The sequence below is a fragment of the Podarcis cretensis genome, assembly GCF_951804945.1.
Source record: "Podarcis cretensis genome assembly, chromosome: 1".
In the NCBI taxonomy this organism is placed as follows: Eukaryota; Metazoa; Chordata; class Lepidosauria; order Squamata; family Lacertidae; genus Podarcis; species Podarcis cretensis.
In genome coordinates this window covers 85669748-85732022 of record NC_137170.1, presented here as the reverse complement: position 1 = coordinate 85732022, position 62275 = coordinate 85669748, and the positions used below count along the sequence as shown (strand labels likewise).

The 62275-nt window shown below is 42.6% G+C and overlaps 2 protein-coding genes and 1 long non-coding RNA gene across 5 annotated transcripts; 2 read left to right on the top strand and 1 right to left on the bottom strand.

The window, feature by feature from the left end:
- Positions 1–1874: 1874 nt before the first annotated feature.
- Positions 1875–60296, bottom strand: KDM2A (lysine demethylase 2A). 3 transcript variants are annotated; one of them, XM_079973252.1, is made up of 22 exons: positions 60195–60296; positions 59353–59380; positions 57491–57595; positions 37015–37153; positions 35131–35209; positions 32961–33007; positions 32469–32647; positions 29065–29171; positions 28445–28538; positions 25346–25499; positions 24755–24870; positions 22846–22972; positions 21948–22345; positions 16654–16737; positions 15893–16159; positions 15479–15610; positions 15298–15387; positions 10205–10917; positions 7720–7883; positions 6368–6526; positions 5958–6173; positions 1875–4774 (listed from the first exon to the last, which is right to left on the bottom strand). In XM_079973252.1, exons 1-22 carry the CDS (start codon positions 60212–60214, stop codon positions 4593–4595), a joined length of 3600 nt encoding a protein of 1199 aa, XP_079829378.1. In that variant the 5' UTR covers positions 60215–60296; the 3' UTR covers positions 1875–4592. The 3 variants fall into 3 exon arrangements, with proteins under 3 accessions (XP_079829378.1, XP_079829376.1, XP_079829377.1); XM_079973250.1 differs by having other exon boundaries at positions 60241–60285; XM_079973251.1 differs by having other exon boundaries at positions 60249–60272.
- Positions 18792–21250, top strand: LOC307215130. Its single transcript, XR_013838297.1, has 2 exons — positions 18792–19759; positions 21057–21250. It is a non-coding gene; the product is annotated as an uncharacterized lncRNA (long non-coding RNA).
- On the top strand, positions 37669–40361 carry LOC307223535 (tyrosine--tRNA ligase, mitochondrial-like; the record flags this gene model as incomplete). The annotated part of the gene is given in 3 exon segments (XM_079989559.1): positions 37669–37684; positions 39468–39545; positions 39548–40361. Coding segments are annotated over 3 exon segments (630 nt in total). The 3' UTR covers positions 40084–40361.
- Positions 60297–62275: the final 1979 nt, after the last annotated feature.

The following is a 62275-nucleotide window of genomic DNA, read 5'->3' as shown; positions in this document are numbered from 1 at the left end:
CTCACATGATCTTTGCTTTCCTTATAGGCCAGCATATTTCATGCTGCATTTCCTGCATTCTCTCAGTCACTTGTTAGACTGTCAGGGCATCTTCAACAAGTGCCCCAAACGCTATTCAGTAAAGGGATCCAACGAGTTGGCCTTGCTATTATGAACTTTTTGTCTTCATGAACTAGATTTACCCGATTTGTTTTCAGCTAGCAGCTGTCATATACGTCTGCTAGATTAGCACTTGCTCCTATCAGAAGCCAATACGTAGAATGAAAACTTCTGTTTTTATTTGACACCTTTATCCTATATCCTCAACACTACAGTGTTCCCAGGGCAGCTTATAATTAGAGATCTTTCCCCCATCCCCCAGGTATCTACAGTACTCATTTTCCCGAGCCTTTTCCGATTTTTCCAATGTGTTTTGAAAATTGAGTCCAGCAATTTTGGCCACAGTGCCCTGAAGTTACATTTATACCAACAGGTGAGCCAGAGGGGACTGGATAAATAGTTCAGATATCATAGAATCGTGGAGTTGGAAGGGATCCAAGGGTCATCTAGTCTAACCCCCTGCAATGCAGGGATCTCAGCTAAAGCATCCATGACAGATGGCCATCCAACCTGTTTAAAAACCTCCAAGGAAGGAGAGTCCACCACCTCTCATTGTTGATATTCATATAGTTTGAGGAGTACCAATATATTTAGTAATATTAAGAAAGTATAAGGCGAGATATAGATGCTATAGCCTGTTAAAAATAAATGTCTGATTTTTTTTTTTAAAAAAATTGGATAGCCCCTCACAACAGCCCTGAGATCTACAGATACAGGGTGGTCTACAAATAGAATTAACAAGAACAGCCAACTTAAATGACCTTGATACACCTGTACCTTGCATACAAAACAGATAAGAACTTTATGTGTTACCTTTACATTAAATTATGATAAAAACATACTCTCGTTTAGGAAAGGATTACGTTGTATCTCAGGTAGGAGCAATGCAAGAAGCCAGTAAAATTAAAAAGCTGACAGGGAGAGAGATTGGAGAAAATAAAGCACTAATTGGGCATGAGAGGAAAATGTAACAAATTGTGAATGCAAAAGAATGCCAGAAGATTGGGATGAATATCAGTATTTGGGAGGTGGCTGTGCCTTACAAATTTGCTTAGCCAGATGTACCCAATGTGCTAGGTAAGAGTGCAAAACTAATAGCAAAACACATGATTCCTGGAAGATGGCGTTGGGAGTTTGAATCACGCGGCTATTGCAATGGAATTCTATCTCAATGTTATTTTGCTCAGTTTTTGTTATTCTGCTCTACAAGGAAATAGTTCCACGCCTTAGTTATCTCATAAATTTATCTTGAAACTCAATTACCATCTTGAAGTGCAACAATATCACTATCTTTTACAAATTACCAATGAGCTTACAGCCCAAAATGTCATTACAATGTTCCATCTAAGACCAAACAAGCTTAAGGGCTTCAACTATAGTAATGGGTCCTTTGACCTAGAATTGTGTGGTGGTCCTGGAAACACTCCTCTATTTGATATAAGCAGGGCTATTTATATGCTGCAATACTCTTGGCATGCAGAAAATGGTAGACAATGCAGAATTTAGCATAATTTTTAAAGAAAACTTCCTAGTCCTCGTGACTTTTAAGGTATGCTTGAAAATGTAGGGGTAATGCTTGCCAAAGTCTTAAAGCAGTATTTCCAAGGGATGAGAATAGGGCTTCAAGTACCCAGTTTAGTTCAATGTCTATCTCCCATGTCTACCTAAGTTGGCATAATTATATCTTTTTTTTTAAAACCTACAAAGCTATGCAAAATGAACAAGGTTGTGTAACTGATGCAAGTTAAGAGAATTCAGTTTTTCTGGACACAGAATTTGGATTGCCTGAGTACAAAATTTTAATAGCATGGGATACACAAGTCCCTATATATAGGGAGGATAAATTACCCACTGGGTTCTCTCATTCAGACTGTAGTTGCCCTTGGATTTGAGCTCACATTGCAATCAATATGCAGACCCGCATGTTTTTTCTTGAAATTTTTATTCCAAAATCCACCCCATGAAACAAGGTCTCCCTTCAGAGGCTGGTATCTTCTCTTCCCCCTTTCACTTGTCTCTCATTCCTGTGGTAATATGTTTGAGGAAAGATTCTCTAAAACCATTATTGGCAAATGATTAGAAAATGAAAAAATCCCAACTAGCTCCCCTCCCTTTAGCCCCAAATATCCCCCAACCCTAAACATGTCAACCGAGAGAGCGCAAGACTTGGTTTCTTTTACCCTTAATGTTTACATTTAATTTTAAAGCACAACATTGGAGATTGACTCTAAGTTAGCAACAAAAAATATATATTTACAATTTCTTCAAAAAAACAAAAGAACACAAAAGAACAACCAAACCCTTTTAGACAATAGTGACTTTCTTTAGGGAGATTTATTTAGGGAGCATGTTTTTGTTTTAAATCACTAAGTGATTTCATATATAATTTCTCTTTCCTTTATGTCATCACTTCCCCTCTGAGGTGGGGGCCAGTTTAGGCATTGAAGTATTACAATTTGCTTTGAAGTTTAAGCCACAGTCATTTGAGGGCCACATTTGAGAAGGCTGTAGGACAGCGAAGCCAATACCCCACCCGATCAGTCTGCTACTTGTTTTATCCCTCTTGCCGCAGGACGAGATTCTTCCCAGACTAATGCTCCTGACATGCCAACTTGCTGCATTTCAGCACTTCTCCGGCTGACCAATGCATATGGAGAGTTGTGAAGGTGCTCCCACTTTGGAAAAACAAAACAAAACACAAAATATCCAGAGCCTAGAGATCTCCGTGGGAGTTATCTGGGCTGATGCACTTGAACCTCCTATTTATGGCTATTCTCACCTTCCTCTTTTGAAAGAAAACAAAAGCAAGAGATTGATTCTACAATATTTTTTTTTCCACAGGAGCCAACACAACAAGGCAGAAGGTTTCCACTTCTAGAAGAAGATCAGTGGGCGTTTTCTGTAGAAAAATTCAATTTGCAGCAAAGCTCCTGTGTACTGAGGCACTCTGGAACTCATCACACTAGCATTGTCCTCTCGGCAAAGAAGCCTGCTCCTCATGTGGAAGTGAGGGGGAACCTCTGGGATTCAGTAGATCTAGATATTTATCCCCCACCCCCATCAGTGCAGGGGAAGCTGCTCTTCCCTGAGGCTCAGGTGCCGCAGCATTCAATGCAATTGGGCTGGGCAATTGAGAGAGCTATGGGGTGGATTCCTCCCCCTCCCTTATTGCTTCAGAAGCAGCGAGGGTGGATTGGGCTTTCCTCCAGATTCCTCCTTTCCCTTGCTGCGCAGACACTGGAGAGCTCTTTTTTGCCATGCGAGGCTCAGAGGGGGAGGCGGGGTGAAGGGCAGTCTAATTTGTGCTATCGCTATGGGGAAGAGAGCAGAGTGCAAAGTGTGCATTCAAACCCTGACAAGCTCAGACAGCTGGAAGGAGTGTCCAGTCACTCGGGCAGGGGGAAATAAAATAGGGTTCCAAAATATTACCTTTCTTTCTAAAGTGCAAAAAGCTCTCTGCTGCCCAAGAGAGAAGTTCTTTGGACCGGCCATTCATTGCAAAGAAAGAGAGGCAGCTAATGGGGCATTGACCCGTCTCCCAGCTCAAGAGCCAACAGCTATGCACCTCAAGATGGAGGCATTTCTTCGTCGGCCAGCATCTCCCAAGAACGCTCCTTTCCACAGACTATGGGACAGAGACCACTTCCGCTGGTGTAAGAAATCCCACTAGGTGCCTCCCAAGCCTCCAAGCTCTGTTGCAGCTTTCCCTCTACAAACGCCGCCATCTTTTCAGAGGATGAGCATGCTCGCTTAACTCCCCTTCTTGGGAAAGTTGACGGCAAGAACATGGTTCCCTCCGTATGAACACTTAGCCACCCCCGCTCTAGTCTCATGTTGGAAGGTGCCTGCAGGCTGACCTGGGGGCACATGGAGAGTCCCTTACCAGACAAGAGGCACTGCTGCTGTAGACATTACACTACTGCTCTGCGTAATCAGCCCAGAGCAGTTGCTGCCTGTTCAGCTGCTGAAGGGCAAGGAAAGAAAGCTTAGCAGAGTGTGGAAGGGCAGGAGAAGTGACTCCCAAGCCCAATGACATATTAAGAAATTGCATACCAAGACAGCAGGGAAACAGGGTGCAAAAGTGCACCTGTTCTACACCATCCAGGTCTGATCCTCCCCCCACAATCTGATGGGTAAGTATAGTTGTTTCTTGTGGGATATAATGGTAGAGGGGGAAGGGTTGAGAAGAAAGGAAAGGGGCACGTCCCCCTTGAAAATGCTGCTACAAAACATCAAGTTAGAGCATGTAGCTGATGAGCAAGCACCCCACAAGAGCACCCGTCCAGCAATCTCGCCACTTCCTCAAATGCCTGGTGAGATTTTCTGGTCTGCAGAAGTCCCAAGGAGAGGAGGGACATTACAGTCACAGTCAAGACAGGCATCTTCCCTGCCTGTGGATGTGGGGGAAATGGGGGAGGGGAGGAAAGGGTCTGCTCTCCAAGAGGGGTTTGTCTGGGATCTTTCCTTCTCTTCAGTCTGTGTGTGGCAAATCTCTAGCTGATTTTCTGGATCAGCTTTTCATCAGACAGGCAATAGAGGCTGTTGATTGACAGGTCTGAGATGAAGTGCTCACAGGCCTTGCGGGTGATCTGCTTGCAACCACGCAGGTCTATCAGGGTGACGTTAGAGATGCGCCGCAGGTACAGCAGGGACTGGTCTGTGAGCTTATTGCAGCCTGTGGAGAAGATGACAAGTGCCATTATTTGCATAATGCCTAGTGCCACAAAGGTGTTCAGAGAACAAATGCACTGGTATAAACACTCAGAAAATACAAAGTGTCCAGACTCTTACATTACATAAATGATTCTTCTGGTTTGCAAGTGTGATTCTTCTATTCAAACTCTGACTTAAGAGCACTTGCTTGTTTGAATACCAACACACCTCAACCTGATAAGCCTCGCAACTTTTGACAGCTTAATATGAACAAGTCTGACTTTTGTATTGACAAGATGCACATAGGCAGCCACTCTTTGTGAATCAGGCAACAATGAACCATTAGACCCTTAGTAGCAGTTTCTTATGCTAGAGGGAGACAGAAAAGCTGGAACATGATTATTTCCCTTAAGGCTCATTTTCCATCTGGCATGATCTGTCAGCCTGTATTGCATATTGAGGTGGTATGTGTTTCTACACAGGGATACTAGCTTCAAATATGTCACTACAAATACTTTTAAAGAAGACAGTATTGTAGTATATCCAGATCTGAATACTTGAAGATTAAGTGCAGCCTCAGATTACTATTTTGTTAACCCCACAAACAATGAGGGCTGCGGGGCGGGGAAGGCCTGTAAAAAAAGGGAAATAACACCTGCCTCGTTATGAGGCTCCTGGGACTAAATCCTTCATTTATCCCTCTGGTCTGGAGCAAAAACTTCTTGGATAAATTTAGATGTATTTTCTCTTTCTTCCAGCAAAAGAGAAACCTTGGTGAGGCAAGAGGGAATACAGCCTTTACATTAGGGGTAAACTTGTAAGGTGGGCGGAATTGCCCACCTGTCAAAATTCCTTGTGCAGCTGTGCCCAATAGCCAGCTGGCTGTTGGGTGGGGTGGTGGGGTGAGGACCTCTGCACCAAGAGCTTTGCAAGCCCCTCACAGTGATGGAACAGACAGGCAGACAGCTGCCTGCTGGATCACTGCACAGGGCTTCCAAAGCTCCAGTTGAGGGGTGGTCGAGTCAAAGCCCACTTTCCCTTGCAAATGCACAATTGGGAGCACACCCTGGCAGCCACATCTTTACCTGCTTCACAGCTGAACCGCTGGTGGATCAAATGCGGCCAACAGATCAGAGGTTCCCCACCCATATTACATGGTCCACAGCCCTTAGCATGTCGGGGGAAACGATCAAAGATGCACAAACCTGCCATGTTGATTTCAGTGAGCGAGTTTCGCGTGGAAGACCCCACAGCTGTTAATAGGTTGGTTGACTGGTCCGTAAGGTGATTGCAGTGACTAAGATCAAGTCGTGAGAGCAGAGGCATGTGGCGAATGATGAGCCGGAGTGTGGCATCAGTTATGTCCAGCCCAGCCAACCGGAAGTCTATCATGTTACGGAGTTTGCTGCGATTGTCTTGGCCTGTAGGAAGATATGCAAGTAAGTTGGAAGGCACAGTCTCTTGTTTCTCTAGAGCATGCAAGTAGAAATTACACCCTCTGGTCTGAATTTTTCCCTTTTAAGACCTGCATTGCATCCAACTCTTGTCAGCTTTCTCCCTTTCCCACCTGACTAGCAAGCACAACGTACTGGTATATCCAGAAGGCAAAACATACTGGGTTTATCTGATGGAGGTGTGAGCAAGTCCCGAATCTGAGGGTCCTTGATTCCTACTGCCCACCGAAGATCAAGTGTCCTGAGAAGGGGGCAGGTGGAGGTACTGAGAGCAGACACTGCTGACCAGGAGCAGCCTGCCAAGATGAGGTCTTTGAGGCCTGTAGCACAGCAAAAGATGGAAAATATTAGTGCCTTCTACTTCAGAACAGTTATGTTTCATGCAGTTAACAGCATGGAACTACCCCCAATCCATCAGAGAGTAAAACAAAACCAATGATCTATTTTGAGCCCTCATTTCAGGTTAAGTAGGAGTGACTTCTCCACCCTAAGTTTAAGAGATGTATTTGGCCCCCAAGCCAATTTTTGAGGCTCGTCAAGACTCCACTGCAGAGCTTTCCAAACTTTTCATGTTCGTGACAAACTTTTTAGACATGCATCATTTTGTGACACAGTAATTCAGTTTTACTAGCAAACCTGAGGTTAAACTAACCCCTTTCCTTCCCTGGGAGAAGCGCAGGGAGCGTTCGCACGACACACAGACACACTAACGTGTTGCAACACAGTTTGGAAAGCTCTGTTTTACTGATTCTGCTGGCAGCGGGGAAAATAAATTTAAAGAGTAGACACAGCACTGGGGGGTGGGGGTGGTGTCCATTGCTATTACAAGGATGCAAGTTGTTCCCACCTCAGTCATCATATCAATCAACTGATGAACTGGGAGGAGTGATAACCCCCTTCCTCAGCTGACCTGCACAGGTTAGCTGAGAGGGCACTGTGGTTTCTCCTGTGTGTGGCAAGTATGTGGGTAACTATACCCACTGCTGGCAAGTGGACCCAGGAGAGTATAAGCATGTACTATTTGCTTTTCCAGGGAACCTGCATAAAAGTCTGTTTCGATAGAACACGGATGTCCAACCAGTAGATCGTGATCTACCGGTAGATCCCCGGCTGATCCTGGTAGATCGCGGGATCCTTATCCCTCCAATGACAATGGGTAGATCACTGCCAGTTTTTTTATACTGGGAGTAGATCACAGTTTCTTGGGAGTTGGATATGCCTGCAATAGAACTAATCTGTGCAGTGAAAAGCACACAGAGCTGGAAGTTGAAGTGGGAGTCACTCTGCCTTCTTCTGTCTTTATGCACTTTTCGGGGGGGGGGGTATAACCACTTTCACTACCAGTAAGCTGGGGTTCAGGTAGTGGGTGCCAGGGGGAAACTTCAAGGGTTACCACTGCACTCACAGGCACCACAAAGTTGACCTGTATAGTGGAATGTTCAGTTTAACTCAATAATGTTGAAACTAAAGCAAATAGTGAAGATGTACCCACCCAGCTGCCTAAAACACAAACCTGGTAGTCTGTTGATGAGCCAGGTGAGCTGTTTTCTGGAAATATTGGTCCAGCTGAGGTCAAGGCTGACTGGCTGCCTCCTGATTATGCCACCCAGTGCCAGAGGTGTGATGGACTTGTACCTGCTTAAGTCAATCTTCGTCCACAATCTCCTGTCACCACACCTAATTGAAACACACTGTATTAGACTAGAAATACACCTTTCCACAAACTCTTTATACTTATTGGTTTTTGACCAATTATTTGTGACAGAATCTTTTACTGAGCAGTAGTACTTATGTCTTTTGAAACCAAAGAGAACAGAAAAGCCCCCCCCCCAGTCTGTGATGGGTAGGTAACCCCAATTCTTTTCTCTTGGACTTAGTCAACTCCCCTCAGCCCTTCAACAGGTGTATCTGGTACAATATTGTGTTTCCTTTGAGACACTTAAATTTATTCTTTCCACAGGGATAATAGAAATACAGTTCTTTTCCATCTATGAAGCTTTATAGAACCAAAGAACACTTTAACTGCTAGAAAACTACACATTATATATCTAACAAAGAAAATCGGAATTAAGGTAGTAGGATGGATATCTGTTCACCTTCCTAACATCATCATCATCCTAGATATTCTCTGTGTAAACATATTCAAGGCAGAATCTTATTTGGGAAATGAAAAAACTTGTAAGACACTTTAAAGCTATTTCATTATTCGCAGTCGTAAATGAAAATCGGGTGGAAAAGAAAACTTTTGTTGATAATAAAAAAACTTACAATATTTTCTAATTGATCCAAGACAAAAATTATTGCATTCCTTTGTGACCGAGAATTTATATTAAGGGATTCTACATCATCACCTTTTAAAAAATGTGTGCTTTTGAGAAGTTGTTGATGAATGAATAAAGTAATGTTTTTCTGATATGTATGTTTCTCTGACTCTCACACTGCTGGTCGGAAAACACATGGGGTAAGACTGTCTTGCTGTAGGGGTGAGCAATGCCCAATGTCCTTGGAGTCCCAAGCTTCTAATTTTGAAACACCTGAGATGCTATCCTATTTATTACATTTATACCTCACCCTTCCTCCCATACGATCCCAGGGTAGCAACATTATTTCATACCTTGAAATCTGAGGGGCTCAACTACTGATTTAAATATCTACTCCTCATAGTAGTAGGGCTCTTGCTTACCCTTGAGGGCTGGAATACTCCTTCTATGTTAAGTTATATCCAGGTATGACATTTGCATATTAATATTGGGGAAAAAATTATAATCTGGCTCGTAAAAGGCTTCCTGAATTATGAGGTTGCCATCTAAGTTTTTCTGTATCAGATTTAGGATGCCTCTGGTCTATCAGCAGAATATCCTTGAAGTTTTCAGCTTTGATTCTGTGTTCATTGCAGGTAACATGTCTTTTCTAATACAATTGGCTTGAGACAGGATACTATGCCGATAACTCATAAGGCTAAGAGTTACATTTGTGTATATTGGCTGACTGAGAATAGCTATATCTTGCTCTACCTCTCCACTGCGGAATTTTTTGAATTGGGTATGCTTCATTTTTCTGACTTTTAGCCTTTGAATCACTCTTCATCTTAGAAAGTTTTTGGGGGGTGGGAGCAAGGAATCTGAGGTTTTCTGCTCATGCTTGAAGACAGGTCCTCCTTAAAGATGGCAGCATTTAGGGAAACTGAAGCTGGGAGTTGAACTAGTATCTCTCCCTTTTTCAGAGATGGGCTTCTTAAGACACAGAGGGAGAAAGTATAATTCTGCCCAATTGTAAAATATGGCCATGTCCTCCATCTGAGGATTTTGCATCTAATCTAGGTCCGATGGTTGTATAGAATAAGTATAGAACTAGCAACTCGGGTGCATAGAGTTGCTTAAGCAAGTTCTTAGGATTTAATAGCCCCAGGCCATCATTTTGATTCCTATTGGTTACACACAGCTTTACCAGAAAGGAGCAACACATGGAGTTTGGTCAGACAATACCCAAATGATGAAAGACTAGTAGGATAATTATCTAAGAATGGCTGCACTAGATCAGATCAAGATCCCTCTACCCCATTTTGTTTTCAGCAGTGACTAGGCATGGGAACTCAAAAGCAAGATAAGAATAAGAAATCAAAAGCTCCTTTGTCTACAACATTTTCCTGGTACTTAGACATTACACTGGTACTGAAGGTGGAGATTCAATTTTTAGTAACTGTTACAATCCACCAATAGGCTTGTGTAATCCTCTTTAAAAGCCACCTGAGCTTGCAACTAACACTACATCCTGTGACATGAATTCCACAAGTTTATGCACTGTATTATTAAATACAGTTGCTTTCTGCCTTTTGCCCAAATTGCCCCTTTTACATTTGCATATTACATATAAATTTGCAAGATATAGTCCAGCACCCAGAATTGGATCCAAGAGGCTTAGGGGTTTAATAAAAACATTCTGAAAAAGAGAGAACTACTATTAAAACAGGCGGCGGATCCAGTTCTGCAGTCACTTACCATTTGTACCAGGTTTTGCATACACGCATACATTCACAAAGCTCCTTGCGAGTGAGATAACGGAAGACAGACATCCACACCTCTTTTTGCATCCAGATTTCCTCACTATCTGGAGCCCTGCCTCCTTGGCCATTCAGTCTGGCTGCCCCACTCTCCTCTGCACTTTCCTCTTCCTCCTCTGCACTTTCCTCCTCCTCTTCATCCTCAGCTGCTTCTTCATCTCCACCCCGCTGGAGTGCTCTGGCTGAACTTTGGCGCATGACCACACGAGGAGAGTGCCGCAGATTAGTGGAGGAGGCAGTGATTGCCTGCAGCTTGGGCACAATGGAAGTGCCATGCACGTCTTTGGTAGGTCTTTGTAATGTGACTGTGAGATAGGAACCATGGAGCTTGGCCTTTTCTACTTCTGACAGCTCTTTCTTGCCACTAGGGTTGTTCTCTTTTTCCCGCACCACTGTGCGCTCTGTGCCTTGCAGCCGAAGTAGCTGGCGTCTCTTAAAGCGTTCATCCCGGCTGGGCCCGTGATGGTCACTAGGACCGGCCCCCGGAGAGGACCGTGTCACTATGCTTCGTGGTGACACAGGGTCATGTATTAGCTGCAGCATTGGGGTAGGCGAATGTGGTGGTGGAGTCAAAGGTTCCTCACAGCTTCGCAAAGGACGCAGAACTTTGGCTTGGACTGTGTCATCATCGCCATCATCCATTTTCCGCTTCTGCGAAGTGAGCGGCAACAAGTTACCATTTTAAAGACCAGAACAGGAGGGAGTTAGATTTTGAAATTTATATGGTAGAATGCATTCCATTTAAAAGTATAATGTATCAGGGTGAGTCATGCTCGTTATTATAAGCTCTTTTACTTTCACACTGGTGTCAGTGAAGGAAGTGAAATTTACACTCTTTGCTGTCATTCCATTTATCCAATAGCCAACTCTATTAAAGTGCAGGACACCCGCATTTAAAACTGTGCTTGCTCTCCATTTGCTTCTGGACACAATGTGAAGTGCTTGTTTTGGCCTATAAAGCTCTAAGCAGCTTGGGCCGCTTAAAGTACACTTCACACAGAAGCCAGCTTCCCCAGACTCACTACTGAGATGAACATGGACAGCCCTGCTCTCAATCTCATCTCCAAAAAATGATACAAAGAGAACAGTGTATCCAGCTTTATTGGCATTTAGAAGGCAAGCTTAAAACCAAAACCAAACAAACAAAAAATGAACGGTGCTTCTGTATCTTTAGGGCTGATAAAAATATTTATAAAAATATTTATGGGGTTGATTTAAAGGAAAGCAAGACAAAACTTTAAAATAAATTTAGCATGTCTTCATTTTCTTAGTTAATAAACACTATTACAGTCCTAATGTAAATAAGCTCTTCTAGTGACGGCAACAGCTTTACTAATTTTCCTACTTCAGAGATTTTAGGTTAGAAACATTGGGGTGGAGAGTAATTCAGCTAAGTTTTACTCCAAATAGACCTATTGAAATTAACGAACCTAACTTTGAAATTAATGAACATGACTATGTTAGGTCCATTAATTTCACCAAGTCTATTCTGAGTAAAACTGAGTTGAATGCCACCCATTAATTCCCCTTTGTCTAGTCAATACAGTGTCCTGCTGGTGTTTGACTACAGTTCCCAGCATCCTTGACCGCTGGCCACGCTGACTGGGGTTGATGGATGTTCAAAAACATATGGATCATATGCCTGATCTAGTTGGTATGTTAAAAGATCAGATAAAAGAATTGTAAATTTTCACCACTCCTGTAGACAAATGAACTTGCAGAAGCCAAGGAAGAACACAAACTGGGCTAACCTAAAGGCCACTTTTCTCTTAAGAAAACTCTTTAGGATGATACCATTGTTGTACTTTAGTTTATGGATTAGCTACAGCAGAGGGACAGGAAACAAAGTTTACAGTGATACAGATCAAAGACAATGTTACTCTACCACTGCAGAAGATGTCTGAAAGAAATGCTTAATGCATTATTAAAATTGCGGCTCTTTCCAAGTTGTATCCTTTTGTAAACCTCAGGCTTATCCTTTTCCCTTTGAAGCAAAATTTACATAAAATGCAGCAGCTGCACACAATCTACTGACATCAGGGTCTACAGATGTAATGCAAACAAATTCTTGTCACTACATATGAACACAGATTTTCTGGCATTTATAGTTAAGCTGAATTCCTAAAATAACTATTGAAAGCCAATGGGAGCCTGCACTGACATGAATGGAAATGATAATCATCCCCAGGGAGTCTCAAGTCCTTGGAGGAAGTATGCTCTATGTATGGCACCTACTGCCTCAAAGCAAACTTTTCTGAAAGCAACATATCAGAGTAGCCATATTACTGTACAATTCTACAGATGATGACTCAAAAGTAAACTCCACTGAGTTCAATGGGGTTCACTCCCAGGCAAATAAAAATAGGACACCAGTCTTAATCATGACGGAGTTCCTCCCCACACTGGTCTCCTAAAACCAAAATGACAGAAGAACTACTTTGTTTTCTGTATCAGTAAAAAAAAGTGAACAGTATAGTGTTTTTGAAGGGACAGATTATTGCAACAAGGTTACATGAGACAAGCTAGTGGTGATGCTGTGGTTAGGAAGTTAAAGGCTGTCTTTTGCCCTTTGTTAGTACCGTGTTTTTCCATGTACCATATTGGCCTGAATATAAGCTGCCCTTTTGTTTCCAAATTCCGACTGTGAAAAGTTAAAGTGCGGCATGACTTTGTGACCTTACAAAAATTGGCTTTTACGATATCGCTATTGAAACAGACATACGGTAAAACGGAACAGGTGTGAGTGCCTGTGGAATTTTAAGGGAGTGGCTTATATTTGGATATTGTCCCCCCCCCCCCCGAATTTTAAAGGTGCAGCTTATATTAGGGTGCGGCTTATATTCGGGCCAATACAGTATAAGACGCCGCCATGTATAAAACAACCCCTATTTTCTTGAACACAAAATTAAAAAATTGGGCCTGATCCCAGGCCACTTGCACCAGAGCCCGATCCTGATCCCAGGCCACCCCACCAGAGCCAGAGCGCATTCACCATCCGTGTATAAGAAGACCCCCAGTTTTTGACTCAAAACAATTAGCAAAAAAGATGGACTTATATATGGAAAAATATGGTAAATTGAACCCATCTTACTTAATTTTCCTCGCTTCCCACCAGTAAAAACACACACAACCATTTTCAATAATGGGGCTAGCAAAGTAGAGAGGTGACCTGAGTATATTTTTGGATGATTTAATTAAAGGTAAAGGTAAAGGTACCCCTGCCCGTACGGGCCAGTCTTGACAGACTCTGGGGTTGTGCGCCCATCTCACTTAAGAGGCCAGGGGCCAGCGCTGTCCGGAGACACTTCCGGGTCACGTGGCCAGCGTGACATCGCTGCTCTGGCCAGAGCCAGAGCCGCACACGGAAACGCCGTTTACCTTCCCGCTGGTAAGCGGTCCCTATTTATCTACTTGCACCCAGAGGTGCTTTCGAACTGCTAGGTTGGCAGGCGCTGGGACCGAGCAGCGGGAGCGCACCCCGCCGCAGGGATTCGAACCGCCGACCCTTCGATCGGCAAGCCCTAGGCGCTGAGGCTTTAACCCACAGCGCCACCTGCGTCCCAGTTGGGTGATTTAATTAGGCTCCATTAAAAATAATGGTGTGTCTCTTCTTTACCTAACTAGGCTATAGCCATTTATCTGGGAGTAAGTCCCATGGAACTTAATGGGACCTCTCAGTAGAAACTATGCCTGGCTAGTGGTCAAACAAAAAGTTTAGTCTAGAAATTAATTAGGTAGCAATATACTGCATGAAAGCTTGCAATTCTACAATTACTTAAAGTACGTATATAGGTAGCAGGTTGTCAGCTTATGGGTAGGCAAAAGGTCCCAACCTACATACAGTGAGTGTACTGGGCCCAGAAAATCCTATTGGGATTCCAGAGCACCTGCAAGTGAAGTTACTGGAAGTACAGTCTCTCTTCCCAGATGACTTGCTTGAAGGACATGCTGGGCCCATACCATTTGAATCCATTCATTTGGCTATAGTATGAGCTCTGTTCCAAACTGCCCTCACGTTAGCTACATTAAGGTTGAAGAAATTGGACTTTGTCACTTAGTGAAAGCTGAAGGGTTATGTAGATCTAATAAAATGTCACCAAGCTGCAGAATACAAGTGAGAACACTAGATGCACACATGCACCCAACTTTGAAGATAAGTAGCTGATGTGAGGAACAAGTCAATTGTTATACTAGACTTGAACCATGTAGTGTTTATTTGTATCCACATCTTAATTTGCCTATTCAAGAATGTGCTGTTAAATTCAATTTTCAAACAGATGTTAAGGGAAGGGTTCAGCCAATTTCTTCACTCTGCTAGGCTATGGCTTATTTAAAAGCATATCTCCATCACAAAACATGTAGGAGAAACATGCCCCTGACTGCCATGGTCCAAGTTCCCCAAGGCTGGAATGAAGTGCTGCAGAGCACTATTCTAACAGAATGCCAGATCGTAATAACTCCTGTGATGGCAATAAGAGATTACCAGTCCCTTGCCCCCACCCCTGCTTGCCTTCACTGGGATGCTCTTTGCTGGGGCAGCAGGCACAACTCTACGCAGGATCTTGCAATTGTATTTCTCCCAGGGCAGTCTTGTCAGTTTCTGCCATTGATAACATGTCCACTGCTTGGTTGATGGAAGTTGATTTTGCTGCCCTTCCAGGAACTGTTTCTCCAGCAGGATGTTACAGTTCATGTGCTGATGAGCTCTCTGTAGATGCCAAGAAGGTGGCGGTGGAAAAGCTGTAAAGTGGCTCCATCATGTAGTTAACATTGTATGGTGTCACCAGTGCTCATTTCCAGGTGGAACTCTTTTACTCAACAGAAGAGGCTCTCCTAGTGCTCACCTCACACTCGTGTGGCTCCTACTAAGCCTTCCCAAGTGCACAAAGATAAACACCCAGGATACCCAAAGAACCTTCTCTCCCCAATGCCTTAGGTACAGGCTAGGTGCAAACAGTGTGCCTCTTCATTACCCAAGAGTAGCATGCAACACAGAAGGCATGTGCCAATGTTTGAAAATCCATTTCTTACCTGGCCTTTCTCCGACTCATCTCCCTTGTAGCACTTCGGACACTCCCAGCAGTTGGGCAATTCATCGTTCAGTAGCCCTTCCCCATCCATCTGCAGAGGAAAAATACACAAAGGTGATTTCCAGCAAATGCATCTGTTCCTGACACTCCTGTATTGAGATGAGTCAAGTAAACCTTCTTACCTGTAGACAACCTGGGTGAACAATCTCATTGCAGATGCAGCACTCCATTAGCTTCTTCTCAAAGTCCTGCGAATCCTCATTCTTATCTACCTCCCCACAAAGTGAACATGTAACAGAGTGAGGCAGTCTGGGCTACAAAGCAAACGAAGAGTGAAACAGGAAGTTATATCACAGGCTTGTTTCTAAGCTTCAGGGGATGGTTATCCCACCTCCCCAACCCCATTTGCCTATATAGAATGCACTGAAGGACATTAACTACTTTCCAGTGCCAACCACATTTGTTCCCAAGGTTTTTCAATCAACCTCATTAGTTGCTCTTTTGCCTTTCGAGACGTACGACAGGTTTCATCCCCTACTGTTAGAACCTTCCACAGAGATAAGCAATTTTCCCACCCAATATACCACAGGACTCACCGCCAAGCACTGCCGTAGTACACAGGACTGCTTCATACGACCAGGCCCCCCAAACTTCTTCATATCCCTGCAGTAGTGGCACATGCCACATTCACCTTGCAAGCAGGCCTTGCATTTACGACATCGCACCCGCCTTCTGCGGGCACCAGACACTATAGGAGAGACTGTAGGTCTCACAGTTGCTGGCCGTGGCGCGGGTTTCATGGTGTGTGGCTTGGTGATAGGGATGGTAGGTAATCTTAACTTTGGCCGAGCCTGAAGCTTGAGCTGTCATTGGTGGGGGGGAAAAGACAGCAAGAAATTAGGAGGCTCATATAATCAACCAAGGAAATAATAATCTGTCAGAAGAGATCCAGATGACAGATGCATGAAGTTTAAAGTCAGGAATTTGGAACAGAAAAGATTGTGTATGGAAAGAATTAGGACTTTGATCTCAGAGGCACAATGTCTAAATAATGAACTTGTGTTTTATCATTAACCAATTCTGGATTTGGGCAATCACATCTCCTAGAAAGTGAAACCATGATCATGATCCTCCTGGTTTCTTTATCCTCATATTTATACTGCACTTCATTTTAATACCTGTGATTTGTGCCCAGACCTACTCTGCTACTGCCCTTATACCTTATACTGGTGTAAGGTTCTTTGGTTTAAATTATGAGGCTATTCTTGTCAACTGACAACACTTTCCAGGACAGAACTCCTGTTCCCTCCACCAAGTCTCCAAGCTATTTGAGTTAAGTCATGGATACATTATTTACCTTATCCCTCTTTGGCCACTGGACAATAGGAATTCCAGTAAGTGCCAGTTTGGGATCGCTGTTTGCGTACTCCTCCAGCAGCAGCTATAGCAGGGTTAAGAAAATAAAAATCAGTTTTTATACTTATATGGTATTTCAGAATAATTCAGTACATTTTCTTAGTAATCCTAACAACAATTCTGGAAGGCAGATCAGTGTTCTTGTCCCCATGTTACTGATGAGGGTCAAGAGATGTGGTTTGCCTAAGGATACCTAACAGAGATTAGATTTGACCAGAGACCCCTTGCCTCATGACTCACACACTTAAAGTCATTGTGTTAGGGAAAATAAAATGATGAAACATGATCAGAAATTAAGGTCTGGGTTAAGTGTGGTCTCTTCCACAATGTAGCAAAGCCCTCCACCCAACCAGTATGTCCATATTTATCCAAGAAGTTACACTTCTCAAAACAGCACAGAAACACAGTATTCTCAGCCATACTGTTTTCTATCTCACACATGGGCTAGATAATTTCTATGCCACCAACCAATGACCAGGTTCTAGCAAATGTGGTTGCCATCCTGAGACAGCATCTCCTCCCGCCTGGCTCTTTTAGCCTTGTTCCTGATTCTGTCGTCCACCTTACCCACCCACTCTTGAATGCCATTTCAGATGTGCTTTATTTACTTGAGGTTACTATGGTTACGTTGCTGGCATCCCCGTGTGCAGGGAGTGCAGTGTCTCTAGCTGCCAAGAGGCAAAGAACACTGCATGGGCTGGGCTCACTCTCCCTGGCACTTACCAGAGAAAGGGGATTCATATTCCCATCTGAAGCTGCCTATACAGGGAAGTTGCTTTCCAGTAGGACAGATTAATTTAAAGTCACCAAGATAGGTGTCCAATTCACAATAACAATTTAAAATGAAGTTTCCAACTGTCCAATTAATGGTTCCTAAATAAGCAATGTTAGTTGGTTGCTACAAACAATTAAAACATCTGTCTACAACTAAATAGAGCAAGTCTTCTTATTACCCAGGGAACACAGTCCAAAATACTTGGTCATGCAGCATAAATGCTTTTTCTGCTGCAAACTGTATCTGCTTAAAGAAATGCATTATGATAAAGAATGTTTGGCTCTCTACCAGCATGTAAGAACACCAAGCAAAAGCATTTAAGATTAAATGTCCAGAGCTTTCCATAATCAAGGAAATCAGCCAGAATGTTTAAAAATGTGGGGGGAAAGTCAGGCATTAATAAACTGGATCATTATTTTACATAGAACAGCACCTCAATTTAAGTAAAAGGGGGGGGGGAGAGAAAGCAACTCAATGTGTTTGACTCAGGATAGATGCTAATATAATACTTATCTACCTACTGAAAAGCAAGTCCACAAAATGCAGTGGGGTCTACTCTCAAGTAAATGGGTGTGGGATTGCAGTTTAAATGTTTGTTAAGTAATTGGATTTTCCAAAAAATAAAAAACTTAAATCCGGTTTAATTTAAAAAGAAGCACCATCAGTTTTTATCCACTCCGCTTTACAGCTGCTTCTCCACCCTTCAAGAGAAGGTTGTGGGTGGAAGGAAGTGGCTGTTCGGCTAGCCCAGCAGAATGTGCAGTCCCCAAGCCCCACCCTCTCCCTTACAGCGTCTACTTATGAGGAAAGGTCGGCATTTGAGGGCATGAAGACACATGCTTCACGGGGCAGAAGGGGAAACGCACTATATGCATCAGCCTGGGGCACTTTAGGGGTGGCTGCACAGACGTGCAAACTCCGGGGGTGGGAACACCCAGCTTCACCGACTCACGCGGATATTAGGAAAGAGTAGCCCCCACCCCGCCCCAAGAGTAAGAAGAAGTCTATCACTGATCCGAAGTAGAAAACGTGCCGTTCCCCAACACCCAAAGAATGCAAACCAACTTGGGAAGGGAAGACGCGGGCTCCTACCCTGTAACAACCGATAAAAGGGAGTCCCTGCATTCCAAGCTTGTGAACTCCTCCCATGGAAAGTACCCTTCAAACAAATGCAGAGAGGAACCGTGGGAGGGGAGTCCCGGGTGATCCTATCCTGCATGGATGTGGGAAGCAGCTCTCTCCCTCCCCCACCCGCCGGCGGAACCCTGCTGAAACCCCCCAGGTTCGTGTCTGCCTGACCTTGCGTGCTTCGTTCCACGGAAGGTGCCGAGAGTCTCGGAGGAAGTTTCCGAGTCCCTTTGTTTTCTATTCTGCCAAGTTGCAGGGCTTCGGTTTCGATCCTCCCCCCACTATGTAATTTTAACTCCAGCACAATCCTCCTCCTTCACACGAGCGGCTCAGGAAGCGCGATCCCAACTCCGCCAGCACCAGCGGCTGCCCGGCGCCAGCAGCATGTTCCTTCCAGAACCCTTCAGCGGAAGCTTCCTGCGCCCGCAAACAATGCTGCTGCGTCACCCACATGCAGTTCCCAGCAATGCTTTGCAACGGAAGATGGCAGAAGAGAAAGGAGACCGAGAAAACCAAGCCAGGAACAGGACGGCAAAGCCGTTCTGCTGCAGAGTTGGGAGGGGGCCGGGCCAAGCCGCTGGCTGCTTGCTGATTGGTCGATGCGGCAGCCGAGGCAGCCTCTCCCCCCCTCCCCCACCACTACTGCAATTGGAGAATCCGGGGCCAGCACCCGAGGGCTGGCTGGGGCAGACTTTATAGAGAACAGCACAGAAAGCTTTTCACCCGCCCGGTGCGCTGCAGCTACATCCCCGTTTTCCATGTCCCCCTACCTCGCTAAGCCCTCAGAAGCAACTGCCGCTTAACGACGATGCCCTCTCAACACCCACAATGACGTTTTAACTCCGAAGAAGGCATATGCCCAAGGTGTCCATGCCGTTCCTCAGAGAGGTGGAAATAGATACTTTGTTGCAACATATTAACCCCCTAGGTATTCAATCTATTTGAAATCTTAAGACCGCCTCCTCCAACCTAGACACCGCAACGTTCTATTTAAGCAAGACGTCTGAATTACCCTCTTCAATGCTGCAAGATCTCTCTCTAACACACACACACACAACATTTTTGTAGGTTTCAGAATTCAGCGTGTTAGCAAACTTGAGACGGCAACTAGCAACGATAAGCAGGTGCTAGACCAGTCAAACAGGTATTACTAGGAGAACTGGCATAACTGACTAGTTGAGTACTATCTGGTTATAACCTCCGCCTACACATTAAAAGCTGAAATAAAAGTAGTTAAGCTAGATGTCAAGTATTTGTATAGCTTCTACCACAAATGGTAGAATGATAGAGCAAATATGCACTAGGTTACAAGCTCTCTGGGTCTTAAAAGTGCCAGTCTCAGACATTAAAAGTGCTCACATTCACAGCTGCAATCTTCTGTGTATCACAGCTCCTAAATGGTACATCACCTTGCACCATGCCAATATGAAATATACATATATTCTTTGATATGCCTTTCCCCTCCATTTTATCCTTAAGGCCAGTTTGGAGCAGATTTCAGAGCCTACATAAATGAAATGTATGATAGGAATAGCTGTGGAACAGTGGAACAGACTCCCATGAGAGGTGACAGGCTCTCCTTTCTTAGAGGTTTTTAAGCAGAAGTTGGATGGATATCTGTTATATATGATCTAGTTGAGATTCCTGCATTGCACGGGGTTGAACTAGATGCCCTCAGGGGCCCTTCCCGCTGTACAATTTTATGATTCTGTGAATCTATAAAATGGTGTTCAAGTATATCTACATTCAGAATCAGAGTCCAGCTCCTGTGTAATTTGCTGGCAAGATACGAAGTTTATACATGTGTGCACTGCTTATATGTGATGATATTTGCATGTATTTATACTTTGGAATTAAGTACCCAAGTACAAAGGGTACCTTACCTACAAAGGGTAATGTATGAAGTGGCCCCAAGTCTCATAAGTATCAGTAATTGACTGAATTCAAGGGGACATCCTATAGAAGCTATGGAGAAGTGAAATGCCTGTACATAGTATTGCCAATGAAAATGTTCAACACTTTTCCTGCTCTAGTCTAGACATTGCTTTAGCAGGCTAGAGAATTGTCATAAATGCACAAGATCAAGAAAGCATTTTTTTTTTACAGTCAGGTCTCAATTTTCTTACTTCTGGTGGCATTTTGAAACAGGTGGATGGGTTTCTATAACAAAGCAAGCTGTAGCAAAGTGAACAGAAGTGAAACAGTGCTGCCATGTGAGCACACAAGCTATCTGTCCTAGGCTTTTTATGACCCCAGTCAAGTTTGAGTGCTCCCTTTTCATTGGAAACCTTGGGGTTAATCACCTTTTTTCTACAGACAGGTCAGACAACAGTGCATGTACTATAGTGAAACGAAAGGTGAATAAGTGACAGCTTTTATTCCCTCCAGGGAGGTAAGCAGCTCATGGTTCTACCATTTTTAGCCTTATCTATTTCTTCCAGCAAGTCTCCAATAAAGAGAAGCATTCAATCCTGATGCCTTTTGAGTTGGATAAAGCTGTTTTGCTAGCCCATTTGGCCAAGTAAGCCCATCTTTTCCTCAATGCTACCACACCTGATAGAGAAGCGCAAGGAGAAAGAAGAGTGTGTAAACAGACCAAAGGAAGAAGATACTTATTAAAAAATGAAGCTGTGGATATACTGCTTGCCTTCTGCTTTCTTGAAGAATAAACAAACCCTTGGACAGATAGTGATTACTACCACTTCTTCTGTCAAGTTCTTTTGTGCATACTTTTGGAAATTTTGATTTAGTGAGATGTTTATGCAAGTGTGTTAGGTGTGTGTACACCTTTCTGGTACCATGGAAACAAACAAGGTCAGGAACAAATCATAGCCAAAGAAGCCATAACAAGAGGGCCAAGTTTCAGGAGAGCTTTTCAGAGCCATTTTCAAAGCACCTCATTACCATTCAGGGATTCACACAGAGAAAGCGACAAGAGGCCATATAATTACACTGTTGATCAACGTGCACTGTTTCATATGGATAAAGCTTGGGAGGGCAAGTCTTTCTTCAATTCCCAATGGCATGAAACAACTTCGTATGGCCCAGGACCAGAAGTGAAGAACTAGCAAAAAATGTAATCCAGTTGATGACTGTGCTCACACACTACAGAGGTGGCAGAGCCCAACACACCCACAGAGCCATGCTAGATAACTTTACAATATTAACAGATGCATAAGCAGCTGATCAACTCTAATAGAGAAACTGGCCACAGCAACAAATCACTTAGGCTTGCACACGGCCCATGTAAACAAACATTGGTGGGTTGTCACAGGTGCTGGGGGAAAAGTGCTACACACAAAAATGAGATAACTCTTGACTTTACAACATACCTTAACATCTGCAATAAGGGCGTCCTCATCCTCTATGCCTGTGGGTACACACTTCTTGTGTAGGGGTAAAGACTCCAGCTTGTCTACAAGACAACGCAGACCTTCAAGCTCAAATTGGGTCAGATGCACCTTGTTGCCCTTATGAGGGCTGTTGCTATGAGTGTCCCAGGCTTGGCCATTGTGAGAGCCTCGACTGGACTCTGAGTCCATGGAGAGAGTTCTCTTGAGATCTGGCAAACTCCGGCAGCCTTTATTTAGTTCTTCATAGTCTAGATTAGCACCATTGGCTACAGGGCTAGTGAGGACCGACCGCCTAGTGACAGGGCGGCGTGATTCCTTTTCTGCTGCTGCATCATCTTCATCCACAGTGCCTGACTCCAAGCCGCATAACTCCATATCTGTATGTAAAGGGTAGAACAGTGATAATTGAGCAGATCTGCCTGTGGAACAGCTTTGGAGAGAATTAAGGTGTTTCAGTATTTGTACTATTCACTCAGCCACCACAGCGGCCTGGGGAAAATGGAGTACAGCTCCCTAGCTGTTGTGCACACACTCTTGGCAAGAGTGAGCATGCAAGTGTATCAGCCAATACCCTGCTGCGTTTCAAAGTTGGTAAAATACAGCACACAGCAGCTGTGACCCATTTGCCACTTGCCTATCAATGGGGAACACAAACCACTACAAATTGTAGAAATATGTAATCTGTATTCTGGCATATTCCACCAATCTTGGAGAAAACACTTAATTAAGAGGTTACTTTTGCTGAAGTCAGAAGGCATCAAAACAAGTGATTCTTTTTATTCTAATGTCAACCCAGATTAGAGTTTAGCTTGGAAACAAAGTGTTTTTAGAAATTCACAGAAGAATGACAGCCAAATAACAGGGAAATAACTCTTACCCATGCTGAGTGACTCTTTCTGAAAGTCCTTGGTTAGGTGGGAACGGTTGGTGATGCAGAAGACATAGCGTTCTAGTACGTACCAGCACATTTCATAATAAAAGGGATAGCGAAATTTATTTGGAACCTGTCACAATGTGTAAGAAGTGAGAAGGCTGAGTCTAGAAAATGCTACCAGTTGCACACCCTTGTAAACCATCCCATTACCATTCACTCCCTTTTAGGGAAATAAAAATACTACTTCTCCCCTCTCAATAATGAAGTTCATGAGTTAGTTTATTATTTACTGCTGAGCGAAGCACCCCCATTCCAACCAGAAAAGCTAATCAATTTCTCAAAGTTGCCAACCTTCAATTAAGTTATCTGTTTATGTTGCCTCTCTATCATCTGCCACGGATTGCTTCGGCTTCCTCAGATGCCTGACAGAGAAATATGTTCTCTCCTGATTGTCCAAACTGCTGCTGGCTACAAGGCTTACTATAGCTTTATGAGCTGATCTTGCAAGCACCATAGCCTGATACTCCATAGCTGCATGGCAATGAACAGTGGCAAAAGCAGCTGTAGAAACCTGCTGATTTGGTGAGTGATGATTGGACTCAAACACCAGAGACTAACTGTGGGGCACTCAAATGCCAGAAACACAAAAGGTGGAATATGGTGGAATTTTCAGCCTATTGCATTGGTGATACAACCAACAAATCAAGGTGGGGGGTCTCTGTAGGCCACAAAAAACTTTACAGGGGCAATATGTGGTCCATGGGCTGATTATCCCTGCTATAGACACTCATTTAGATCTTCCCTTCCCTTCTACAAACAGAAGAGCCTTTATTTATTCTTTATTTACCAAAATGTATATACTGCTTGATTGCAGTTAAACTTCTCAGTGGTTTGCAAGAAATATTAAAATTATCAATAAAAACAGCCAAAACATTTAAAATTAACAGTAAAATAAAAGAGGTTTAAACATGTCCACATCTACATGTTTGGATAAAAGGTAAAGGTACCCCTGCCCGTACGGGCCAGTCTTGACAGACTCTAGGGTTGTGTGCTCATCTCACTCTAGAGGCCGGGAGCCAGCACTGTCCGCAGACACTTCCGGGTCACGTGGCCAGCGTGACGAAGCTGTTCCGGCGAACCAGCACCAGAGCAGCACATGGAATGCCGTTTACCTTCCCGCTATAAAGCGGTACCTATTTATCTACTTGCACTTAAGGGTGTTTTCGAACTGCTAGGTGGGCAGGAGCTGGGACCGAACGACGGGAGCTCACCCCGCCGCGGGGATTCGAACCGCCGACCATGTGATCGGCAAGTCCTAGGCGCTGAGCTTTTACCCACAGCGCCACCTGCGTCCCACGTGTCTGGATAGGCTTTCCTAAACAATTTCCTTAAAGCAGGCACCGACAAGAGTACAGTGAAGCCCCCACCTGATGTCAAAAGGCACGGAATTCCAAAGTGTCGATGCCACCACACTAAAAGATAGAATTCTTACAACTGTGGAACAAATATTATGTGCCACCTGTAACAGTACCAGCTCAGACCCTGCTCTTTCTGTTGGTGAGAGCATCCCATAAATGGAACTCTGCTTGCAGGACACTCTGCCAGTGAAAGGAGATTCAGGATCCAAGCCTATATATGTTGTCAAAAATCTTTCCTCACCAAGGCTCCTAAGAAAATTTAGCAGTCATGGAATTACAAAGATGGGTCCTCTTATGGATTGAGCAAGATAGCAGCGTCAGAATAAACTGCCAGTTTTCACAGCAGAGGGAGAAAAATACTGCATATGCTCCCCAGAGATAAAAATTGCCTATTTCATTTACCAGTGAGCAAAGAAAATTCTGCGGGGAGCTAGTAGTATTGCTACTGAAATTCCTATGTTATCCAGGTTTGAAAACTTTTGGAAACCGCTTACCCGTGTGCGGTCTTCAATGCTGTAGATCCGCAGCTGCATAGGGATGTTGAAGCTGTGCAGAAAGTTACCCCCAAAGACCAGGGTGTCCATAGGAGTGTACACTGCATGGATCCAACCTGATAGCAAAAAGCCCATAGGTTAATATTTTCTGGTGTTGCATAATGGAGAACCTTGTGCTACTAAAGCTGATTTCTGTATTATCCTAAGAGTTGTGCTTTTTGAAAAACAGGCCTGCTCTTAATCTCAGCTCCTGCTACTAAAAGCTACAAGATTCTTCCTCTTTTTCAGCAATGCATGCCATCTTATTTTCAAAGGAAGAATAAAAAAGGAATCGATTCCAATTGACTTGGAAAAGGGAATACTGTTTTTGGGGTCTCTGATCTACTGTTTATTCTTCTAAAGTCCTCTCCCATACATAAGATTTGCCCATGTAGCTGACAGCCTCATTGGGTCTAAGGAGCAACAATAGTTAAAGCTCAAGACCACATGGCTAACAAACAAACTGCAAGAAATAACTCTTCTAATGCTTCAATTGACACATTTATTTTTGGCAACAGAAAATTAGTTTAAGCTCTGTTCACATTACCCTACCTGAGGGTATGACAAAGGTATAGCCTTGTTTGAGCTCAATACGCTGACAATTTGACACCCTGTCACCAAGAAAGATATCCCCTTGTTTTCCCGACAGCAGCCAGTTTTCATACAACTCCAGGTTCTGGGGAGTGGGTGGAATTAACCAAAAGACCTACAAGTGGAAAAAGATAGATTTAACAAACCTTCTCTTTTGAAAACCTACTGTTTGCTGAGATCCATTTGTTGCTTTGTTATATGAGCCAGACTTAAAAGAAACTCAAGAGCAGTGCTATATAAACCATGCAACAATTGGCCGACAAAGCCCACCTTCCCAAATAAAAGCACTTCACGCTTTACTCAGTAGCTTAGGTACACTGGTGCTTACTCTGATAAATACATCAATTGTGATGGGGGAAATTCAGCACTATCTGGCGTATATCCAAACATGCAGTGGAGGCTAACCATGGATCCTTGATTTTAAGTTCAGTTCTTGGCAGGGGTGGGAAATGGGGGAAAGTATGGGTCACTCCTTGAGACTGCAGCAAATGTTGCTGGAGCAACATGGACAAAAATAACTGAAGAGGTATATTAAAACTACTTGTCCCAGAGTTGTTTCATCCTACCTTTCATCTGTGCCTTGTTGTATGCTGATTACTCTACCTAAAAACCTTTCCTCCCTAATTTTTCAGCACTCTTTCTCCAAGTAGTAGATCCTTAAGGTTAGGTTTTTGGCAAAATCTTTCAGCACTATCTGTCTTGTATGTACCACAGACTAACCTCCCCCTACATCTCTACTCTATAGCGCAGAACACATCATTTATTTTCTATATGTGCCTTCCTTGCTGCGAATGCGAATGGTTTAATGGCCAGCAGTATTCATTACCGTAAGAGGCAGCCTCAATATTTTGCATTATGTGGAAATTGCTTTTCATGTGTTTAGTACGCCTGGATTGAGTGGTTAGTATTAACACACAAACTAGAATGAAACTTCAATTGCACAAACAGTGCACAGCCAACACTGCTCAGAAAAATGAGAGTCATTGCAGCAATAAGATGTGCCAAGAGCAGGCAGTACACAAATCAGAAGGTTAAAAACCCCAAATCATAATGAAGGCTGTGAGTTGGTGAATCTTTATGGCTTGCATTTTGTAGCAGTAACCACACTATGCTTTCATTATTAAATGAATAGAACAGGAAGTTGCAATTACAATTCAGAATCAAGTAATTTATTTTCATGCCTACAGAGACAATTTCTACTTCAGGATTCAAGAGTTCTAAGAAATCACCTGCCTTTTGTACTTATTTCCACCAAAGCAAAGGTTTGTTTATATAAAGTGAATGAGGAATATTTAGTAGTCACACTTACAGAATTAGAATTATTGGAGAGCTCAGTGTTGTAGTTTTCCTCAAATTTCTTTAAAAGGTAGGAAGTTGTATGTACACAAACACTAACCACTCAAGTACACAGCACATGCCCTACTGAATATTATGAGATATAAGGTACCTAAACCACTTTGTTGTTTCTAAAAGTAATCCGTATGTGTAATCCTCAGCAATGCCTCAGTTTGTGAGAGAGACCAGATTAAGCTACTGATAATTTGTCTCTATGCCTTATTTGCAACAAAAACTAAGGAATACTTCTCTAAACTGGTAAAGCTAGAGAAACAAGTACCTGTTGTCTACAAAGAAGCAGAGGTGCCAAAAATTGTATTTCTGACTACGGGGAGAAAAGGGTGGGTGGGTGGAAACAAAAGTTTGGATAACATGGATTGTCTAGAAATGTGTGTTTAAATGTTCACAGCTTTTGAATGTTTTCACAGACAAGCTTGTAATACTCTCTCTCTCTCTCTGTGTGTGTGTGTGTGTGTCCATGTACACACACGTTAATTAATTCTTCATACAAGGCTGGATGGAAGGCCTGTAACCACTAATGGAAGAGAAATAGGAAGAAAAGACTATATGGACTAGGAATCTTGCAAGCTCTCCTTCCCCTTCAAGATCCCTAAATTTGCTCTAAGGGTTTGGAAACCTCTAGAGCAGATTGGAGGGTACACAAGGAGATGAAAGGGAGAGGAAGTTCAGATGCCTACACAGCAATTGTTACGTGCATGCAGTGATTTAGTTGGACACAACCTCCCAAATTTTAAAGCATACCAACGAATACAGTGAGCTCTTATATTTTCAGTGTTACAGTGGTGCCCCGCAAGACGAATGCCTCGCAAGATGGAAAACTCGCTAGACGAAAGAGTTTTCCGTTTTGGAGGTGCTTCGCAAAACGAATTTCCCATGGGCTCGCTTCGCAAGACGAAAATGTCTTGTGAGTTCCTGCGGGGTGTTTTTCCTCCCCCCCTTTTTTCTAAGCCGCTAAGCCGCTTATCCGCTTAGCCGATAAGCTGCTAAAAGCCGCTAAACCGCTAATCGCGCTAATCTGCTAAGCCGTCAATGGGCTTGCTTCGCAAGACGAAAAAACCGCTAGACGAAGAGACTCGCGGAACGGATTCTTTTCGTCTTGCGAGGCACCACTGTATTTTTTTAAAAAAGATTGGATGTTATTTGATTCAAGTATGTATATCCTGCTTTTCCAGTATAATGTTTTCAAGTTTGTTTAGCAGCGCAAATGATTTAATATACATCTGTTTCACTAATCACTCATACATCTCCCTTTCAATTTGCTCATGTTCCGTTAGTTACACACTGTATCCACCTGGGAATCTTATTCAACAGTACATTAAGCTTAGTTGTCCTGATTCTAAAGCACAGTGACCAAACAAAAGCTAATGAGCTGCATGTGGCTCCCAGGGTGGTTCAAGAATGTGAAGCAATTAATGATACAGCAGCTCCTCAGTGGGCAAGTGTTCTAGAAGCACAACAGAACCTTTCCCATGTCTCCTTCACCCTCCCTGCCCTTCCTTTTTTTTTTAGTCAGAAGCCAGACTGAGGGATTTCTGAACAAAGCAGACACAGCTTCATGATTCACAGGGTCCAGTGTTTTGGGATACCTCAGCAGGCAAATGAGAAATGGAATTCCAATTTTACTCAGTTAAGCATTTAAAAAATATATCCTTCTGCACAATCTCCCACACAAAACAGAGCAACTTGCTGGGATTGTCACAATACCTTCCCCCCTCTGTGGATGTGATACCACACTGAAGTGCCACCGAAGTCTACATGGAAGTCTGTATAGCAGCCCTTGACACTCATCAGACAGTACCTGAAATGAAATCAGCAATATGAAACTGCAACTCAAGTCCAATCAATCTTGCATTTCTATGCAGATGGAATAAATGCTTGGTATTAGAGTGCTTGCTGACAGTATTTTATGGGTGACTGGCACTTTGAATCAAAGCACTAATCACCCAGAATTTACACATTCAGGATGCTGACCCCCATGCCAATTGCTGTTGATCTAAATGACCACCATGGGGCACAGCTACTATTGCATCAGAACAGGGGCAACAGGAACTACATCCCAACAATGTTGTAACAGGAACCACCTCCACTTCATTTTTGCAATTCCTGATATTTTCAATCAAATAAAGATAACCCTTTGACAATATAGTGTGCAAGGCTGTTCTGTATCACTGTCATGTTAGGAAAAACAACCTTTAGGTTTCTGGCTTGGATGACTGAAAACAGAGTTTGGGCATTATATTAAGGAGAGGCAGCTTTAGCAGAGACCTCATTCTGAAATCTCACCCTAGTAGAAAAGGTTACACACAACATCTGAAACTACTTACTTCTGCACCTTGGGATACTGCATATCCAGAATAGCATTTGTTGATTCTGTCTGACTTTCCTTCAGATGCCTTGGCCACATATTATCAACCCAATCAATCAAATCCACCTGAAACCATACAGGTATTAGAGCAAAGTTTAGACAGCAGAAATACTAGGGGGCATCATTGCTACAGAACATAATTGCTAATGGTAGCCAAAATAACTTAATGAACTGAATATAAAATGCTATACTTACTTTGAGGTACATTATCAGAAATACTTACCTCATACTCTCTAGCTACAAATACAGTATTGTACTATGAACTCCATAAACTCCATATAGTTTGCATTCCTGAAGTATCAGATATGAAATGAGTACTCAGCTTATTAATGTCTCAATTAATTATGCAACCATGGCCCTGATTCTGTAATAGCTTTCCATAGCAAAGTTGTTACTGACAGAAATTTCCAGTTGGATGACCAAGATGACAGCTTGGAATGAAGAAAATTGAGTAGACATCATGTGCTGGTCAACGTAAGTCTGTGAAAGCCATTTCCCAAAGTGGCTGCCAGCCATCCTCCAGCAATCTTTCTCTCATGAATTATGACATCTACATCCATAAAATTTGTCAAGCTACATGTTTTGAGATGTCTCAGTTCTTCACAAGTTATATGTACATTAGTTTTATTATATTATAATGCCAATAGTAGAGGGGAAAGCAAGAATAAAGAATTAGGATTGTGCATCTCAAAATAAGTGTTGGGCCAACACAAATTATATGCCAACATCTCCAAATGAAGGTTCTCTACAAGATGACAATTGGAGGAGTGTAGTTCAGTGGTAGAGCATCTGCTTGGCATACAGAAGGTGCCATGTTCTATATCTGCCAGGTATGGCTAGGAGAGTTCCCTCTCTCAAACCTTGAAGAACTGTTGTCAGTCAGCGTAGCAAATACCAAGCATGACAAGGTCTGACTTTGTATAAGACAACTTTCTATGTTCCTACGTTATAGTGGACACTCTCCTGGAGGTAAGGATACATCATGCTAATTGATCATCTTATTGTGGAGGAACAGGCTGACCAGGGATGCATCACCAACACCTGGGTGGGCCAGATTTGACTCAGCTTTGCCCACCTGGGTACTTGGGGCAACATCAGCCCAGGCAGGTGTAGTGGGTGGGGAGCTGTTGCTGTAGTCCACAGGAATTCACTTACCACTACTGGGAAAGCCTTCTTTCTTGGAGTGGGACTGGAGGGCCTGCAATCTGGTGTTGGGCCAAAGGCTAGGGATGCTGCTCATCAGCCTCCGTAGCTGAGCTGGCCAATGGTGTCTTGGGCGTGATGTTGGAGGAACCCACAACTGTGGTTTTGGGTGACTTCAACATTCATGCTGAGGATGCCTCAAGTCTTGCTTGGGAGTGCATGGCCTTCATGGCAACCATGGGCCTGTCTCAAATGATCAACGGTGCAATACACAGAGAAGGACATACCCTTGATTTAGTCTTTGCTTCATGCTGAGCGGGGTGGTCTGGAAAAGGGGGTGGGGCATGTCATTCTCAGACCACTTCCTGGTGAGATTTGGACTTGCAGCAATGATTCTCCCCTGCAAGGGTGGGGGACCAGTTAGGGTGATCTGCCCCCTGATACTAATGGAATCTGTTGAATTCCTCACTGCTTTGGGGGTTTTCCAGTGGGTAAAGTGCGTGACCCTGTTTATGTCCTAGTTTCACTAGGAAACTGAGACTCGTACAGCCATTGACACAATTACTCTGGTGCTGTGGAGTCTGTTTTGCTCCTTGATATACTAAGGAGCTGCAGATGATGAAATGGACTGGGCAAGGACTGGAGTGTAAGTGACATAAATCTCGCTTTGGAGGGCTCCTAACTGGTTTACCATGTGGTTTGGGCTCCATGTGTTTGGGCTCCTAACTGGTCTACCATGAGGCAGTGAGGGCAGCAAAGACATCCTACTCCACTGCCTCAGAGTTGTTCCGTGTGGTCTGGAGGCTACTTACTTCTGAACAGAGAGTACACCTCTGGAGTACATGGTGTCTAGCTATAACTGGATGGCTGAACACTTTGAGGATAAAGTCACTTGACTCCGTAGCAATTTAGATGCCTACTGAGATGTCCAATGTAATGTCTAGCCAGTCTTTTGGTATCAGGTCTAGTAAATGCAGGTCTAGTAAATGCAGTCAGAGGATGTGGACAGGATACTTGCAGTGATGTGCTGATCACATGCTCATTAGCTCCTTGTCCATCTTGGCTTATTAAAGCTAGCCGAGTTGGGGTGACTGAATGGGTCAGAGGTGTGGTAAATGCGTCTTTGAATGATGGAGTGGTGCTGCAAGAGTATGGCTTGTGGCCATTTTGTAAAACGGCTTCTGCAGATTTATTTCTACTTGTGTACGATGTCTATCCAATGTTTCATTCCAAGAAGTATTCTATGTCACCCAAGTTGCAATTGCCATCAGCAATAACTTTCCTATGGAAGTTTATTACAAAATCTAGACTACAACCATGACTAGAAGATGGAATCATGGTGAATGGCCTTGCATCTAAGTAGTTATTCAGGAATGAAAAAGTTCTGCTCCAGCTGCCCTTAATGTTTACATGTTTGTAAGAATCCATACCATTCTAAAAATAATAAGCCATTTCCCTCACATTTGCTAACTGCATAACTATGACTTACTCAAGGAGCTTGGTTTGCTCTCCCTTCTTCACATCACAAAACCTGCAACATTTATATTCAATTAGGGCAGCTAGCTGAGATACTGCTAAACACTAATTTGTATTTAGATGTGTAAGCCCTTGCAAGAACCTGTGCACTGACAGCATGCAGCTTTAAAATGTTCAAAATGACTATGCAGAACTACATTAGCCAATGTATACAGAAGTTTGCTACTGAGCTAATGAAGGGACAAGATTCAAGTAATTAAGGCTTGGCTAGAAATTAGCCAGCACTACTTGAATTCTTCTCACAAAATTAACACTACTATAAAGTATCATCCTTAAAGTTAACTTACGCTGCCACATAGATGATTCATACTACACAAATTTAACTTCACTCACCACTGTAAACAGCATCTTTATTTCTCATTAGCACTAATGATTTTATTGAAAGTATGTGTTACATCTTGGATTCCTCTCTTACATTGATGGCTATTGGTAAATATGAGAATCTAAGTCACCCTATATGATTATGAGTATTTGAAGTGTAGTGTTACAGGTACATTTAGTTAGGAACCAGAAGGTATCTGTAAAAACTAATTGGCATCAATCAGCTGACTGGAATTTACCCAAATGGATGTGAAATAATTCCGTTCTTCAAACAATTCAAATTAAAACTTATGAAGCCCCATAGCTATTCAAATGAAATGGAAAAAGCAGGGAAATGTTGGCAGGGCAAGGGTCTCTGCTTACTGTATTTGGCCTCTGCACCAGGTTCTCGAGCCGTGTGTGGCTGAATTCCAGGCTGATGACATTATACAGCTTCTCTCGCTCCTCCTCTCGAGTTTCATAATAGCGTGCCCACTGTGCCATGGTCATCTCAATATCCCTTTGTGTGTTTACATCCATGACGTCCACCATCCTTCGACTCCCTATCAGGACACAGAAATATGTGGCTACTTGGGCTAGAAATTGTAGTAGGAAAGGTGGGAGGGACACCAGAGTATAGAAAACAGATTAAAGAATGTATGGGAGGACAGGGTATAGGTTATCCGCTCAAAGCCCCCTGATTTACTTTTGAGGGGTGCCTTGAAGAAGTTTCAGCTATTTCCCCACAAAGTCAAGGTTTTTTTAATAAAAAAAAATTATGTAACGAAAACCAAATTCCATGTCAGATTTCAGATTGTTCATATGTTACACACAGCTGATACTCTGAGCTCCTAAAAAACAGGAGTGCATAATTACCTACGTAGAGTCGTACATCATTCACACTGAAGTCTGGATCTGGCATCCTGTAAAATGAAAAAAAAAATTAATGCAATAATCACCCAATAGCCTTTCACCATGCAATTTTATCCTGGGCACTTCAGACACGAACTACAAAAACTTCATAGGTTTGCTTCAGCCTTCAAAGAGTAAATGTGGAAACATACAAATCCTGTGCTCCCATCTTTGTTTGCTGTCACTGCAAGTGTGGCTCACTTTCTAAAGGGCAATAATTCTCAAGCAGACAGATGGGAGAGAGCACTATACTTACTGCCTAACATGGTCTTAGCCAGTTCTAGGGCTTCTTTTCTCCAACTATAGGTGCATCTGTTTCGGTACTGCTCTAAACTGAAAAAAAAATGTGCCAGCTGTAGTCCTGTCCTCAATCTGTCCACTGGCTAGCAACCTACAGATTAGACTACTGGAACGCACTGCACAAGGGCTGGACCTCTGGCTGGGAACAGTTGGTGGGAACATCTCTCACAGGTGATTAAACATCTTTGCTGGATATTGGTCCATTTCCAAGCAGAATTTAGAGTACTAGAACATACCTTTAAAGCCCCACATGGGTTAGTTCCCTAGATACACATACCTTCACATAACCCTGCCCCAGAACTGCTGCCTGGCTCTCCTAAAGAGAGGCAAGGTGAGTGGTATCTGAGAGGACCTTCTCAGTTGTGGCACCCAAGCTGTGCAATTATCACCAAGTAGGTTTGCCTGGTGCGTATTTTGCTGCTGTTCAGACACCAGAACTTTTTATTTTCCCCAGGCTTTTCTGCCATCTTTACTCAGTGTTTTATCTGCACTTTCCCCACACTATTGTGTGCATTTTATTGTTTTAACTCATTGTAGTTAGCCGCTGTAGTAAGTAGCAGTAATATTTTATATTGGACAGCAGTGTGTATATATGTAATTGAAAAACACCTTTGCAAATGGAAAATTGCTGCAGCCAAGCCAGCATCAGTGCAAGGCAGGCTGGCATCTTTGTACCAATTACTTGTGCCAGATTATCTTGGGAGGAAAATGAAGCAAGGAAGGTGCTTGTGGTTCTTGGTATGACATAACTGGGTTCCTGAGCCCCACAGGGGTGCCGCAGAAAGAATGTAGCTGGTCAAGGGAGCCATGGACCGAAAAAGGTTGAAAACCTCCGGCTTAGGTCCTTATGGAAGGTACAACTTCAGAAGACTCACTACACACATGCTGCGAGTCAAGGACCTTGCTGCACTATCTTTCAGTGAGTCAGAAGATTATTACTGTAGTGGGGATTAAACAAGGATGAAAATGTCAGCAAACAGGACTGGATACAATATGACTGCAGCTTCTGAGATTCAATATTTAACCCACTGGCTGGGATGGAATCCTGAATTTGAATTGGAAGCTTCTGTACAGCTATATAGGAGACACATTCTGGGAAATTTGCTGCATACTGAGGTCAAGCTCTGCACAGAAGGGACTGCTCTAAGGTAGGCTGGTACCCCACTGCTTTTTGCAGTGCTGGTCGTGCTGGCTTCTTCCCTCTCACTTTCCTCCTCCCTGCCTTCTCATACATTTTTAAATTTTATTTTTCTTTGCTGCTGCATTTGCAGTGCCAGCAGTTTCTCCACCCCCTTCCTATCTTGTTCAGAAGAAGAGCTGTGGGGGGGTTTTTTTTTGGGGGGGAGGGGGCTTTTTCAGAGTGAGGCCTTCTGAGCAAGATTGCCAGGAGACTACTTGAGTTCAGTTTGTGTTGTCATCTAGAAAGACAGTTTTAAACTTAGGTTTTGATTTTTGTTCTAAAGTTACAAGCAACTTTACATTTCCCCCCAAATTTTAAAACAGCCACTGCCGCCAGCTGATGTAGGTGTCAGGCATTCTTCTGGCCACAACACCCAGAAGGCCTCACACCTTCATCCTTTCTCAGAGCAAGGCAAGGCAGGGAAGATGTGGCAGAAGAGGTGGTAAAGAGCCATGCTGGGTTGGCAGCTGGCTGCCCAAGCCAATAATTAATTAAATAAGGGGCCTGTGAGATGCCAATTAGCTATCCCTTGTGCCCACTGCCTGAGGCAATTGTCCCATTATACCTCATCATTTCACCAGTCCCGATTAGGGTTACTTTACTAGCATCAGTGAACAACTTAACTAATGGCAAACACTTTGCATCAACACTCACTTTATTCCAAGTCCATCACAATTTTTGAAGATCAATGGATCTCTTAAGCCACCACGCTGAATATATTCCACATTGAAGTCTGTCGGAAGGAGAGAAGACAACATTCGTTAAGAGAGGCTAGCAGCTGACAAGAAGGTACCAGGGAAAAGCTGTATTTTAAAAGGGGAGACAAAGTATAAAGGATGCTAGTGACACTGTCCAGAGCAATAGATTATTCACTTGCAACCACATGACCCTTAATTTGGCAGACATCTATGAATATTCAGATTCATGCATACATATATAATACTGGTTAATCAAAGGGTTGAGATTGACACAAAAACCTTTATGTTGATTCTCCGCCCAAATTATCCACTCTAGCTTTCAGATGGTCTTATGCAAGGATTTCGGCCAATTGCTACTTCAAAGTTGAAAGGCAAAACAGTATTCCAATCCTTCTCTATTCCCTTGCTCATTCACTTAAAGACATTTCAATCAGCTGCATTCCAAAGTGGTACACTTCCAAGGAGCAGATTCAGAACTATTCCAAATCTTGGCTCCTATCTACAGCTGAGGAAATGACCAATTAAAACAAAAAACATTTCCATACAGAATTTCCCACAGTAATGCAAGTCATTAAGTGATAGCTGATGCTATTTTTCAAGGACAACATTGTCCAGCAGGTGCCTCAAGAAGGGACAACAAAGGAGATGCACAAGTAGTAAAAATGCAAAATTAGGTGCAATGAATTCTCTCAGAGTTAAGTCCACTTGAGTTCAGAAAGGGACGTTTCTAGTTCTAAAAAGCTTTTCCTTCTATATGCTACCCTTCCCTTCTACATTCACAACAGCAGTATTCACTATGCAGCCCATTCACAGGTAACCTACTGAACAGAAAAAGTTTAAAACACTCACATGAATCAAATGTTCCTCAACCCCAGGGGAATCCACCTTGTATGCAGAACTGTCTTGTCTGTGGGTGGCCCCATTTTGCTGTCTGGCTGATAGAGGTCCCATGACTAAGCCCAATATTAGAAAGGATCACAATGGGTCCGTCACAGAAAGATGCATAAAAAATGGTATCACTGCCTTTGGCTGGCTACAGTTCCTTGAGAAAATAACATCTGTACCCTACACTGCACTGGTGGGCACAATGTCAATTAGGATCACAAGGTATACTACTGACAGACCTCTAGGAGACCACCAGCTTCCTGCTCCCAGAATCTATAGCTTTTCATTTAGATGATAAATAGCTAGCAGATTTTCCCCAAGCCGCCTTATTAATATCACATAATAATCAGGATCACCATTTAGTATGGATAGTGCGTTTCAGAAGTACCTATATTTCTGGTTACTGTGAGAATAAGTGACCACAATAAATGTTTCTTAAAGGGCACTGTCTTTTTACAATATAATATTGAATATATATATATATATATATATATATATAAGATTTTGCCTGTGGCTGACATGACTGTGGCTCCTGTTTCCTACCTGGAACCCTAAAAATTGTGATTTATTTCACAAGGCACTCTTATATTTCAAATAATGAAATGCAACTACAATAAAAGTTCTTAAAATGCAATTTTGTAATTGTTCTTCATGCTGGGCAGGCCATGGAGTTTTGCTTAAAAACAAGGTAACACAAGCCTAAAGGAAGTCCGCCTCACCGTATTGCCATGCTTTAGTGTGAAACATGAGAGGTAGAACAACTTATTTTCAAATACTCAATGCAATCATGATGCATATCAATTTGGTTCTTTTAAAATAGGAAGTTGGAGTTCTAATACACATGGTGCTTAAGCATATCTAGAGAGTCAAAACACACTTGTTGCTTATTACTGCAATAGAAAAAAGAGCTCACAGACATCTGAATCTTAGAAAGGTAGCTTGGCATGATGCTTACCTTTGCCTTCCATGAAGACCACAAAATCGGCATTAAATTTGTTGGTGGTAAGTTTCTCTTCGAGGTCAAATGTTCGTTTCCCCTCAATTTCATCATCTGAGATGCCATCATCCTCATAACGCCGTCTCATAGCACCACGCTGTGGAAATAGTGACAGGTGAGAACTGGAGGAGCCATTGTATTGGATGGCAGCTAGTTTCCTGAGATATGCAATGTACATGCACAACATGTGCTCACGTGTTCTTCTTGAGCATAGGTGATTAAACCAATACAACCTTCCATAAAGAGATCCTGTTTACAATTATATCAGTTTTAACAAATGTGCAATTACTTATCTGAATACTCTTTCCGTGTGACTTCATATTGATGTTGAATGATAGTCCTTTCCTACTACTAGAGTGAGCCAATGGCTATGTCTCAAGTTCCACCCTGATGCATGGCTCTCTGCAGTACCACTATCTACATATTAAAGTGGAGGCCTGAAATGGGAAGTCTACATACATCGTGTTCCCTGCCTCAGACGTCCATGCTAATGTGTGGACAGAGAAGGCAGGGTCAAAAAAAGCCATGTGTCATCAGGGTGAGCCCAGAGGAAAGACGGCACAGCCCTTTTATTCACACAATGCCCCTTCGAGGAAAGCATGATGGGGGCTAATGGCAACACAAGATGGTAACATTCTGGTATTATACTTCCTGCTCATATCTACAGATTTTTGATAGTTCCAAAGAAATTGGATTCTTTCTATATTTCCCTTAAATTCTGCAAACACTGTACTAGAATCTGGTGCTCCCCTAAGATGTACAAAGTGAGTCTTTTAAAAGAGGCCCCGTGGAACATGTGTACTCTGTATTCATGGGGCCTCTTTTAAAGGACTCACCCTGTATTAACCAATTGCATTTCTGGAAGCACATCATTCGCTAAGTGTACCAAATCAAGCTCGGAGCCGAGAATGTAGTAAAATGAAAATTAACTATAATCCAGAAATGCCTATGTTTGCGATGAAGTCAGTCTGTTGCAGGGATGAGAAACCTATGGATCTTTAGGTTATGATGGATTACAACTCCCATCATCCCTGATCCTTGGTCATGCTGGCAGGGACTGATGGAAGTTGAGTCCAACAAAATCTGGAGTGCCACAGCTTCTCCACCCCAAGTCTATTGTCTTAGGAAGATTTGAGACACGGAAATAATTTGAGCAATTTTTGGATGAGGGTTTCCTGAAGAGGGCCTCATTTGTGTGAAGGTACAAACACTTCAACTGAAGCCGTTTGTTTCCTGCAAATACCCAGTCTGGACTCAACTGTATAATATTAAAAAACAAGTGACTAATTAAGTCAAGTCATAGCATCCCTTCTTGATATTCCCAGCCTAAGCCATACTCCTGGTGTAGTGGTTAAGAGCGGTAGTCTTGTAATCTGGGGAACCGGGTTCGCGTCTCCGCTCCTCCACATGCAGCTGCTGGGTGACCTTGGGCCAGTCACACTTCTCTGAAGTCTCTCAGCCCCACTCACCTCACAGAGTGTTTGTTGTGGGGGAGGAAGGGAAAGGAGAATGTTAGCTGCTTTGAGATTCCTTAAAGGGAGTGAAAGGTGGGGTATCAAATCCAAACTCCTCCTCCTCTTCTTCTTCTTCTTCTTCTTCTTCTTCTTCTTCTTCTTCTTCTTCTCCTCCTCCTCCTGCTGAAACACTGCCTTAGGCACTACCTTCCTTCCAGCAGTGCTAGACAGATACTTTACTATGTCAGCCTTGTCCATATAGGTATGTTTCCTTATTTATTTATTTCAAGTTGGGCTGTAAAAGCATTTGCTCAGTATAGTATTGTGTTGCTACTGGACCCCCTAGTGGCCACATTTATCCACAATGGCTGTACAGTGGTACCTCTAGTTATGAACTTAATTTGTTCCGGAGGTCCGTTTTTAACCTGAAACAGTTCTTAACTAGAGGCATGCTTTCCCTAATGGGGCCTCTTGCTGCCGCTGCGCTGCTGGCACATGATTTCCGTTCTCATCCTGGAGCAAAGTTCTCAATTTGAGGTAATTCTTCCAAGTTAGCGGAGTTTGTAACCTGAAGCATTTGTAACCTGAGACGTTTGTAACTCAAGGTACCACTGTATTTTACATTGCAGTTACCTAGTTTTCCCTGAAACTTTAAAAGCTCAACATATTTTATATTAACCAAAAGGCTAATATTCCTTGGATTCTAAAGTCCAAACTAATGGAAAAATGTAGTCATCCTGGGCAACTGGTTATTTGCACACTTGTGTTTAAATGAGCATGGATCTATTTAAATATGAATTTATGTCTCCTGCAGGATTTATCAGCTTGTTAAATCATGTTTCTAATATTACCACACACAAATTTTATTTATTGTATTTATTATATACCACCTTTCCCTCCAAGCAGTTCAAGGTGGTATACATGGTTCTCCCCATTTTATCATCACAACTCTTTGAGATAAGTTGGGGAAATCTGCTGGCAATGCAGTTTGGCTACACAGAAATAGGACCTCTCCCTTTGAGTTATATCAGTACTTTTCAGACAGCCAGATAGCGCTGTTAAAAGGTATCTGAAGCTTTTCACTTTCCTCCCTCTTCCGGAAATCCAACACATTATGGAAATGCATGCTAAAGAGCCTGAGAAGTGGGGGCCCCAGAAACGGCTTGCTGCTGAAGTAACTAAGCTTGTTCATGGCAAAGCAGGTCTGGAATCTGCTAAGAGATGCACAAGGGCCCTTTATTACAGTGACATAGCAGCACTAGAGACTATGTCCGACCAAGAGCTTCCAAAACTCTTCAGGGAAGCACCATATGTTGAGTTGATGCTTGAACCTGGGACAACAGTACTTGATTTGTGTCGGAAAGCAAATGCTATTGTAGATGGACCAAGGGGGTATCGTGACATAGCAAGTGGTGGAGTTTCTATAAACCACATTAAAGTAACTGATCCCGATGCTGTTCTTGTTCTTGGACAACATATCCTCAATAATGGCTTGTCACTCCTTAGAATTGGAAAAAGAAATTACTATGTTGTGAAATGGCTTCAGTTGTCACACGAAGAACAAAAATGCTGAGGTTCTTTTCAAGTACGTTATGAGTGCATTTTACTTCATGGACTGAGAACACACACCAAACAACTCGCAGAAACTGTGGTGTGAATTGCTTTTTCTCACTGTGTGAGACTCGGTATCGTCTAGAAATTGGATGGCATCTTAATTCGTACTTAAATCATGAAACGAGGAGGAACTCTATGGTACAATGCAGAGTCTATCCAAAGAATGCAACTGTTGAAATATGTTATCGTAAGTATTGGTTATAAAACGTTTGTCTACAATAAAGGTAACTAAATTAATCCTTTGAGATAGGTTAGGCTGAGGGACAGTGACTGGCGGTAGGTCACTCAGTAAGATTCATGGTTAAGTAGGGACTCAAACCCTGGTCTCCTAGGACAATGGGCATAGTCCAAAACTAATACTTACCCCTCACTGGTTCTCATGATATACACCTTGAAATGCAAGTTTTACTACAGTTTTTGGACGTTTTCCAGATAAAACCAGGATTAGTAATTTCACATGGCAAGAGATAAAGAGGGTGAAGCTACTTCTGTGCATAAAAAGCAAAAGTAGCTGTGATGGTCTAGATGGGGGTGCAGACACGTGGTGGAGCGGCAGAGGTGGAGAAAAGGCATCTCTCGCCCCGCACCGCTGGTCGCTTAAAGGCTGCCTTCCCTCACTTGGGCGGCAGCCCCAAGTGACTTCCGGGCAGTAGTCCCAAGCAAGGGCAGGTCTATTTATTTATTTATGACCTGTGTAAGCACAGTCACACATGAGTAGGATACATGTAAGCCCCCCCCCCCAACTTTCTTACAGGATGGGGAAGTCATTCTAGTTTGAAAATCTACACAGACCAGTGCTAGAAACAGATATATGAAAGCTAGGAGCTAAATGGCACCTTAAAACTAGGTTATGGGTGCAACAATGGAATGTCTAGGCGTGCCTTTTTATAACAAGAATACAAGCTGAAAATGAATGAACTGCAGCTAAAATATTATGTTCATTTTTCACATGGTCTAGTCCTTCCCCTACCCACCCCCATAATATTCTTAAGAGGGTTTCTTCTCCAGTCTTCAGAGAGTAGCTAGAAGTGAGGACGCAGAAAAAGGTCCTCCTTTCCTTCCACTCTGCAGTTTTAATCTGAAATCTTGGGCACAGTACTGCACCTGGAGCTCAGAAACTGTTCACCATTAATGATTCCCTGCCGCAAAATGCACCTAGAACAATGGGAGTTTCAAACACTCACACAGACATATCTGAAGATGCTAAGACTGAACCAGGTACTGAGGTATTTAGCAATTCTGGCCCAGAAAAGAATTGGCCAGCTCATTCTAATTTGACGGAATTAACTGTGTCTATCTAGTATACTGCTGAACTAAATTTCTCCTGCAGGGGAAAACTGACTAACTCCTCTGTTGCATCATCAGTTCAATTATAAACTTGCTAGGCTATTTTGAAAGAGCTGGAAATGGAAGGTTAGCAACTCAAAGCTGACCAGCCCATTCAGCTTCACGTCTCTGCAAGTCACTGTGGTGAATGACTATTATTCAGCCAGAAAAAAAATTGCTCCAAAAAATCCACTAAATACAAGATTGGATGCAAAAGATCTTTTGCAAATTGTTATATTCTGTTTTGAATAGTCAGACATTTACTGGTTTCACATACATGCAGTAATTTTAACAAAGCAAACAATGTGGAAACAAAAAAACAAAACAAGTTACAAAGCCAAATAAGCAGTCACTCCCTTGCTTAGAAGCTACGCAGGAAATGACATGGCCATTTAAAAACTGACTTGTGAACTGTAGCTTAGCTTATTGTGGCATTAAGATGTAGTGGTGGGCAAAGCTTCATCTCCCAGTTTTCTGCTATTAAGAGCATCGCCCATCGCGAAAAGCTGACAAACTACACTACACGCTTAATTTCAAGTTTATCCTATTTATGGATTCTCCATACTAAATGAGGCAAAGGATATACTTGTTTGCCTGCAAACCTCTTGGTATGCCATCAAATGCTTCACCTTCTACAGTGCTTTGTATATACACAAAGTGGGACTGTCAGAAGATCGACTGACTTGCCCCATTCTACTGAAGGGTACATTCTTTATGATCAAAATGCTTTTACAACTTTTCTGCCTTCTTGGGACCCAAACAAGCAAAGTACTCTTAAAGAATAGAATGAAGTGAAAAGACCTCAGGTTCACATCCGATGCTGCTGTCTTGTTGGCACAATCTTGCTTGCACAATCTTGCTTAGGCAACCCCCTGTGCAACCTCAAAATCTGCTCCAGAGGGTAGGATCCTCTAGAGCAATTTTTGAGAGCATTGCAGGGAAAGGAGAGGAAGCCCTGTTGCATAAATAGACCTCTGTATACATAGAATCTAGAACTGTAGGGCTGGAAGAGACCCCAAGGCTCCTCTAGTCCAATCCCCTGCAATACATAGCGTTCAAAACAACATACAGTCATACCTCGGGTTACAGACGCTTCAAGTTGCGTTTTTTTCGGGTTACGGACTGCTGAAACCTGGAAGTACCGGAAAGGGTTACTTCCGGGTTTCGCGGTTGCGCATGAGCAGAAGCGCTAAATCGTGCTTTGCACATGCGCAAAGCACCGAATCGCAACCCACGCGTGTGTAGATGTGCTGCTGCGGGTTGCGAACTCTGCGGGTTACAAACATGCATCCCACACGGATCACGTTCGCAACCCGAGCGTCCACTGTATCTGTAAGAGTTGTACATACAAACCCAAATGACCCCTCACACATGCTTCAGTTACTTCAGAACCTATGTCAGGATTACCAGGGTAAATAACATATAATCTCTGTGTGTGTGTGTGTGCGTGTGTGTGTGCGTGCGCGCACACACACACACACGTTATATACCTATATTACCCTTGACATAGAGAGTAATATGGCACACGCAACCTAAAGCTAGAAATTACACGCCTATATTAAGACACTAGTAAGGAAGCAGTTTTCCTAAGAGAAGTTAACTGAAGGATTACCAATCATTTCCACTGCTTGTCTTGACTTTAAGAAACATCTGCATGTCATTTCTGCATTCAAGACCTGTTCCTGATTAGGTCTGATACAGTTTAAGTAGGATTCATGCCACATTCTTGGGTCAGACTATCATCTTAGCTGCCAGCTTTCACACCTAGATAAAATAACAGGTGGCTAATTGAGCAGACCTGTTTAGTATACAATAACCACCAGTAATTAACTAAGCTTGAATACTGTCTAGGGCTTCAAGACAGACAGCATGACCCGAAAAATGAATGCTTCTACTGACAAAATTGTTCATTCCAAAAACTATCAAGTGCACCAGAATAGCATGGAATTGACAGGCCCATCTTAAAAAGGAAATTAAAACCCATGACATTTCCCCATGACAGTTCAATGCTTTCAAATAAGACATGAGACATACTTTGATTTTGCAAAGTGACCAATGTATGAAATCCTCTGTAAGTGAGACTAGCACAGTGTCCTGGCATTGGTCAAGGTAAATATATTTTTTACCTATTTATGGAAGTACAAATCTTTGTTGTAGACACCACATCACACTGCCTAGCATACATGAAGAGTTCAGAACTCTGCCTGCAAAGTGCTGCCAGCATCACTTTGATGATGTGAAGTTTCCAGCTTTGTAGGTAGACAGAACTGCTGCTGCTGGGATCCCCATCAACAGCAGCCAGCAGAAAGCTCCAAAATGAGCCTACCAAGACAGCCACACTGCTGACACCAGACCCAACTGCTGCACCAGTTCCATGCTGGCCCATTGATTTGCCTTGTTCCCACCTTCTGCCATGGCTGGTGTGTGCAATAGCGATTCAAATGCACCAGTGGTAGGTAATGTTGCTTCATTAAGCCCCTCCAGGCAGCTGTCAGTTTGGATTATGCCTTTAATTGATTAATAAATGCAAATATTCAACTCCTCATTTAATCTCAGATTATCATTTACCCACTGATTAAATGAAAGAACAGCAAAGGAAGTCTTTAGGACTTGAAACTCTTGAAAAGTCTCCACCACTTTGATCAGCTGTTTGAGAAAAACTTTATGGAAAAGAAACTTTTAGGTGGTTTCTCTTATATTTTGTATTTGATGCTAGCACATAATCTTGGTTTAAACACAAAAGTTCTATTGTTTCCATACTAAAAGCTTCAGGCAAGAGAAACTAGCACTCCTCAGCTGATAGAAAGTCAATGGGTTGCATCCAGAGTGTCCCATTTGTGAAAGAGACTGAGATTCAGGAGAGGCTTCTGCTGAAGGAGAGAGGGTGACTTAAACTAATCCCCCTTTGCTCTTCAGATTGTTGTACCACCACTCACACTGTTCTTTTGAGGTTCCTTCAACCAAACTTTTCAGGGAGCATGAAGCAAAAATCAAATTTCCTCTTTCTCCAGTAGGAGTGTCCTATGAGTGGAGTTCTGCTCATTGGTTGTGTTACTGAACAGAAAATATTCTGCATTAGTAGTTTTTTATTCTAAAATCTAAAGACACATATTTCTTTTAACAGCAGTGATTAGGGTTTTCCGAAAAATTTGAAGGACGTCAATATGTGAATGCAAACTAAATTAGCTACATTTACACTAACAGACGAAAAAAAGGGTGGGGTCCTCAATCAGGGCAGCTGAATCTTTCAGATGGAAATGCCTATGATCAAAGTTAAAGACATGTAAGACCAGTACTTGTGACCTAGCAAGCTCTGCAAGGTCCACCAATGATTAATAAGAGACTGTATCAGTAATTAAAAATGAATACGTTCACTTCACCAGTGAAAGAGAATTTCCAGTTCAGTTATCAAGTAGAAATGTAAAAGAAATACAAGACAATGCAGTCTCCTGCTTCTTCTATTCCACACAAAAATCTTTTGTATATAATGGAAAGGCCATAGCTCTATTTAGCTCAGTACTTTTAAACTTGACTGGCAGTTGGGTCTCAAAACCAATTCTTCAAGATGTCTGCCTATTATCCCAAACATATATTCACTATTTCTCATCTTAGTAAGCTCAGAACTCTGACAATTGCAGTGTGTGTGTGTGTGTGTGTGTGTGTGGCATGTCTCAGTGATGTTGAGTGCAAAATTTTCTATTTCTAAACAACACTGTTTCAGAAAATTAGTACTGTAACGTGATTAATGCATACATTCCCAGTAAAGAAGATCCAAAGAAAAGAAACAGAAAACCAAACCTCAACAGTGTAACTTAGGCACAAAATTGGATATGAAGTTTTTTTAAAAGGGGGTGGGGGTGGGGAGTGAATTGCCATATGGACTGGATGGCTGACATTTGCCAAGTAGAAATCCTGTTGAAAGCCCCAGAAATATATATGACTGAGCACTAGAAATATACCACCTTCTATACTAAACTATACAGTCCGTCATAGAGCTTCAGTATGCTGATGACAACGTAGTGTGTGCACGCTCAGAGGATGACCTCCAAACCATCCTAAATATCTTTGCAGAAGCTTACGAAAAGCTTGGCCTATCACTCAACATCCAAAAAACCAAAGTGCTGCACCAACAAGTACAAAATAACCCCTCTGCAGCACCACAAATCCAACTCAATGGTGTAACGTTGGAAAATGCTGATCACTTCTCCCACCTAGACAATTATCTTTCCACAAGGGCCAACTCTGATGCTGAAATCCAGCGTTGCCTGAACTCTGCGAGTGAAGCTTTCTCCCGATTGAAGTGCAGTGTTTGAAGACCAGGACATTCACAAGGAAACCAAAATGCTTGTTTACAAAGCTATTGTACTACCAACCTTACTATATGCTTGTGAAACATGGACCACTTATAAACACCATTTCCAACTCCTCGAAAGATTCCATCAACAGTGTCTCCAAAAATTTTTACACATCACTTGGGAAGACAGGCGAACTAATATCAGTGTACTGGAAGAAGTAAATATCACCAGTGTTGAAGCAATGATTCTTCAACATCAACTTCGTTGGAGTGGTCATGTTGTGCAGATGCCTGATGATCGTCTTCCAAAGCAACTACTCTATTCCGAACTTAAAAATGTAAAAGCGTAATACTGGTAGTCAACAGAGGTTTAAAGACTGTTTCAAGACAAATCTAAAAAAATGTAGTATAAACACTGACAAATGGGAAACACTGGCCTGCGAGCGCTCCAGTTGGAGAACAGCCTTTACCAAAGGTGTCATGGGGTTTGAAGACACTCGAACTCAGGACACAAGGGAGAAATGTGCTAAGAGGAAAGCATGCTTGGCAAATCCACACCGTGATCAACTCCCGCCCAGAAACCAATGTCCCCACTGTGGAAGGATGTGTGGATCCAGAATCGGCCTCAACAGTCACTTACGAACTCATTGTTCAAACTGTGTTTATGGAAGACAATCTTACTCGGCTACGACTGATCATCAAAGAAGAAGAAGATGCAGCAGGGACATCCAACTCCCAAGAGACTGCGATCTACTCACAAAATAAAAAACTGGCAGTGATCTACCCCTTTTTGGGGGGTTCAGGTCAAAGTTGTTGAGATTTTTGGGGGGAGGAAAGTCAAAATGGTTGAGCTTTTTAAGGGAGGAAAGTAAAAGTTATTAGCCTTTTTTTAGAGGGGCAAGTTAAAAATATTGAGTTACTACTACTACTACTTATCAAACCTTTATTAGGCATTATGCAGGTAAAACCATAAAAGGAAAATAACATATAAAAGCCTTGAGATATATATAAAAAGGCAGGAGTTGGCTACATACAAATATAAATATATACATATAGAATCAGTGGTTTTCCTTGTTAACCTGCTCCTTGGAGGACTGCTGCCAAAAACTCGGCTACCCCCGCCGTTACCCTTTGGTCAGCGTCGGATAGGTAGAGTCCCACACATTCAGCTTGCTGGGGTTCCAGACCACCCGAAAGGGGGGACAGCACGCGTTGACGGAGCGTACTGTACAATGGGCAATGAAAGAGGATATGCTCTACAGTGTCCGGGACATTCATAGAACATCTGCAGAATCTCTTGCTTCTGGGAATGTTTTGATATCTTCCCCAGACAAATGCTGAGGGAAAAACATTCAAACGGGCCAGCATAAAAGCCCTACGTTGGGCTGGGATTATTAGTTTAGAGACGTAATTGGCTCTGCAATCTGAGATATTTAAATCGTAGAATCTGGGGGAGCAAATTTTGTTTACAGCTGCCATAATATTTTGTCTCTCGACATCCTTTAGTCTAGTTAGGATATTATGGAGAATATATTGCTCATTAGAATTGTACAGGAGCTCCAGCTCGATGCCTAAAGATTCAATTTTTTTTTCAAGGTGCTGATACCATCTTGATTTATAAGGGTCTTTGAGCAAATCAGCGAGCAGACTTGATGGAGGGCAGCGAAAATGGCAGCGTAACCAATACTTTATTGAGGTGGACCATGCCCAGTATTCCATTGTGTGTATGCCTATTTCTGCACACATTGTTTCATATTTGATCATAAGAGGGAGTCCAAGAATACGTCTCAAAAAGCTGGAGTGAATCTTTTTTATATCACTGTTATATGCTTGGACCCATAGCGGGATACCATAGAATATCTGGGATTGCACTTTTGCTTGAAATATCTGATTGGCCGCAGGAATAAATTGATTACCTTTCTGATAATAAAAACGGGCAACTGCTGATGAGATGCACTTTGCCTGTTTTATGGCATTTGTGCGATGGGTTGCCCACCCTAAGTTGCTCTGGAATAAGATTCCCAGATATCTATGGATTTTCACTTGTTGGATTTCTTGCCCTCTTATTTTCCATTTCTCTAATTTCCAACCATTCGAGAAGACCAAAATTTTTGTCTTCTCATAATTTATAGAGAGTTTGTTACATTCGCAGTAAAGGATCAGTGAAGATATAAGACGTTTCAGACCCAAGCTCGTTAGTGATAGTAAGACAGCATCGTCTGCGTATAATAAGAGAGGAACTGGTTTCTGATTGAGTTTAGGGGCATGTGATTCTATTTTTTGAAGGTAATCTGGCAAGTCTGATAAAAATAAATTAAATAGAAAGGGGGCAAGAATACACCCTTGTTTTACCCCTTTCGAGTTTGGGATGTCTGAGGAGAGGTGACCTTTGGTGTTAAGTTTGACTTGACAGGTATTGGAAGAATGTAGATTTTGCATTAGAATCAATAAGCGCTGATCAATTTTTAATTCTGTGAGTTTCCTCCACAACTTTGGGCGGTCAATTGAGTCGAATGCACCACGAAAATCTACAAAAGCAGCGTATATCTTAGATTGCCTTTGGGATCTGTATTTTTCAACCAGATGCATAAGTGTAAGACAGTGGTCTAGAGTAGAGCAACCTTTGGAGAAACCTATTTGTTCTTTCCCTGGTAAATTTAGATTTTTCATCCAGGTAAGAAGTTTAGATAAGAGGTGCTTAGCGTAGATTTTCCCTATCACTGATAGTAGGCTTATCGGTCTATAATTCCTTGGTTCTTTTGGGTCGCCATTTTTAAAGATTGGAATAATTATTGATCTTAACCATATCTCAGGTATGGTCCCATATTTATCTATAAGAGTAAACAATTGAGCTAAGGGTTCTGCCCACCAATCTATATAGGTCTTAAATAGTTCTATTGGTAGACCGTCTGGCCCAGGAGATTTCCCCGATTTGAAGTTTTTAACTATCTCTCTAATTTCCTCTTCCTCTACCCTTGGCCACTCCTGGAGTTTATTAATTTTATTTTTAATGGTTTCATTTCCTTTAAGTTCACCGTGTAGATTGTTAAATACAGATGTAAAGTATTGGGACCATTTGGATTCTGCAATTGGTGGCAGAGTTAGTTGATTTTCGGCTTTCAGTCCTCCGTACACTAGGCTCCAGAACGCTTTGTTGTTTTTACTCTGAATTGAGTCAAATAATTGTAGCCATTTTTGGGTTGCGTATTTCTGTTTCTTTTCGGCCAGAATATAATGGTATTTTCTTTTTTCATCAAGATAAGAGGGCTCTAGTTTAGTGCGATTATTTTTAAATGTTTGGCGCAGTTTTCTTTTTAGCTGGAAACATTCATCATCAAACCAAGGGCTAGCGCTATATTTAAGTTCCCAAACTTTAGGTGGAGTACTAAGCTCTACAAGCATTTGGAAGATTTCATTATAAATTTTAGGAATATCACAGTAGGAATTAGTGGTCTTTAAGTTGAGTAATACTTGTTTTCTCAGGTTAGCTGTAAGTTTATGCCCCACTTCTGCACTCATTTCCTGGGACCATTTTAATTGGGTCATTTGTTTGTATTGAGAAGGTTCTATGATATTGTGCTTAGTTATTTTGGTTTCGTCCTTTAAGCTAATAGACAGCAATAATGGCTGATGATCGCTTTCAGTGCGCGTTCCAATTTTGAGGTCCATGATCGAATTTATAATATTATAAGGGACAAGAATATAGTCGATGACACTGCATCCTCGGGGGGAGAAGTATGTAAACTCCCCGCTTCTATCGCCATTTGTTGAACCGTTCACAATCTGCAAATTAAAGTTGTTACATAATTCAAGTAGGCGTAAGCCTTCGTTGTTAACAACCCTGTCTCTGGAGAATCGTCCTATTTTCAGGGCATGTGCGATATCATTATCAGTATTCCAATTTAGTTTGCTACATAGTTGTTCATTGTTGGTTCCCACTCTGGCATTAAAATCACCTGCTATTATCAGTGAGGCATTTGGGTATTTATCGGACAGATTTTCTATATAAAAGGTTAGTTGTGACCAATTTTCACTACTGATGTTGTTTTTGGTTGGGGGGATATAGACATTTACAAGTAGCAAAGAGTCTTTTTTTTGGGTTAAAAGTAGAGCTTGTGCAAGTGGTAAACATATTTCTAGTTGCTTGATTTCAAACCCTAAGTTGTCTTTGATCATACAACAGAACCCTGCTTTCGGCCGGCCCTTCGTGTTTGTTTTCAATGCGGGTTTCGTATAGGAGATGAATCCGTTAATTTTAATATCTCTAGTTGACCATGTTTCTTGTAGGAGTATTAGTTCAAAATCCTTAAAGAAGTTCATTAGGTCTGGGTCTCCGTCTTTGTTTCCCCACCCTGCGATATTCCAGGACAACAGGCGTAGGATCCGTTTTTGGGTTGGTGGCTGGTTGACAGCATTTAGTCATTCTAGTTCTGTCATTAAGTCCAGCGAGGAATTTTTTCTTGTGCAGATACAGCCATTTGTCGCTGCTTTCGGTGGGGGACGTAATGGTGGATCTTTTAGATTCTTTTTTAAAGTGCGGGAAATTAGAATTTCCTCCCTTTCTTGATTTTCTTCCTTAACTGTTCCTTGTTCCTGAGAGATTTCTGTGGTTGGTGGGCTATTATGGACAGTAGGACTATTTTTAGTCTCTACTTCCATTTCTTTGGCCTCATTAGGTGTTGAGCTCGGTGTGTCAGGTCTGTTGGAGGTCATCTTTTGTTCGGCAAAGTTAGAGTCCTTTGTGGTACTTAAATAAGGGGTACCTATTTCGGTTGGAGCTAGTATTTGATATCTCAGCCAGGAGTTTGTAGTCTCATTACTGGAGTTTTTCCTTGCCGTTTCATATTCTAAAGGCGGCTGGATTTGTAGCTCTGCATCTATACATTTGAAAGTTCCATTTGCAGCTCTCTTTTTGACTATGCATTTTGGGGAAAAGGCTGGCAAGTGTAAAGTTTGATTGTGTATTGTATCTACTGCATTTTGTTGACCTTGTCGGTGAATTTCGGTCAATCTGGCCTGTAGTTTCGTCAATTTACTGAGTATGTTTATTTGTTCTTTATCTGGTAGCTTGGCAAAATTACTCAGCAGATCTTCTTCTTCTGGGACTGTCCAGTCTATTGTGTCAAAGGCGAGGTTGTTATTTGATGCTACAGTCGCATGGTTTGGGAGCTTGGATTTTTCTTGCGTAATTTTCCGGGTAGCTGACTGCGGTTTCTCCCATCTACTGGGTTCTTCCACGGGGGTAGGGGAGATGTCGGCTTCTGGTGGAATGGCCTTGTTCATCTTATTCTGTCTTTTAGATGCAAACAATGGTCTGGGTGATATATCTTCAAAATGTCGGCGCGGAAAAATTCCTTTCTGGGCTAAATGAGCCTTTACCCTTAAGATTTTAGTTGGGATTCTATGACTACCAAATCTTAGTAGTACTTTTTTGGAATATCCGTCGTTAGTGAGCCTCTTGACTGCTTTTAAGTCAATGCTTCCGCCCTCAGAACCAAGGAGCAGATTTAGATGGTGTCTGGCCCAGAAAGATGACTCCCAGTAAGGTAGGGGTCCTCTATATGGAAAAATGTGGAGAACAATCTCACATGGCCTCAGTATCAGGTTGATTGAGTGAGGGGGGCTTCCTCTGATTTTTGACTGATTTAGAGGTATAAATTTGTATTTGTTCTGTTTATTTCCAGGGGTTGTTAAGGATGGCAAAAAGGGAGTGAGTTGCCTCCTTTCATCTGGGTTATCCAGCTTCTTGGAGATGTTTTGTAATTGTTCAAAGATTTTTTGAACTGTTTGAGCAGTCAATAGGCAGCATTCCTCCAGCAGCTCCACCTTTCTATCAATTAGTGCTTGTGCCTCGGTTATGGGAGTAGTAGCCTTGTCCTCATTTACTCCTAGGGATATCTCTTCAATTGTCTTTCCATGTAAGGAGTTGAGGAAGGTTTTGGGAGGAGATACGTGCTGTTTTTGAGGTAGCAGGTAATTATCTAGATTACTCTGTTTAAAACCAGAGGGCTCTGTGTCAGTTTCTATATCAAGGCACCTGGGTCTTTTGCCTCTTCTCATTACTAGATTCTTAAATCAATGAGATCAGACTTCTAAATAGAATGATAAAGTGCTAAAGTTCTCTGGTCACAATCTCGTTCAATTCTCATTCGGTCCTAGCTGGACTGCTGCGAGGTAAGTAACGAGTAACTGGGAGGGAGTGCCTTAGTGCTCGAGAGGGAATGTCTGAGAGCCTTCGTTAAAACTTCTTTAACTTCATTAAGTCCCGGCACCGAGGAGGATAAGATAAGATAAAATGTTCAAACGCACAGCGAAATAGTGAAAGGAAATAGAATCCAAAAGGGAGGAGAGCCGGCAACATTTAGTTAAAAGATCTCTTTGAGCTCCGATAAGAGCGTCTTACCTCGGCGCCATCTTGAAACTCAGAATATTGAGTTTACTTTTGGGGGATAAGAGAAAAAATCGCCCATGGTCAACCCAAACCTACCCGGTGGTCAACTGGTTAGACATCCCTGCTATACAGCTTGCGACTTAATTGTATAAAAATTCTAAGGATGAGGTAGGTCAGCTGTTTATATAAATCAGCCATATGATTTCTTTCTAGTGACAACACTGAAATTTATACATTTATTGACCATTAAGAAAGACCCCTTGTGGATTGAAATGTGTCTGGCCTTCAGTATTATTGCTGGTCACATGAAGTTGAAGTTCAGACATCACTCTATATGGTTGTGTCCATTATTACTGCATTCTAGTAACTTCATTTATATCTCTTATGCATATATTGTTGGAAAAAATAAATACATTCTTTATCTTTCTTTCTTTTACTTGCACAATTTTATCTCTTAGTCTACAATTCCAGTCAAATTGGCCAGTTTGAAAGTTGTAATTACCCTTTTTCAGGTGAAACATAGATAGCCAGCCATGTTGGTCCAATAAAAAGCACATATATAATGTTATACTTTTGCAGTCCCAAAGATTCAAGAGAATATGTTTGGTAGCAGTTCAGAGAATTTGGAGTAGGGGAGGGGAACCTTTTTGATCCAGCAAGCTAGAGCCTTTTGGGCCAACTTTGACATGTCAACAGGACAACCCATTGTGAAACCAAGTGGTTGATAGGTGGGTTGTCCCCCAACCTCACATAGTGCTTCCCAAACACCCAACAGCCAGCTGGTTGGCAAGCACTTGGGATCCATTGAGCACAAAGCTTGCAAAGTGTTTTGTGCAGTGCTTCCCATGCATTGAGAATTGACCTGTCAAAGCTGCTTTCTGCAGACATCAGCTATGCTAGTCCAGCTGCATCTCTACCTGCCCCATAACTGATGCCACATTCAATGGCAGATGGGTGTTGTTTATAGAAAACGGCATCACTGTTAGGAACTGTGTTGGGTCAGATATGGTCCATGGGCCAAATATATCCTTAACCTGGTTTGGAGAGATAAAAAGCAAGAGCTTTTGGGGGGAGGGGGGCAGGGGAAGAAAAATCACAAGGTTGGTGGGGAGGCATGGACACCTGACCAGAAAAACAAGTAGAGACATTTAGTAAGAATACTATAATCCATTCCATATAAAAACCAATTTCACATACTCAAAACAAAATTGGTTCCAAGGCCGGAGCGCGACTTCCTCTCACATCCTGGGGCAAAGGTCGCAACAAGGGGCATCTACCTCCAGGTTAGCAGCGTGCGTAACCCGCAGCATTCGTAAGGGGGACGGTATGTAATACGAGGTGCCACTGTATTATCTGAAGAGCTAGGCACAACATTATTGTATGTAGCTAACTAGGTACATACATTTCTATTTGAAAGCAGGTAAGTATTAAAAATGAGAGTCCAAGTTTGCAGAAACTCAAAATTTATCTACATATTTGAAACCATCAGCTAGCTACAGTTACAAAGGCCTCAACAAATGAACCTCAACTTTACAATAGTTCAACTATGTCCTTTACAACAATTTTATTTCTGCTGGCTAACCACTTAACAATATTCCTAATCACACACAAAAGGATAGCTCCACTTGGTATTTGTGGAAGACAGTTTTTAGTTTCAGGCACAACTGAATACTGAAATAAACCCTTCTTGAAAGTTATATGGAAAACTCGTCAACAACAAGTATAAAATCTAATCCCATCAATCGTCTACAGATACAAGTATTTTGACAGATACGATCAATATATTTTAATTTGCTTTCTCTAGCCTATCCTGAAGGTTCAGGGCAACTTAATTTCCTTTTTCTTATTTTACCACAATACTTTCTTGAATGGTTTTCAAATGCAATCCTATGAAATCTTGTAGTTCCTAGATACATGCTAAGGATTCTTACTAAAGGACAACTAGATTACCAAAGGACAACACTCACCAAAAGAAAAGCTTGCTCAGAACTATCAATGTACTTCTTTAATGCCATGTTGCAGGTTTATACAGCAATGTCAAATTCATTCCACAGTACAATTGGTGTGGCTTGACCACTAGGGCTAACAGGAGAAACCAGTATATCAAGTGAACTAAGCTGAGCACACTAAACATATTCAGAGCGCACTAAACATATTCAGGAGTCCTTTGCCATGCATATGCTTTGTGGCATTGCTACAGGACACCTCAGCAGACAAACCAATATAGAAAGGATTCCCTGAAGTTAGAATGTTTCAAAACTGCTGGACAGCCATCCCGTCCACTCTTTTTTTAAAAAGGAAATGTTTGCTACCAGACCTTATTCTCATTTCTTCTTTCCTAATATGAACCCACCTCCCATAACTTGTACAATTAACACGTCCATCTCTTAATTCCACTCCTCCAGCCTATACAAACCCAGCTTTACAAACCCATAAAGACTGAGCACATATAGTTTCCCACCACCACACACATATCATAATCCCAAACATGGGTGTTGAAGGTAATATAATTTGCCTATACACAAACAATGAAAGATGCCAAGAAACAAAATGCCCGATTACATTTGTAAGCTTAAACAACCAAGACAGACTTAAATACGTTACACATCAGTAAACTAAGAGTGTCTTTGAATATCTCTCAGAAGTAATTAGGTCAAATTCCAGTTCTGTAATTTCAATAATAACTATGATGCATTGGTTTCAGCCAAGCACCAAGTACTTCCAATTTAATTATTCTCCATTTACACTTCTTCCTTCCTATTTCTACTGCATGGGGACGGTCATCCCATGTTCTTGAAGTAACAGATTATGTAGAGTTTGGTATGGTGCAACCCTGCATAGAGTGCATTACAATAACAAATAACCAAGGTTACCAATGCATGCTTGGACCAATGTGAACCTATAACCCCTAACAGGGACGTCCTTATCTAGCCTACCAAAGCTGGTAGAATGTACTCTTAGCCAATGAGGATTCTTGTGAAAAGAGGAATCAATGAGTATCTCCAGACTACAAATCTTCAAAGGGAGGGAAACATCCATAACCTTGTCAGGATTCAGTCAAGGTCTACTGGCATCCATTCAGCACACAACTGCATTTAGATATCAGCTCAGAACTTGCCACCAGATTAAGATGTAAGAGAGGAGGAGAGTCAATTGTCATGAGCCTTACACAGCTCAAGACTGCAATACAGGCAACCCTCATTTTGCATGGGGGTTACCATTCCAGACCCCTGCATACACCGGAACATGTGTAAATCTGTTCCACCCTGCCCCTTTTTGTGTCATCTTTATGACATTTGGGGGCTACTTCCAAGTTCTGTGTACAATCATGCATCATTTGGACATACCTAAATCAGTCGTTGAGTGTATCTTAAGGACCACCTTTCCCCATGTGAATTGATCTGGACTCTGAATTTGTCATCAGAGGCCCTTCTCTATGCCCCTCTCCACGAGAGGTTTGGAGGATGACAATACAAGAACTGACCTTTTCTGTGATGGCTCCCCATCTGTGGAATGCTCTCCCCAGAATGGCTCACCTGGTGTTATCACTACATGTCTTTAGGTGCGAGCCTAAAACATTCGTCTTTACCAAGACCTTAGGCCATTAAATAATCTACAGCCTGTTAAAGTTGTGGAGACAGAGGGACTGTTATTATTATTTTATTATTATGCTGCCTATAACTATGATTTGTTTTATGTTTTCAATCTTATGGTCCATAAAATAGATTTGTAATGTTGTACACTGCCCTGGGACCTTTTGATAAAGGGTAGTATATAAATTTAATAATTAATGATAATAATGATAATGATAATAATAAATATAATAATACTGAAGAGATTGTGCTCTAAATCCCAATGACTTTACTTAGATGTTAAATAGCATTGAGGACAAAGTACTGCACAGTGGTATCCAAGAGAATAACTGCTAGGGGGCAGACACAGTCACCCAGTACTACTCTGCAATCAAGCTGGGAAGATATGCTGAACAACACCTCCAACCCCCAAACCATAGAGCTGATCCAGAAGGATACTAAGCTTAATATCAAAAGCTGTTGAGATCAAGAAAGATTAACTGGGTTGCAACCCTCCTTTCCCTCACCTTATAAAGGTCACCCATCAGTGCAGTTAAGGCCAACTCAGTCCCTAAGCCAGGTTGGAACCCAGACTGGTAAGGCTAAATATATTTCACACAGAAACACCTGTATTTAAACCACTACTACCCTCTCAAGCAAGCACCTTCCTCTGAAATAGGGTATTTGCAATTAGGCCCAAGTTGCCACATACCATTGGATCCAACATACCATTGGATCCAAGGCAAGATTTTTCAGTAAAGACCACACCACCACCACCTTCAAGCAGCCGGGCAGCACCATATCACATAACAACGCAGGTGTGGGGGACTGGAACCAGCTGACAGGCCAGATCCTTACCTCCACCCCCACAATCCAAATTTGACAGGTGGGTGAGGATGTCCACCTGCCAGTAATCCTTCACAATTGCTTCTGGAGCACTGCTGGTCAACTGATCAGTACTTCACAGCACAACACAGAGCTCTTTGCAAGGGCCTTGTGAAGGGCCCTGCTTTGAACTCCTGCTGATCAGGTGACTGCACTTCAGTAACCAGCCCTGTTTGGATGCACTGCTTCAAACACGTTCAGGCTCTCACAACTGAAACTGATCACACAAAACCCCTCATATGGTATGTTGGACACTAATAGATTCTGCAGTAACAAGCACTGAAGCATTAGGTATACTATGCTCTATAAAACCTCTTCTCAGCAAATGAGCTGCAGCACAGTATACCATTTGAGAAGCTTCTGACTCATCCTCAAGGTAAGCTCCACAAAATACATTATGGTGAACTAGCCTTAAGGGTACAAACATGAACAACTCACCAGGTCCAAATTGGACAAAATACCCAAGCTTTCACATCAGGTGTAGTCAATTAAAGCACTCTAACACCACCACAAGCTGAGCTTCTAGACACAGTGTTAAATTCAAGATAGCACACCTGTGATAATCCAAGACTGCAAAACTGAAAGCACAATGGAGGCCAAACATGTGTGTCCACATTCTTGCTCAGTCACCTCCAGCTTTGCTAACCATCATCACTTCAGTCAGCCTTTGCTGTATTCAACTGTAGGAAACTTTTAGTAGCCTTACTACACTTCTCTTCCTCTGGAAGCACAATTTTAAAATTTATGACTAGCTTGAAGTGGCTACTAAATCACAAACTTTGAAAATGAGCCTATTAACACTACTGGGCAATTATTTACAATTTTTTTTGTTTCTTTAAGTTAGAGTGGATCTAAAAAGTTATGGGTAGAAACACTATGAATAAGAGTATATACTGACCAGCCTTTTGCTATAACGAACCCGCTCTTCTTCAGGTTCCATCTCAGACTCTTCTGATGAGAGCGAGAATGAGATATCAGAACTGCTGTCTTCCTCTTCTTCCTCCTAAAGATACCAGAATAAGGAAGTAGAACAGATTAGAAATTCCACTTTAACTCTTTATTGCCTTGGTTTTATCAACAATATGAAACGTCATGAATCAAGAATGGAAAATTAACAATGACTATGAAGTAACAGGATGACTTAATTTTTAGGACCTGATTAAGCCATGGCCATTTTTTAAAACTAGGGTCAATACAAATAAAACAAAAATCCCAAGTGGTGATATGGCTATTCCACAATGGAATCAGTCTCATAGTATCCACACTTTAACATCAAGCAATACTTTCATAGTTTTGTCAAGTACCCAAGTAAATATACATGCTAGGTGGCGACAGAGTATTCTATGTGGTGTCTGCTTTTTAAATGAATTGGAAAGTCAGTTAAAGAACAAACATGCTCAGTTTGGTCAGCAAATACCTATAGGAATTTTCCCAGGAAATGTTTCAAAACAATAGAGATACCATGATTAAACACAATGGAATCAATACAGAGGGCTCAGTTTAGTATATTACTGCATCCCACAACCAAGGACCCCTCTCAGCATTTGTTGAAACTGCAGTTTGGCTCTATGTGGAGAAGACAAAAGTACGCAATCCATTGTTCATCTGAATACTGTAAGAGTTACCCACCATTATAGAGGCAGAATTCTGCTACTGATTATGGCATAACCTAGATCTAGTCTGACCAAATGCAGTCAGACACCAACTACAGCAGTTCAACAGCACAATGTTTTAATTGGCTAGTGTAGGCACAATATATGACAGCAAGCCATCATATATGCTGTTGTCCATTCACATCTTTACTACCACTGTATCTCAGTCAGGACATGTGTGTCACAACTATTTTATTGCTCAGTTAAGGAGAAGTTAGTGAATGGAACATTTAATTCTAGAGAAGCCTGTGTGAAGGTACTTTATGCATCAAGCAAATAAAAGAAATGATATGGATTCTGAGCATACCCCAAAATGGTGTATATAAGTTATGGTGGTACTGTTTTAGTGGTAGACGCATTACAAGACTGGGTCAGCAGTCAATCACCAGAAAACAGTCATTTCAGCACCCGCTTAACATTTGCATGGGCTAAGCAAGTAGTATAAGATACAGACCACAACATAACTCGATTTCAAGCCAATACAAAATTGCCTAAATGGTCTCTGTTTACATTTTCAAGTACAGTAAGCCTGCAACTTACGAGGGGTTACATTCTGGGAATTATGCCTAAAGCCAAAATCATGTACAGTATAGTCAAAACACACTGAGTTCAATGACATGTGGGACTGCCAAAGTCAATTTCCTGGAACCCGGACCCCTTTTAATTTTTATTTAATATTTTTGCCACACGCATAAAGCTGAATGTGCACAAGTTAAATGCGCGTAAGTTGCGGGCTTCCTGTATACAGTAGCAGGAGGGTTTTGGGTGGGGTAAGTGAAACTCAGAAGCTCCTACTTGCCACCTCCTATTCCAAATCAGCCTTGTGTGTGCCTCTCTCTTTCCAAACAGCCTCAAAAGTCCCAAAGTCAGTAAAACGCAGAGGATCGGCACCCCACATGCCAGTTGAACTCCATTCCAGCAGAAGAGAGACACAAATCAGAGCTAGCAGAAACTTTGTCTGCATTTTAAGCACTAGAATATCGCTCATTGTTTGTAGTGACATAAACGCAATGAGGCACCCTGGCTCGCACAGGGCAAGAGGGAAAGAACGAGATACTGTATAGGACTGTTTGCAAAACAAAATAATAAAAATATCGCTATATCTTACCAGGTCTCTGGTTTTCCTTTGCCCCTTCCTAGGGCAGGAGAAAAGAGAAGCCGGAAAGTCAATTAATTCCCAAGTGCATTACTCTTCGACCCTGAAGGCTGGAGAACGTTAGCATCCAAAATGGGCTATAAGCCCCTCAGAAAGAAGGGACCCCGATCCCACTGTTGGGGGAAAGGGGGCGTCATCAGGTAGGCTCTGGAGGGCGCTCAGTTCCTCAGCTCCTCTCAGCGAGGCCAGCCTTGGGCGGGAGGGGGTTGCCCTGAGAACTACAGTCTCTCTTCACCCTACCCTCCAAGTTGGGAACCCAGAGCCATAACTCCTCAGGAGGGAAAGCAACTCTCTCTCCAGCTCCTGCCCTTACAGAAAGTCTCCCCCACCTCCATCCAGTCATGAAACAAATCAGCTCTCAGTCGCTGTTCTTGGGCTGCAGGTCCTGGACCCCTGTGCCCCAAATCCAGACCAGTCTCACCTACATGTCCAGCCTTCCCAGTCCCACAACTTGCCTTTCTAGGGCATCCACACACCCCTCAGCTCAGCCCACTCGGCTCACTTCAGATGCTCCCACCCAGCCCAGCCCCCCGCTCCACCCGGGCTCAGTAACGCCGGCCCCACGCGAAGCTCCTCGCGCACTCCCCGAACTCGAACCCGAGCCCAAGCCCTAACACCCCCCTGGGACGCGACCGCAGCCTCTCAAGGCGCTGGGCCAGCAAGCACCGCCGCGCCGCCTCTTGGGGCCAAGGAGCTGCGACCCAGCACCGCGCAGCTGGGCCCCCCAACCCACCGGCGCCCGTCCGACACCGCCACCCGATCCCTCCCCACAACCCCCAGACTCTTCCCCTCACATAGAAGCAGCCGCCGCCATTTTGAACCCGTCAGACTCTCACATACACACATACAAGGCCGCCATACTGCGCCTGCGCGGCATATCCTTCTCTCGCTGACCCCCTCCCTAAGGGCAGGCGCCTACCATGCGCAGGCGTAATTTTCCCCACCCAGAAACAAGAGCAGCCTAACTGCGCAAGCGCGAGAGCGCAGACTACCTCTTTTTGGCCTAGAGTCAGGCAGCGGAGACGCATGCGCCTTTGTGTGGGGTTTGGTTTGTTTTTTTTTTTTATCACCCTTCTGGCTTGATCGGAGTCTTACGTAAAACTGTAGTTTTCTGTTGCTTTGCCTATTGGAAATACTAGTACGGTTTCTGGCGCGTGCGCAGTAACGGCAGCTGTCTGCCCGGCGCTGGCGACTGTAGGCAGCGGTCCCTCTTCATGTGCTGAGAGTCAGACTGGATTAGGGCAATTGATCTCAATGGAACTAATCCAGAGTAAGAAGTTTAAGGGCCGGATTTCTTCAAAGTGTGTAGATAAAGAGGCCTCCACACTCTGTTTTGTTTTAAAGGGGACACAGGGAGTTCCCAGTTCTAGGCCCATTTAGCGATATGAGGCTTTTGGGGGGACATGCCCTGCTCAGAGTGGCTCTGCAGGGAACGGCGGGCATCAAACATCCCAAGGCTTTGTCTTTGTGTCGGCTGCAGAGAGAACAAATAGCAGATCGGCTGCAAGAATAGTTGCTTTATCTTTTATTTTTTTTGCAGGGGGTGGAATGTCCTCTTATCTTTTCTGGAAACGACATCCCCACCCACCCAGCCCACAATTGCCAGAGGCTATGGTTATGCCTCTGTTTCGGACAAGGGAGTGACTGACTTAAAAAAATTGGGTATCTGGTTTGGAGACCTGTCCGGTTTGCTGAGACTGAAGTTTTTAAACGAATCTCGCAGCAGTTCAGTTGGGTTGACCACGTGTAGGGATGTTTAGGATAGGATAGTAAAAAAAATCCTTCCCCGCCTTCCTCCGAGCTCACTCTGTTGCATCTAACATAACCTGCCCTGAGAATATTCTTTTTCGGCGTCACGCCGCGGTGGTAAACAGTAAAGTGGTGCAGAAAAGGGATACAGTACTCTTATTTTCCAGAAACCGCGCGGAAAGCCCCTAAAAAAACTGAATCAAAGGGCCATGCACACTGTCAACTAAATATCAGAAACCCAATGCATCCTGGCGGCTGGCTGTTGTCAGTATATAATTACTTCAGCGTCAGTTAATGTTGAGATAAATTTCCTCAAAGGTGTGGAGTTAACCTAATCTTTTGGAGGTTGCCCCCCCCCCGGCAGAAGTCCGGGGAGGAGCTGTTCAGTTTGGATTAAATCAGGCTTTTGTTAGTTTGATTAGATTACGTTTACGAAACGTAAAATATGTTGAAAAGCACAGGGGCGTGGATCTAAATTTTGAAGAAGACTGAGTATACATTAGTTTATACAATAAATAGAGTTCGGTAAAACAACAAATTATGACGACCTATTTTGTACGGAGCAAACCTCATCCTATGTGTATCTAAGTAGAAGCACGTCCCGGTGGAACTTGCTCTGGAGTAAAATATTTTTCTTAAAAAACCCAAAAACTTTTAGACATGTGCAGATTGCACCCTACTTAAACTATGATACGCTCTATTGTTTAGTATCCCGATTTTGATCGCAATCCGTAGACTTTTGTGAAAAACATGACGGCTCGGGGTTTCAGTGTGGTTGAAATGCATGAATTGACAGACGATGCCTGCGGTAATATAGAATTAACACCTCCCTCCCAACCGCAACAGAAGAAACTTTCTGTCGAAACTAACCAATGCGTTTAGGACTGTGATATAATCAATCAAATCTCATGCCCACTTAGAAAACGAGGGTCCTCGTTCGTTGATACACTGTTTAGGTTGATCATATAACAGAATTGTTTAAAATTAACCTGGAATGTATGTCTAACGACATTTGGTTGTCTGTGCAATTCACAAATAAAGAAATTAAACGGACAGATCTCAACAGTGCCCTGTTCTTTGTGTAGAATTTCAGGTTGATGAGAAGGGCTCTTAGCATCACAAGAAT

Excerpts from the sequence above, each read along its gene's own strand:
- KDM2A (XM_079973252.1), bottom strand. The coding sequence starts at position 60,214 with ATGGCGGCGGCTGCTTCTAT. Across the intron at positions 25,500-28,444 it reads ACATCCACAGAGGGGGGAAG|GTCTTTTGGTTAATTCCACC; the intron begins GTATTGTGACAA and ends TTCCACTTGTAG. Across the intron at positions 22,973-24,754 it reads GCATTGAAGACCGCACACGG|GTTCCAAATAAATTTCGCTA; the intron begins GTAAGCGGTTTC and ends ACATTGTGACAG.